This window comes from Oncorhynchus nerka, linkage group LG24 (genome assembly GCF_034236695.1).
Source record: "Oncorhynchus nerka isolate Pitt River linkage group LG24, Oner_Uvic_2.0, whole genome shotgun sequence".
Lineage (NCBI taxonomy): Eukaryota > Metazoa > Chordata > Actinopteri > Salmoniformes > Salmonidae > Oncorhynchus > Oncorhynchus nerka.
Window position 1 is genome coordinate 40469052 of NC_088419.1, and position 72089 is coordinate 40541140.

Sequence of the window (72089 nt, forward strand, 5' to 3'; positions counted from 1 at the left end):
CACTAGTATAAAACGATTGTATTACAAAATAATATATGGTGCAAGTCGCAAGATAAATTAAGTAGAAAAAAAATAAAAAATGCGTATCCAAATTTTTCTAGGCCTATCCAAAAAAAAAATTTATTGCTACGCCCCTGGGCTACAGATGAAATAAGTGAACTTCACATGGTGGATGGAAGTGCACGGTGATGAGATTGATGCTCCTTTCGAATAAAAATGAAGATTGTGACATGATGATCAATGCTTGGCTGCAGTTTATTTTTGTCAATCTCACTCCTTTGTCCATAATAATCTCATGTTGTCGGCTGTATCCGCACTGCAAACTGTTGGCTAGAGCGCACGTGCCAAAACCGGAGTGGGCACATTCGCTATATAATGCTACATTTGATGTGACAAATCCATCAGAGTTAAATGCGATGGAAATCAATGTATTTTGTTTTATTCGGTACATGGGAATTTAACTGCAAAAGTTATTTTTTAATGTGCACTACATCATAACCCACAGCCTTTTAAATCGGCAACAAGTCAAAGTGATGGAAACATCTCTGGTGAGAAAATTCACATTGATGCGAATATTCTAAAATCTGCATACAATCGATCGCCAATTGGATGGAAACCTAGCTAGTGTCTCCGTTTCACAGATTGGGAACATTAATGCCCACAAGGGACTGGGTGAAGCCGTTTATCTATGGTGTCCCGCTCTTCCCCTCCTAATAGTTGTAGTTAAGATGCAAGCGGAGTAACATCTTAGATTTTAAAAATAAAATATTTTTCAGATGTAACCTTAACTAGGCAAGTCAGTTAAGAACAAATTCTTATTTACAATGATGGCCTGCTCAGGGGCAGCCAACAGATTTTTACCTTGTCAGCTCGGGGATTCGATCCAGCAACCTTTCGGTTACTGACCCAACACTCTAACCACTAGACTAGCTGCTACCGGCCTTCTCTCACCCATTGCATTCCACCTAGTACATCCTTCCAATGCGACTCCCAGGGTCAGCATATGACTAGTGCTTGAACAGAGGATTTGTTGCTACAGTAACAGTACATTTCAGATTCAAATCTGCCATCACCCTACCGGAAGCAATTTCAGTAACAGGGTCAAACTCAAATACAAAAACATTTCTCATATAGTACACTCGGTATAAAACATATTCCATGACTGTAAGACATCAGTTGTTCGTACCCCATGGCTGCTAACCCCTTCTGAATGTTAACGCATGTCAGTCAGTATGTGGAACGTTGTGCCAGGTAGAGAACACCACATTAACAAGTGTACGTTCCGTTTTAGCGTCCCATGGTCGGCATGGTAACGGCTGGGCTCTTCGTGGTGGCGTCGTCGGCCTTCCACTGTGATGTAACCGTCTTGACCTGAGTGTAGAATTGGATGCCCTGTAGAGACAACACAGAGAAGAGGCGCAGACAGTCAACACTAGAAAATTGGCACCTCATACTGTACAGTTGACTGCAGAAACTATTCAATTAGGACCAATATGGTCATATGATAAAAAACCATGGGCGAGAAACAGTTGTGGGCTTGTGCAGGTTGTTGTGAGCTAACCTGTTTGCCGTAGAAGTTGGTGTCGCCTCTGAAGGAACCTCTGGAGCCGGTGAAGGAGAACATGGGAAGGGGGACGGGGATGGGCACGTTCACACCAATCTAAATGAGAAACACACACATTGAGTAGGGTTTAATATTTCCCCAAAAAATATGTCAGACAGCTTGTTGGCTTATTTTTACGATAACCCGTTTGTGGTGACGCAGATGATCCCCTAAATAAATCAGATAAACTAATAGTAACCCTAGGCCAGCGGAGATTCAGCACCACACATATCGCAGTTGATCGCAAATCTAACCAAATGGCCCACAATGCGCTTGCTTTTGTTAGCATAACATCATGAAACAATGTTGCAAATGTACATTTCCTCAAGCACTTCTGTGATTAGCAACGGTTTATATTTTGAGCCTCTGCCAGTGTCACACGTTAGTTTGGGGATTTCAATGTGAGCTGGAGATTGAACGTTATCTACCATAACTGCGTCGAGAGGTTGTGTGTAGCCTGCACATATAGTAAGCAATTAAAATGTATAGAAGCTATGCTACATTTACATTACATTTAAGTCATTTAGCAGACGCTCTTATCCAGAGCTACTTACAAATTGGTGCGTTCACCTTAAGACATCCAGTGGAACAGCCACTTTACAATAGTGCATCTAAATATTTTAAGGGGGGTGAGAAGGATTACTTTATCCTATCCTAGGTATTCCTGAAAGAGGTGGGGTTTCAGGTGTCTCCGGAAGGTGGTGATTGACTCCGCTGTCCTGGCGTCGTGAGGGAGTTTGTTCCACCATTGGGGGGCCAGAGCAGCGAACAGTTTTGACTGGGCTGCGCGGGAACTGTACTTCCTCAGTGGTAGGGAGGCGAGCAGGCCAGAGGTGGATGAACGCAGTGCCCTTGTTTGGGTGTAGGGCCTGGTCAGAGCCTGGAGGTACTGAGGTGCCGTTCCCCTCACAGCTCCGTAGGCAAGCACCATGGTCTTGTAGCGGATGCGAGCTTCAACTGGAAGCCAGTGGAGAGAGCGGAGGAGCGGGGTGACGTGAGAGAACTTGGGAAGGTTGAACACCAGACGGGCTGCGGCGTTCTGGATGAGTTGTAGGGGTTTAATGGCACAGGCAGGGAGCCCAGCCAACAGCGAGTTGCAGTAATCCAGACGGGAGATGACAAGTGCCTGGATTAGGACCTGCGCTGCTTCCTGTGTGAGGCAGGGTCGTACTCTGCGGATGTTGTAGAGCATGAACCTACAAGAAATGTTGTATGCTGTAGCCTAAGGGCCTAATATCTGCTAATTTGCCCTTCTCAGCATATCCTGTCACCAGTTGTGAATAGGGCTGTGATGGTCTTGAAATTTAAGTTACGGTAATTGGCTGGGGGGGCATTTGCGTATATCAGACAAAAGAAAACGTGGCTTTTCTCTGAAACTTCACTATTACATTACGTTATCAGTAGCATTATTATTATCCATGACCTCTAAATATTAGTCGACTATACAAATTAAGAAGTTTCAGATTGGCAAGGAACCCCCCCCCCCAAAACAAAATCTGAATTTGACGCACTGAACCAGTCACACCAAGTTTGATACATTTTTTTCCCCCTCCACTTTTCAGAACAATTTCAAATAATGCTGCGTTCATTGTCTGTGGCAATATGTTGTTCAAAGCAGTTGTTCAAAGCCGCTAAAGAGGATGCAGTTATGGCGAAGGCACCTGTGGTTAGAGTGTTGGACTTGTAACCGAAAGGTTGCAAGATCTAATCCCCGAGCTGACAAGGTAAAAATCTGTTGCTCCTGCCCCTGAACCCACAGTTCCTAGGCAGTCATTGAAAATAAGAATTTGTTCTTAACGGACTTGCCTCGTTAAATATATATATATATACACATATACACACACACACACATACTAATGAAACAATACACTAGTGAAAATATTTGTATGCTCTGGAGCAGGTTGACATCAAGGATCTGTCTGTACTTTGCTCTGTTCATCTTTCCCTCAATCCTGACTAGTCTGGCAGCCCCTGCCGCTGAAAAACAGCCCCACAGCATGCGGTTGCCACCACCATGCTTCAACGTAGGGATGGTGCCAGGTTTCCTCCAGATGTGGCGCTTGGCATTCAGGCCAAAGAGTTCATTCTTGGATTCATCAGACCAGAGAACAGTGTTTCTCATGGTCAGAGTCCTTTAGGTGCCTTTTGGCAAACTCCAAGCGTGTTGTCATGTGCCTTTTACTGAGGAGTGGTTTCCGTCTGGCCACTCTACCATAAAGGCCTGATTGGTCGACTGCTACAGAGGTGGTTGTCCTTCTGGAAGGTTCTCCCATTTCCACAGAGGAACTCTGGAGCTCTGTCAGAGTGACCATAGGGTTCTTGGTAACCTCCCTGACCAAGTCCCTTCTCCCAGATTGCTCAGTTTGACCTGGTGGTTCCAAACGTCTTCTATTTAAGAATGATGAGGCCACTAAGTTCTTGGGGACCTTTCATGCTGCAGAAATGTTTTGGTACCATTCCCCAGTTCTGTGCCGACACAACCCTATCTCAGAGCTCTACGGACAATTCCTTCGACCTCATGGCTTGGTTTTTGCTCTGACATGCACTGTCAACTGTGGGACCTTATATAGACAGGTGTGCCTTTCCAAATCATGTTCAATCAATTGCATTTACTACAGGTGGACTTCAATAAGTAGAAACATCAAGGATGATCAATGGAAACAGGATGCACCTGAGCTCAATTGAGTCTCATAGCAAAGGGTCTGAATACTTATGTAAATAAGGTATTTTTAATACATTTGCAAAACATTCTAAACCTTTTTTCACTTTGTCATGATGGGGTATTGTGTGTAGACAGAGGGGAAAAATGTATTTAACACATTTTAGAATAAGGCATAACAAAATGTGGAAAAAGTAAAGGGGACTCAATATGTTCCCGAATGCACTGTATATATGAAAGTAGTTTAGTGCCTAAAAAAGGGTTAAATGTATCAACAAACTACAGATCTTTCTCTCTCAGATATAGGACAGACACTTCAAAAATAAACTTACGATATTTCCCATCTAGTACCGGGTCGGATCTACCTTTGCCTCCAGAAAGCCTGAATTATCAGGGGCACTGATTCTACAAGTCGGAAACGTTCCACAGGTATGTTGGTCCATGCTGACGCGATACACCGTCGCCACTAGCCTGGGTCCATTGACTCATGCCAAATCCTAACTGCCATCAGCAGGACCTGGGATTTGTCGGACCAGGCCGTTTTTTCCCCACTTCTCAAATGTCCAGCGTTGGTGATCGCATGCACACTGGAGCCGCCTCTTTTTTAGCTGATAGAAGTGGAACATGGTGTGGTCGTCCGCTGCAATAGACCATCTGTGACAAGGATCGATGAGTTGTGTGTTGTGAGATGCCGGTCTGTGCCGTTATTTGTCTGTTTGTGGCCCGCCTGTTAGCTTGAACGATTCTTGCCATTCTCCTTCAACAAGCTGTTTTTGACCACAGGACTGCCGCGGACTGACCGGATGTTTGGTTTGTCGCACCATTCTCAGGAAACCCTAGACACCGAAGATCATACCATGCTCAAAGTACATGTATTTTTTATTGAATATATACAAAGCAGTCATCTATCAGACTCCCATCCATCAGACTCCCATCCAGGAGTGACACAGAAGCAACCAGGGTCAACGCCCTGCTCAAGGACACGTCGACAGATCTCCCACAAGATCAAAAAATGGGGACACGAACCAGCGACCCATCAGCCACCGGCCCAAACTCCCAACCACCAGCCCTCCAAGATCTCCCCCCCCCCACCACAGTTCACTAAGAGCTGCCCCTCAACCATCTGAGAACCCCACCCATCCCTCGTCCAATACACCAACAAAATTAACCAAAGATAGAAAAGGAAAACAATGCCCAACGTTAACCTACAAATTACTCCTTCAACGACCCATGAAAAAGACTTGCATACACAACAAAAATAGTGAGGTAAACAATAGATGACCCTGTGTGGCTCAGTTGGTAGAGTATGCCACTTGCAAAGGGTTGTGGGTTCGATTCCCGCGGGGGACCAGTACGAATTAAAAATGCATGCACTAAGTCGCTCTGGATAAGAGCATCTGCTAAATAACTAAAATGTAATTAAAGTTGCATGAAATTATCCTCAGAGTTACCACAAGCTATGAATCACTGCATAGTTGCCCATCTAGAAATGAAGTTAAATGGGCAACTACTTGTACTGTTGAACGCCAATCACACGAGTCTTACTTCCCCAAGCACCTACCGGAGGTCTCTGAACTATGGCTCACCTGTCCGACATCCACCTCGTGTGTGTACTTGCGGGCGGTGGCGCCGTTGGTGGTGAAGATGGCGGTTCCGTTGCCGTACTGGTTGTTGTTGACCAGGGAGATGGCTTCATCCAGAGTGTCAGCCTCCAGAACCACCAGCACAGGCCCAAAGATCTCCTCCGTGTAGCACTTCATCGCTGGCTGGGGAGGGGAGGAAAAAGCCTGAGATTAACCTCTTCAGTCGACCCTCTACTTTTTTGAACATTTTGTTAAAAATCGCGCAACATTTCAGCGCCCTGCTACTCATGCCAGGAATATAGTACGTTCATATGGTTAGAATGTGTGGATAGGAAACCCTCGGACGTTTTTAAAACTGGTTAAATCACGACTGTGGCTATTACATAACGTGCGTTACATCGGAAAGCGCAGGAAAACCTGATCACAGAAAATGGAAATAAATATCCTTGCGCCACTTCCAGCAATTGTTAACAGTGAGCCGAATTAGATAAGACCGAGCATTCAACTCCCACAGCATCCCCATGTTGTCTAGAGTCTTGTGAATTGAATCATCTTTGATTCTTGGTTGAACCGAAAGAGGGGCACGACTTACCTCCGGTCTCCGCCCAGATCATTCCGGAAGAGCTCTCTCCTGAAATTTTTTCCAAGATGACAGCTAATGATTTCTACATCGCCTATGGATGATTTTTATCGCTTATTAACGTTTACTAATACCTAAAGTAGCATTACAAACGTATTTGAAGTGTTTTGTGAAAGTTTATCGTCTACTTTTTGAATTTTAAAAATGACGTTACGTTGTGAAATCGCTGTTTTATTCATTTATCACACAGTCTACATATAACGATATCTTGGCTTTATATGGCCCGATTTAATCGAAATAAAGACCCAATAGTGTTTATGGGACATCTAGGAGTGCCAACAAAGAAGATGGTGAAAGGTAATGACTGTTTTCTATTTTATTGTGCGGTTTGTGTAACGCCGAAATGATAATTATTTTGTTTACGTCCCCTGCTGTGCTTTTCTGTTGTAGTGTATTGGTGCATGCTATCAGATAATAGCTTCTCATGCTGTCGCCGAAAAGCATTTTAAAAATCTGACTTGTTGCCTGGATTCACAACGAGTGTAGCTTTAATTTGATACCCTGCATGTGTATTTTAATGAACTTTTGAGTTTTAACTAATACTATTAGCATTTAGCGTAGCGCATTTGCATTTCCAGAGCTCTAGTTGGGACGCAAGCGTCCCAAGTAGAGGCAAGAGGTTAAGTAGTGCATCATCAGTTTCCCTCGTCATTTCCCTCATCAGTGCATACTTTAGAGAGCCATTTATAACTTGTCAGAAATGTCCAGATCAACTAGCCCATATCTAGGTTTTGTAGCCCTAGACTGTCGTGTTGGGTTCTGAGAATAGGAAATACTTATTCAGGGAGAGAGGGGAATGTATAACGTTTACATTCTGTCCGGATATGTTGTCAGCCATCAGGGATCCTATGGGAGGAAAGAAAGACCGTCTGGTACGAGTCAACATAACAGCCGTGAGTTGGAGAGGAGTGAGCACTTTGGGGCAGAGGTCAGATGAAGTGAGGAAGAACAGATATCACTAAGGCTCTGTCAAGCAACAGAGATGCATTGGCTGTTCAGATGTGTAGGAGGAGACTCAGCCTAGGAGAAAGGGATAAATATCAGTGCTCGTGTGAATGTCTTTTGTCTTATGCAGCTGTTTGACCCAATGGGGTTATAAACTTGGCTTGAGCTTTATTAAGCGTCCATGAAACTTTAGAAGGTTCATTTAGAATCTAACACTGGTATGTCAAAAGTTTGTATATATATTTTTGTACTTTTGTCAAAGTGTAATTTTCACTGTACCAAGGTTCAACATTGTTCTGAGATACTCCACTGATGTGCATGACCCTTCCAAGTGTAGTGGAGATGGTTCACCAAAATGTACATGATCTATGAAATACAGTAACCTGTATAGTTTGTAGATGTGGAAACCTAGGGTTTAGCTGAGCGTGCTAACAGTCAATCAAAACTTAAACGATACAATTCTTGCAAACTGAAATGTTATATATAAACTCAGCAAAAAATGAAACGTCCCTCTTTCAGGACCCTGTCTTTCAAAGATAATTCATACAAATCCAAATAACCTCACAAATCTTCATCGTAAAAGTGTTTAAACACAGTTTCCCATGCTTGTTCATTGACCCATTAACAATTAATGAACATGCACCTGTGGAACGGGCGTTAAGACTAACAGCTTACAGACGGTAGGCAATTGAGTGTCCTAAGTTCTCATAACTGTGACCTTAGGACACTAAAGAGGCCTTTCTACTGATTCTGAAAAACACCAAAAGAAAGATGCCCCAAGATCCCTACTCATCTGCGTGAAAGTGCCTTAGGCATGCTGCAAGGAGGCATGAGGACTGCAATTTATTGCCCTGGCCACATCTGCAATGTCCATGAGACTGAGATGTCCGTGAGACTGTGAGACTCCAAAGACAGCGTTACAGGGAGACAGGACGGACAGCTGATCGTCTTCACAGTGGCAGACCACGTGTAACAACACCTGCACAGGATCGGTACATCACACCTGCGGGACAGGTACAGGATGGCAACAACAACTGACCAAGTTACACCAGGAACACACAATCCTTGAAATTCATCCACAGGTACACCTCCAATAGGCTAATTGACATAATTTGAGTCAATTGGAGGTGTACCTGTGGATGTCTTTCAAGGCCAACCTTCAAACTCAGTGCCTCTTTGCGTGACATCATGGGAAAAATCAAAAGAAATCAGCCAAGACCTCAGAAAATAATTGCAGACTTCCACAAGTCTGGTTTATCCTAGGGAGCAATTTCCAAACGCCTGAAGGTTCACATTCACGCAAGTATAAACACCATGGGACCACGCAGCCATCATACCGCTCAGGAAGGAGACGCATTCTGTCTCCTAGAGATGTACTTTGCTGCGAAAAGTGCAAATCAATCCCAGAACAGCAAAGGACCTTGTGAAGATGCTGGAGGAAAACTGGTACAAAAGTATCTATATCCACAGTAAAATGAGTCCTATATCAACATAACCTGAAAGGCCGCTCAGCAAGGAAGAAGTCACTGCTCCAAAACCGCCATAAAAAAATGCCAGACTACAATTTGTAACTGCACATAGGGCAAAGATCGTACTTTTTGAAGAAATGTCCTCTGGTCTGATGAAACAAAAATAGAACTGTGTGGCCATAATGACCATCAATATGTTTGGAGGAAAAAGGGGGAGGCTTGCAAACCAAAGAACACCATCCTAACTGTGAAGCACGGGGGTGGCAGCATCATGTTCTGGGGGTGCTTTGCTGCAGGAGGGACTGGTGCAATTCACAAAATAGATGGCATCATGAGGAGGACAATTATGTGGATATATTGAAGCAACATCTCAAGACATCAGTCAGGAAGTTAAAGCTTGGTCGTAAATGGGTCTTACAAATGGACAATGACCCCAAGCATACTTCCAAAGTTGTGGCAAAATGGCTTAAGGACAGCAAAGTCAAGGTATTGGAGTGGCCATTAAAGCCCTGACATCAATCCTATAGAACATTTGTGGGCAGAACTGAAAAAGCGTGTGCGAGCAAGGAGACCTACAAACCTGACTCAGTTACACCAGCTCGGTCAGGAGGAATGAGCCAAAATTCACCCAACTTATTGTGGGAAGCTTGTGGAAGGCTAACAAAAACATTTGTCCCAAGTTAAACAATTTAAAGGCAATGCTACCAAATACTAATACAAACTTCTAACGCACTGGGAATGTGATGAAAGAAATAAAAGCCTGATCCTAACTGACCTAAGACAGTTTAATATATTTTTACAATTACTTTCGGGTTGGATCAGCTCTAATATTAAAGCTGATCCAACCCTAAAGTATTTTTAATTTTTTTTTTTTTTTTAAAAACAGTAAATCACTCAGCTAAGGTTCAAAGCCAGGTCGGTTAGAGAGACACACACCCCCCCACCCCTTACCGTAACATTGGCGATGATGGTGGGCCCTACAAAGTTGCCATTCTCGTATCCTTTGACGTGGACATTGCGTCCATCCAGCAGCAGCGTAGCTCCCTCGTCCACACCGCTCTGGATCAACATTTCAACACGGGCCCTGGCTTCAGGGGAGATCAGAGGACCCACGTCGGCACCCGGCTGGTCACCTAAATACACACAGAGGAAGAAAACACACAATTAGAACTCTATTCTATGACATACACTATGTGGACTGGCGCTGGTGGTCATATTGGATGTACTATTTGAAATGTTTAATTAAATCAATGTTCTCACACATAGGGGGGGGGAACATTTTGATTTGTAAGAAGTTTTGCGGAGGAAAAAAAGTCAAATCCACACAAGGCATTGAAAGTCCCTTTAAGTAAAAGAGTGAGAGGTACAGTGCCTTGTGATTGTATTCACCCCCCTTGGTATTTTTCTATTTAGTTGCCTTACAACCTGAAATTAAAATAGATTTTTTGGGGGGGTTTGTATCATTTGATTTACTGCTCCAGCTCCTTCAAGTTGGATGGGTTCCTGCTGGTGTACAACAATCTTTAAGTCATACCACAGATTCTCAATTGGATTGAGGTCTGGTCTTTGACTAGGCCATTCCAAGATATGCAAATGTTTCACCTTAAACCACCCAAGTGTTGCATTAGCAGTATGCTTAGGTTCATTGTCCTGCTGGAAGGTGAACCTCCGTCCCAATCTCAAATATCTGGAAGACAAACAAGTTTCCCTCAAGAATTTCCCTGTATTTAGTGCCATCCATCATTCCTTCAATTCTGACCAGTTTCCCAGTCCCTGCCAATGAAAAACATCCCCACAGCATGATGCTGCCACCACCATGCTTCACTGTGGGGATGATGAGAGTTGTTGGGTTTGTGCCAGACATAATGTATTCCTTGATGGCCAAAAAGCTCAAATTTAGTCTCATCTGACCAGAGTACCTTCTTCCATATGTTTGGGGAGTCTCCCACATGCCTTTTGGCGAACACCAAACATGTTTGCTTATTTTTTTCCTTTAAGCAATGGCTTTTTTATGGCCACTCTTCCGTAAACTCCAGCTCTGTGGCGTGTACAGCTTAAAGTAGTCCTATGGAGAGATACTCCAATCATTGCTGTGGAGCGTTGCAGCTCCTTCAGGGTTATCATTGGTCTCAGTTGCCTCTGATTAATGGCCTCCTTGCCTGGTCCGTGAGTTTTGGTGGGCGGCCCTCTCTTGACAGGTTTGTTGTGATGCCATATTCTTTCCATTTTTTAATAATGGATTTAATGGTGCTCTGTGGGATGTTCAAAGTTTCTGATATTTTTGATAACCCAACCCTGATCTGTACTTCACCACTTTGTCCCTGACCTGTTTGGAGAGCTCCTTGGTCTTCATGGTGCCGCTTGCTTCGTGGTGTTGCAGACTCTGGGGCATTTCAGAACAGGTGTGTATTAATTATGCGACTTCTGAAGGTAATTGGTTGCACCAGATCTTATTTTAGGGGCTTCATAGCAAAGGGGGTGAATACATGTGCACACCACTTTTCTGTTGTCTAAAATAAAATAAAAACAAACAAGTTTTGTTTTTCACATCACCAATTTGGACTATTTTGTGTATGTTCATTACATGAAATCCAAATAAAAATCCATTTAAATGACAGGTTGTAATGTAACAAAATAGGAAAAACGCCAAGGGGGTGAATACTTTTGCAAGGCACTGTACCTGCATTGACGCGCAGGGCTTTGGAGCGCTCCACCAGCTCTGGGAGCCATTCACGAGCCTCGCCTACGAGAATGGCGGTTGAAAGAGCCATACAACGCTGTCCTGCAGCGCCAAAGGCTGCGCCCACCAGCTGGTTCAGAGTGTTCTCCTTGTTTGCGTCAGGCATCACCACACCGTGGTTCTTAGCTCCCTACGAGGCAGAATACAAGGGTTGGTAGGTTTACTGACATGCGTTTTCAGAATGTGCAAAGACATAGACCTAAGCAATAAGAAACTCAAGGAACTTTAGCCATCTACTGGTTCAGGATTGATAATGTGGTAGAACTATTCATCTTGCAGTATGTTTAAGGGCACAGTAGACAATTTAAGGCAGACGTATTTCCCTAAGCATCTAAGGGTTCCCTTCATTAGTTTAGTCCCCAATTGACCCTATTCATAGACACTATTCGGTTATCATATTTACCATGTTGGACTGCACTCTCTTGCCATTCTTGGATCCTCTCTCGTAGATGTACTCTCCTGCCTGGTTGGAGCCCACGAAGCTGATGGCCTTGATGGCAGGGTGGTCACAGATGAAGTTCACAGCTACGGAAAGAGGTCAAAGGTCATATTATTTCACTCCTCAACATGGCACTGTAAGGGCACAAGATGGAGGTGTAATCACCTTGGAAATGAAACCTGCAACAAAACAAATAGTGTTTCCTATATGGACTGCTACCCCCTACGGCACTTAAACACATTTACCTACACACACATTAGGCAAAGCGTTTACTCAACATAAAGTGCTGGGTCTACAGGACATTCAAAGACTACCAATATACCTCAGGCACTAGCTAACACACATGATCAGCATAGCCTGGTTTATCCTTACATCCTGGGAAACAGGACACACTTCAATAGCATGTTTTATAAAGACTCATCACACACACGACCCCTGGTCTTACCAGCGTGCTGTCCATGGATGATGTTCAGGGTCCCGTCGGGCATCCCTGCGTCCTGCAGCAGCCTGGCCAGCAGCATGGTGCATCCTGGGACGCGCTCGGAAGGCTTCATCAGGTAGGTGTTGCCACACACCATACCCATGGGGAACATCCACAGAGGGATCATGGCAGGGAAGTTGAAGGGGGCGATACCAGCACACACCCCGATGGGCAGGCGGTAGGTGTAGGTGTCCATGTCTTTGGTGATGGAGGGCAGGGTCTCCCCCAGCATCAGGGAGGTGATGCTGCAGGCGTGCTCTGCCACCTCTAGGGGGCAGAGAGACGGTGAGTAAAGCCAGGAAGCAGAAGGTCAAACTGCTACTCTTAGAGATAAGAGTAGCAGTGAAAGACATAGAAGTGGTGGGCAGAGGGTCAAATATTTGTGGTGCAAGGAGATAGCGATTACAACAGAGATTTCAATACAGACTACAGAGACAAGTTGTCGTATCTCCCAGTTTCGATCAGTTCAAACATTTTCTCCCGTGTTTCCCCATGCCTACTTAGCATGACTGGTCTACCTACGCAATCCTCTGAAGACGTCTCCCTCCGCGTCAGCCAGAGTCTTGCCCTGCTCCAGGGTGATCAGCCTGGCTAGCTCTTTCTGAAAACACAGATGAAAATAAATGAATGAACCAAACATCTTTGATGAACATTCATGTTTTAGACCCCGATTGTTGCAAAGAAACTTGTTTGTAGCTTATTCTTTGGATCACGATTTTCAATACAGCGCAAAAGGCATTATATTGAACAAAATATTGGGAACCATTCCTATGGAGGCCCATTTTCAGACCAGGGTCTTTCCTTACAATGTTTTCCTTGATGAGCTGCTGGTATCGGAGGAAGATCTGCTGGCGGGTGAGGATGGAGGTCTCGGCCCAGGAGGCGTAGGCCCTGGAGCAGGACTCTACTGCAGCTAACATCTCTTTCTGGGTGGCTTTGGGCACGCGACCCACCACCTCATTAGTGGCCTGAGGTAGGGAGAGAATAAGGACAATAGATTAATAATCATGTCATTGTGAACGGAGACACACTACATAAGGGGCCTGTCCAGGAGGGTGTAACGTAAAAATGGATTGTGTACAGGTATAACGTTATATCATGACATGTAGAATACGCAGTTGAGTCAGATAGCGCTTCATTATGGTCTTTTTAGTGAGACTGAATGCTTGAGGGGGACTTTTGTCTTTTACCAGGGTTTTTAGCATTATAAATAATACATAAATCCTTTTTAGGCTAACTTTTAAATGAAATTATTTGTAGGGAAGAGATGTATGGTCTTCTGGGTGTGTAGCTGATTCTGCATTCAACAGCAGTATATAGTTGCCTTGCCAAAAGCAAGTCAACAGCAAGTTTCCCTGAAGTAGATGCAGAGTTATAGTTCATGTTAGTGCATAAACATGTCAAGGGTCAGTTGGCTGTGAAGAATATGCTTCCATTTCTACACTTTGCAAATCATACAGATTAAAATATGACACCCTCAAGACATTTTCATCTTCCGACCCGACCGGCTTATACATTGTGTACACCTGTTGTGGTGTGTGTGTGTGTGTGTGTGTGTGTAAGCATTGACACTTACAGGGTTGTGAATGTCCAGCCATTCGGAGGTGCTGGACTCTACAAACTTGCCGTCAATGAACAGCTTGGTGGTGGGCTGCAAGAAGACAGGAAATGACCACCTCACAATGGACATGTCATCGACAATGTCAAACATGTCTGTGCAGGTGTAGATTGCATGAGCATATATTTGACTACAAGTCTTAGATAGCGAGCTACAGTATACATACGATCACTCATAAATCTAGTCATTATACGATTGCAAGATGTTAACTCACCACTGATGATGATGAATAACACACGAGACCCATCTGAAGTGGTGCCTGAAAAGAGGACACACGAGGATCAATTGTCAACGTTACGTTTTCATTGCCATTGACCAGCTAGCTAAGATCCAAAACCCTACCTTTCTGCTAGCTAACTAGTTAGCCAAGCTAACCAACTGTGACATTGAAGTTAACTAGCTAGTTGACTCGTTCAACCTGTTAATCATGCATTGACCGCATGCTACAGAATATAGCTAACGTTGCATGGCAAAAAGGATATAATCGTACATGACTGCTTAGACTTTTTTTCCCAAAAGTTTGTGGCGATAGTTAGCTAACTAGCTACCGTGCCATGCTACTATGCTAGCAATTTATATAGCTAGCTAGCCAATCAAGTATAAAACAATGCATTTAGCTGGAAAAGCTGCACGGGGAATGTGGTTGACCTTTTTGCTCCATAACGATCTCGCTAGAATCCCTGCCATGGTAGAAGAGATTGTGATTGCTTTCAGCCCAAAGTACACACACCACAGTCCCTAAACACAGACACCTCTGGCCATTTATAAGGTCAGCTATCTAGCAGTTATACGTTGATGAAGTCAAACAGACTGAGAACGTAGAAAACGTAAAAGCTGCACATTTTATTCGATCTTTCAATGAGACAGCAAAGTTAGGCCACGTTGATGAATGCAGCAAATACTTTATGCATCTGTGAAATTGAAACGCTAGAGTCCGGTGAAGAGGACGCAACATGTGAGGGACAAACGCTTGAACGAGAACCAATCAGTTGGCGAAAACAAAAACACGCCCCAAAATGTATGAAGCGGATTGGCTGGCCTTTCATGATAGGGACCAGTCGTCGTTGACATTGGGGCAAATTCGTTTTACACGGTCCGGTATTCCGGCTGAGTGGATTTCACGTAAGGACCAATGGAATGGTCTAAAATGCATCAAATCCAAACACCCAGGACACCGAGCCATGCCAAATAATTTACCCTTGCAATTTGTGCCCGCCCCAGCTCTGATACATTGAAAAATTGAGTCCATCATTTCACCTTGTGCATTTTTTTCTTATCCAACAGAGCTTAAAGTATCATGTGAGAGCTGGTCTTTTTTCGGAACATACATTAAAATTAAGTAAATTGAACTTTATAGAATAAGGTATAATACATTATAATAGTCTCACCCCCCCCCCCCCTTAAAAGATTTAGATGCACTACTGTTCCACTGGATGTCATAAGGTGAATGCACCAATTTGTAAGTCGCTCTGGATAAGAGCGTCTGCTAAATGACTTAAATGTAAATGTAAATGTAAATGAATAGACCATAGTCAATAAGTAACTACATTACTTTATTCCTGATTCCACTTTTTATAATGTGACAGACACTTTTTACATTGGCCTTGGTCTGAGTTTTTATGCTATAATTAAGTTACCTATTTCTATACCTAACATGTTATATTTAGGCGTGAGCAAAGTAATTTGACCCAATGGAAAACTGTGGCTGAGCTACGTTAGCTTCTTTCCTTACAGATAGGTTGAAGATGACATAAACACTTTCAACCTAGCTTGACATGTGACCGTTTCTATGATACCACACACACACACACACACACACACACACACACACACACACACACACACACACACACACACACACACACACACACACACACACACACACACACACACACACACACACACACACACACACACACACCATGGCATTCCTTAGGATATCCACATTATACAGTGAGTGAGCTATCACATTGTTTTATGAAGTTACTAATTTCTTTACAATGCCAAATAACTTTTCCATTTTATTTTTGCTAGCCTAACATTAGTGCACAGCAGTCCACTTTGCTGATGGTGACTAGTCAACGACTCTGTCTTTATCCACCCCAGGCCTGTTTCACTGAGAACCTCATCACAGGTAAAAAGCTGATTTATGTAAATTACCACTATCTGTCAAGATTAGGAATCACAGACTTTGAGGATATGAAGGTAAAGGGAAATTAAGCTGAGAAGCTTTCAGATTCTAAGCCTGCATTGGATACTTATAGCAATTTCAGTAGAGTGATGTTGATTGAAAAGGTCTAAATGTAAAGTAGAAATAGGCTAGACTACAGTAATCTCTGCATTAAGGCACTAAAATGTCCTGGAAGTGCCACCATGAATGTATGCAGGATTGTTCCAACCCAAATAAGAAAACATTGAGCAATCTTCCCATCTCGGTGGTTGGCTAATTATTCAAGATGGGTCGCACAACATGATATATCATACACAACCAAATGAAGACAATCAGATTCAGCACTGAGAATAATTCATATTTCATTGGCCAACTAACGAGGGTAGCATCTAAACTGGACCCTGGGACGACTCCTTCACCTACAAACAGCTCCTCAACGACAGGAAACAGTGAATGGAATTTGGTGTCTGATATAAGAAACGTGAATGGATTAAATGTTGGTCAGTGTGTTGTTGGTAAGAATCAGAATCACCTTTTTTTTGCCAAGTATATTTAACATTTCTAGAATTTTACTTGGTGATGTGCTACTAGCAATAGACAACAGACAGAATACAGACAGAGGAATTTACACAAAGTGTATGTACATTATATACAAAATAGATCAAGTATGCATAGAACTGTACAGTAAGAGAATTTAATGAGAGGATTTACAAATGTACATTATAAATATATATGTGCAGAGGTAAGAATGCTCTGTGATGTAGTACAACAACAGGTGCCTATGTACAGTTCATATGCAGTGTTAATGTGCAGAGTGCAATTACGGTAGTGCGGTTATTATATGTGCAGGTCGAAGATGGCTTGATGCAGTGCGCAGCAGAGAGTGCATAGTCCCTTAGTTTCTATGGACCAGATGGCCAATTGGTGAGGAACACATTACGGGGAAAGAAACTGTTCAGCTGTCAGGTTTTTTTGGTCATAATGGCCCTGAACCGTTTACCAGAGGGGAGTGTTCGGAAGAGGGGGTGTCTGGGGTGGGCAATGATCTTTTCTGCACGCCTCCTTACCCCGGGGGGGGGGGGGCAGGTCCTCGACGGAGGGCAGGTGGCAGCCGATGACCCTCTCCGCAGACCGGTCAATGTGTTGCAGTTTGCCCTTGGAGGGAGGAGTGGTTTAGTTGTGTATGACGAAGCAATAACGTTCCAATCAATTACAGATGTTGATGTTGACGTTGATTGCAACGACAGGGGTTTGTAAGGCGCTTTGTGATTAAATTGGTGTTGTGGAGAGTTTATGAATGTTTTTCTGATTATTTCATTTGTAATATCATAGTAATTGAGGAGTAACACCAGGTTCAGTGCAGGGTTCAGGACTATGACCCTGTAGTTATTATACTACCACATGTGCCAATAGGATCCAGACCTCCTGGCATAGTATGCATAACAGATACATATCCTTAGCCAAGGGCCCAAGGCTATGTTCCACTTATTCTCGTTTTCTTTCTAAAAATATGTTCTACTCCGCTAGCCAGCACTTCGCCTAACCAGGCTTGCGTTTCTTCCATCTCCAGATTGACCACTTATTCATGGTCCAATAGAGTAGGAAGGTTTGATTGGAGAATATTAATACTCCATTGGTCCATGAACAAGTGGGACACAGTTGCCTTGTCACAATGTCCTTTATTGATTAACTAGGTAATGAAAGCTACAACAACAGGATGTCATTTTCTGCATTCTAAAGAATATATTAGACACACGAAAACTGCAAAGGCTCCTGGAATCACCATAGATTTCTTCGTTCCAACACCTTGGGCATACATTGTCTCTATTGATCTGAACCCTGCCTGTATACAGTGGCTGAATGAGGCTATATATTGATTCGCAGTAGAACTCCTCAGTGCAATGCTGTAGTAGATGAAACCCAACACCTTGTGAATTATGAGGAGCTGGGCTAAGGGCTTTGTTTTGAGGACAAAAACAGCGAGTCTGATGGTATTTCCTGTTAAGAGAATGCATTTAGAGAACACACATGGCCTTTGTCAACGTGAAGAAGTGCAGAATAAGATCAGAAGATGACATGACCTACGATGTATCATCCCAGGTCATCTTCTGCACGTCACAATACCGTGTAAGCCTGCGGGGCTAAAACCTAGACATTAGCTCAGGTAAGCTAACACAAATATTTAGGTCTCAAGCAAGGTTGTGATTTTAATCTTTATTTAACTAGGCAAGTCAGTTAAGAACAAATTCTTCATTTCAATGATGGCCTAGGGAATGGGTTAACTGCCTGTTCAAGGGCAGAACAACAGATTTGTGCCTTGTCAGCTCAGGAACTTGAACTTGCAACCTTTCGGTTACTAGTCCAACACTCTAACCACTAGGCTACCCTGTCGCCCCATGAGTCACCGAACCACCTCCGTTACATAACCACAGCAGCAGTAGCCTTTGGCTAGCCCTGTGCTTTAGCCTGAGGAGTGGGTGCCAAAGACAGGGCAGAGAGTACCAAGATGGTTACAGCCAACCTGCCATTTTCTTGTGACCTCATTGAATGCAGAAGTAGTCATGTTGGTACCCAACTACCTGGGCATCTCTTGAAAGCTTTTGAAATTAGCATATGGTAATCTTTCAGTTTGCCAATAGATCATACACATTTTAAGGCTATTATTTCACCACATGTTCAATAGCCTATACATTTTTGGTTATTTGTGTGCTTGCTTGTTTGCAGAGGTGCCTGCACCAGATCAATTCTTAAATTGTGTTTGTATGTCACTGCATCAAATCATTGAGCTTAATTGGCTTAATGATTGCTTATAAATGTGTTCAGCTCATAATCATTGTGATGATAAATGAATAACAGCATGGTGATTAATACAGTATTTCCATATAGCCTACTATAGGGACACTGCATTGTCAGATGTGAAGCTGAGTTCATACAGCCTACTAATTTAAATAATCAGTATACAGGTGCAAGATTGTGCTGGGAGGCATTGCAACTGTCTGTCTGTCTGTGGATGAATGCACAAATGGCCCTAGTGCTGGGGGGGCGCCCTCGATTACCATTCCAAGCACAGCAGTGCACCTCTGGTCACCCGCGAAATTGAGCTGGCTCGCTGTCGGGTAAAGGTTGATAGTATAGTCCACGACTTGTGTGACGCCCGGACCGGAGGACAGAAGGGATCTAGCGGGGTGTCAGTCTGACTAGGTTGCTTTGAGCCCGCATGTCACCTGCGGACCTGCTGAGAAAAAGCGATGCGAACATCTGACTTCTACGCGATCCGAATGCAGCACCAGCAGTCAGTAGACAGCGCCGTATCGCTACAAAGGCGTTTTCTCTTCTATTAAACGGTTCATGCCGTTCGAGTGTGGTGTAGCTGGAAAGCTGTAGAATCAAAGCGATAGCGGGACCTCATCCTCCTGCAGTTTTCTTTTAGATAGCCAACACCAAGCGAGCATTTCCCACGTAGATACACCGGGGGAAGTAAGTAAGTAAGGCGTTGGAATGTTGCTTTCTATGGCCATGGATTTCTTGAAGGGCATCGCTGGTTTCGAAGGCCATTCTCACAGACTATATTAGGATCCAGCGCACATTTTTGGGAGACCTGAGTCGGCTCAAGGAACCACCATTTACATTACACAGAATTCTGTCAAAATGTTTTGGCGCTCATAACAGCATTTGCGGAGGAATTTACGCGGTAGGCCTACTACCCCAGACTGAACAGGGTTGATGCTCCGTCTTCAAGGTAAACTTTAAGCAATATTTTTATAGCCTTAAATGCATTGCATTGCTGTTGAACTCTTTTGGGTAATCGGCTTTGAAGAAATCGCATGGGGAGCAGCAGTACGGTTTTTACTGCAATTAGGCTCCCATCCTCATTGCCTCACGGCGGGGTATCTGAAAAGGTGAGGAATCTCCTAAAGACAGCTGTCATGCGCCTAGATCTTTGAAAAGCTAGGCTATAACACCGCAAGGTAAAAAAAAATCCCATCAGATGATGAGCAAAGCGGTCAGATTACAAATTGTATGTATAGAACCCCCGTGCTTGCATGCTGAGGTTTTTTGTCTAGTTGAAACTGAAAATCATGTAATGTACCAATTATCGTCTTGTCCACTTACAGATGCATGGTGGATCACATCAGATTGAATTAAGATGTGAAATGACTGTGCTTGTGCTCGGCATTATATGGGTTCTTGTCAGTCCCAACCAAATGAAATATGACCACAAACAAAATATTAGCCATAAACAGCCCTTACTGGAATGCAAATGAGTCATTCACTTGTTATCTTGTTTAATAAAACAGCCTGGATTGAGTAACCCAATGAAAGATTGGACAAGGTACAGTTCAATACGGATGTATGTTGATACAGTTCTCTGAAATGTGAACATGTGGCCCTAATAACTTATCAACGGTGTTTCATCTTTTTATGTCTGGTGTTGGTTATCATCTATTTGATTATGCATGGTAGCCTGAGGCACCATTGTAACTGCCACACCAAAGCACCCTGCAGGCCTGATTATAATGCTTCTGTTTGCTGACTGCTCGAAAGGCTACAACGCTCTCTGATCACAACATTCCATATCACGCCGAAACATTCATCCTGGCGTAGTCTTTCACTATGCTTATGTCTTTCACTAACATGATTGATAGTCTAAAAAGAGAGGGCTGTGTAGTATAGTTCCTTCCACCACCAACGCATCCAAGGAGCTGTGGCTTGGGCTACAGTAGAGTGAGCACATCGACCTAATTTACATTGCTTACCTCACAGTAGCCTTGCTGAATGCACAGCATATTCAGTAAGAAAGGGGGGGGGGGGGGTGAAGGCAAACAGTGGGCCTATTGATTAGTCGGCTCATAGGATTGGATGTATTTGACAATCTATTCCCTCTAAAGGGTGAAAAACAACAGATGCATTTTTGGATCTTCACGCCAAAAGGGAAAAGGAGGGTTCACACCAAAAAAAGAAGACTCTAAAAGCACTGAAGACAATTCTATTGATAGAGAGGGGCCTGTTCACTCAGCTTGCTATGACGTCCTTCTTCATTCTGAAACTGAACCTGTGTCCCCTCAGACCCCACAGTTCTTTGGGATCTCCTCGACTGGAGAACATAGCTGGCAGCTCATTACATCCACGGTTTAGGTCACCTGAGCCATGTTACCTACGGTACCTATCTAATGGGAAGTAAAGGAAAGGTTTGAAGCATTATTTTATGCCTCTGTGTAGATCGATCTGACGGTGTGTGTGTGTGAGCGAGAAAGATAAATAGAGAGAGAGAGAGAGAGAAAGAGAAAGAGAGAAATAGAGAGAGAGCTATAAGATCAGTTGGATTCAGTCACCCCATTCATTAGGCTACGCTAAATGTAATTTACCTTTTCCTCCATAATTCGGACCTCATCAAAGTATGACCCCAATGGCAAACAAAACACCAGATGTTATTTATGGACCTGCCGTAGTAGCATTGGAATCCAATAGGCCAAGGAAAACTGTGGGACAATAGTACCGGCTCAACGCAGTATTCAGTTGTCTGAGAATGAACCTTTAAATACATGCCATCCCAAAGTGAGGTTTTGGTGTTGCCATGGTATCAAGGATGTCACCCTAGACCTAGCACATCGCATTGGCAGACACTGATGTAAATTGGTATTCCAACAAACACACACTCTCTGTCTCACACACCCACCCACACATTCTCTTTATCTGACTCGCTCTCGCTTGTGCACACACACACACACACACACACACACACACACACACACACACACACACACACACACACACACACACACACACACACACACACACACACACACACACACACACACACACACACACACACACACACACACACACACAGTTTGATGGTGTGTTCAGGACATACTTAAACCATTCAACAGCAATTTTCCAGTTTAATTAAGGAATGTTTTGAATCAAACACTAACTCATTTCATGTGGTGAACAATTCCCTCCAGGTCAACAAATCAGAAAGTGTTTATATCAGCATGATGGTATCTGTAATGCTACCAAGCCCCTAATGTGTTTCTCCTTATAAAATATGAAATATCAGTTTCGTACCACAACCTCAATACATGTACTGAAAGCATTTTCCTTCCGATGGAGAATGCAGTATCTAGCTGTGTCTCTGCAGTACCTAGGTGAGACAGGGCCACTATGCAGAAGTTTCATCTGTAGGCATGACAAGCATTTGTTCTCTCTCTCTCTCTCCCTCTCTCGCTCTCTCGCTCTCTCGCTCTCTCGCTCTCTCTCTCTCGCTCTCTCTCTCTCTCTCGCTCTCTCACCCCCCCCAGATCCAAGCCCAGGGCCCACAACCCAGCAGCAATATGATGATGCAGTAGAGGCTTTCTCTATATGAGGCCCAGCATACGTTAGACCATCTGAAAACAGATCCCTCATGACCCAACTGGCCCAGCTGCCTGCCTGCTGCAGAAGTGTGTTTATGTGTGTGTGAGAGAGAGAGAGAGAGTGTGTGTGTGTAGGATGCTGTATAAGGCTTTTCTGGATGATCGCTGCCCCAGGGAGAGCATAGATATCCTCCACTAAAACAGTAGTATGCCTCTGCTGCTGCCATTGCGCTTCAGTGTCACTGTAAAGGTTGATGTCTACCAAGCTGCTTTCTATTAGGAATAATCTACCCGTGTGTGTGTGTGTGTGTGTGTGTGTGTGTGTGTGTGTGTGTGTGTGTGTGTGTGTGTGTGTGTGTGTGTGTGTGTGTGTGTGTGTGTGTGTGTGAGTGAGTGAGTGAGTGAGTGAGTGTGTGCATTTGTGTGTGTGTCTGAAAGTGTTCTCTATATTATCTAAGGTTTGACATTCTAAGGTTGAGTAAAGCATTGATTAAATCATTGATTGATTATCTAGTTATTTGTTCATCTAGGGGATGAATGTGACCTGCTATGCAAATTGCTGTGTAGAAACCCCACCGTAATTAAATGCAAATTAGGGAGACAGGCGCCGACATGTATTTCCTGCTGCTCATCATGTCTTGGCGACGGGGTTGTACTTTTGTCCTCACAAAACGAATTTCGCAGTGATAACCGTCTCAACCATTCTCTTCACGTTTGGCTGAGTTATCACCGGCGAAAAAAGCCCCATCTCTACGGAGTGAATCAATATCGCGTCTCCATTGCCATTTGAGTCGGGAAGGAGCAGGCCCTCTCTGCCTCATTGCACATCCAGAGGCTGTGCCATCCGGAGCAAAGCAGAAGGCTGGTTGACACGCACGCATAAACACACACTCACACGCATACTAACTCGCGATCTCTCTTTCACACACAGAAAAGCACACACACCTACACACAAGCAAACCCACCTACACACGCAACCACTATCACAAAAACAGACAAACACCTAACCCCTCAACGCACACACACACACACACACACACACACACACACACACACACACACACACACACACACACACACACACACACACACACACACACACACACACACACACACACACACACACACACACACACACACACACACACACACACACACACACACACTCCCATTACACATTCTCTCTTTCTCACACCCACACACCACCAGCCGTCTTTCCTCAGTTTGGGTCACGATCTGCAGTCGTTCGCCATGCTTAAGGAGTGTCATAACTTGTCCATTTAACAATTACACCACAGTCCATTTGTCATCGACTTACTTCGGCCCTCACTGCTAGGGCTACTACTCCCCTCTCACCAGCACCAGCCAGTCAACACATTTCTATAACTGTTACTCAGTCGTGGTAAAAAACGTCCTGTAAAAACAAGGGCATAAACCTGTTCTCCAAGAAAAGTGGGATTTTTATGTAGCGTGGCGTTCATTGAAATGTCAGACCAGGGAGACAGTGTGTGCTCTGCTCTCTCTAAAATGATATCACTGTGTTCCTGTTTTTATTGTCGGGCCACACACTCCTGGGCGGCAACCTTTTCCCTTTAGTCGTCAGGCCGGGATGTGTTTTACAGCTGTCGGATGACAGGTGTTGTCACTATGTTCCCGCCAGGCCTCAGTCTCTGTTAGCGTTCCAACAGAACGTTCCCCCATGGCAGTTTGTCACTCATGTTCCATCTGCAGAATCCTTCCTTCCCTGACACATTCGGAGAATTTCGAGACATTCTTCAAATTCCTCAAACTATTTTGACAGTTAAGGTTATTGTTTTACAGATTCTATATCAAAAGCTGCAGGTGGAAAAATCTTTTGAAGGTGTACAGAGAGCTTCCAGGCTTTTAGTCGGCTAAAAACGCATTTATACTGACACATTATTCAAGACGCAGAGATATAACCTCAGTTATTTAAAGCATAATTTTTTTATTCAACCAGGCAAGTCAATTCAGAATCAATTCTTATTTACAATGACAGCTTACCAGGGAAAAGTAGGTTAACTGCCATGTTCAGGTTGCAGAACAACAGATTTTTACCGTGTCCGCTCAGGGATTCAATCCAGCAACCTTGCGGCCCAACGCTCTAGCCACTAGGCTACCTGCCACCCGAGGACCAAAGAAAAACCAATGATGACAAAGCAGGAATAACATTCTGTCTCTAAAGGTTAGGCTTTTGAGTTGTGCTGTTGTTGTGAGATCTTTAGGCGTTGGACATTGCACCTTCCTCCCGTAATCAAGAACCATGAGACACGCATGGTAGATTCATGTTTACTGTACATGTAGCCAATAAGAATGAGTTATATAACTCATCATGAGCAGGTCTAGTTAGGCGAACTCTCTCTGCACTCCAGCTGCAGTATCCCCCGCTACTCACTAGACTACCCGCGGAGCTCTTTTTCTAAGGTCTAAGGATTCAGAGTAGAATACTTTGCTGTCTCTGGCATTGTTTTTGTCTGGGTGTATGATTGTTTTGTTCTGTTTTGTCTGAACCCCAGGAAGAGTAGCTCTGGATAAAGTAACAGCTAATGGAAATCCAAATACAATTCTGTCTCTCTCGTCTCTACTTCGTTGTTTTTGTGTGGGTGTATATGATTGCTTTGTTTTGTGATTTGAGTGGACCCCAGGATCCAGGAAGAGTAGCTGTACCCAAATGAACAAATACAATCTTTTCTCTCCAGTCTCTACTCCAGCGTACGCAGCCATCCTATCAGGAGAAAAAAAAACAGACCTTAGATCAGTCTGGTGAAACTTCATCCAACTGCATGTAATTAATATCCTTTCTATGTTGTCTCCTATTTTGGCGTAAATTACCTTAGATCAGTGTCTTGGGGTTATCTCTATCCAACTCCACGTAGGATATTACAATTCTTTCTCTCTCTAATCTGGCCAGGTGTGTTAGCCTGACTGGAAAGCCTGATGGAGACCCTGCTAGTTTACCTGATGGTCCTTGGCATGGCTGTAAAGGCCCACAAGGTCCAGCTGTGCCCAAAACGCTGTGTCTGCCAGATGCTCAACCCCAACCTGGCAACCCTCTGCGACAAGAAGGGCCTCCTCTTCGTCCCGCCAAACATCGACCGGCACACCGTCGAGATGCGTCTGGGCGACAACTTCGTCACGAGCATCAAACAGCGGGACTTTGCCAACATGACCAAGCTTCAGGACCTGACGTTGTCTCGGAACACCATCGGTTCCATCTCGCCTCACGCCTTTAAAGATCTGGAGAACCTCAGGGCCTTGCACTTGGACAGCAACCGTCTGACGAGGCTCACCAACGACACCTTCAGTGGGATGTCCAAACTTCACCATCTCATTCTTAACAACAACCAACTGATTCATATCCACATTGGGGCCTTCAATGATCTCACGGCTCTAGAGGAGTTAGATCTGTCCTACAACAACTTGGAAAGCACCCCCTGGGTGGCCATCCAGAGAATGACCAGCCTCCACACCCTGGGCTTGGACCACAACATGCTTAGTTACATCCCTATAGGAACCTTCTCCGGCCTGCAGAAGCTCAAACGGCTTGATGTCACCTCCAACAAGCTCCAGAAGCTTCCGCCAGACCCTGTGTTCCAGCGGGCTGGGGTTCTGGCCACGTCAGGAAGCATGGGTCCGTCGTCATTCGCGTTGAGTTTTGGGGGGAACCCACTGAGGTGTAACTGTGAGCTGCTGTGGCTGAGGAGGCTGAGGCGGGAGGATGATCTGGAGACGTGTGCGGCTCCGCAGCACCTGGCTGGACGGTACTTCTGGACCGTGTCTGAAGAAGAGTTCCTCTGTGAGCCGCCTCTCATCACCAGACACTCCCAGGTAAGGCTGAGATGATAATAAGATCATTTGTCAATAGGATTGCAATAATCCACTGATAACAGAAGCATTATAACTGTTTTTATTATTTATGCTATTTGACACTGACAAAAAAGTAACTATCCTGTATATCACTGAACACACTTTTTTAATATGATAATTAATGACATTTTGATCATCCCTTTCCAGAATAAACACATTTATTGCAATAATTGTCAAACATCGATTATCATGCTACTGCTAACCACAATAACTGTTTTAATCATGATAATTCAATACCTATCACGGTAATATCACTAACCCTACCACCATCTAACCGTCTCCAGGAGCTGCGAGCGCTGGAGGGTCAGAGTGTAGCTCTGCGCTGTAAGGCCAGGGGTGACCCAGACCCCATCATCCACTGGATTGCGCCAGACGGCCGGCTCATGTCCAATTCCTCCCGGGCCGTGGTGCACAGTGACGGGACTCTGGACATCCTCATCACCACTGTGAAGGACTCAGGTGGGTGTCATTGAGCCGTCTGTTGTGGTCGACCTTGTTGAGTGTTTCTGTTTGTATGCTCTGGTTTTTCAGTATGAAAATGATCCTACGATGACCTCTGCTCTCCCGCTACATTTAGTTCTCCCTTTTGTTTTAAAGGAAACAGGAGAGCTAATAAATGTTCATAGAGTTGTGAATGTTAATGAAGTTTCAACATTGAAAAACAATTATCCATACACCCATCCGCCAATACTTCACCCATTACCAGGCAAATAATTTATTTATATATTTACAGCAATGCTGGCCAATAGAGCCCATTGGGAAACCCAAATCCTGAACCGTCCAATGATGGGATTTATAAATAATTGATCTAGGCTCTCGAAAAGGACTGATCTCTATAATATATAAACAACTTTTTAAAATCTGAACAACCTTTTAACTTGAGCAGAATATGGAAAAAAATATGACCGTAGCATCCTGTAACCCGAACCATAAACATATACATTTTAAGTTTGTTTACAGACTGTATTTAACACCAACTGTTCACTGTGTCCCCTAAATCAGGTCGGAACATTCCTCCATATGATGTGGGAGTGCCCTGCAGTTAAATGCTTCTGGGGCAAAATCACAAAATTCATTATGAATTATATGAATGTAAATATTCTATGCTTTGCGTCTGTTATGGTACTTAACTATGATAGCTCCTTGAATCTCTCAATCAATCAAAGACGATTACTACTGCTGCTGCTGCAAAAAAAGATGTTGGCTCTTAGATTGCAATCACCTCACTCTCTTCCAATTCATAAGTGAATACAGTTACTATTAGAAGCTATAACATTAGAATTATCGACAGCGAGAATAAATTGTGCTAGTCAAGGAACAATTGAGCCCTGGACAAATATCCTTGACTCTGTAAAGAATAATCTTGGCTTAAGCCCAACACATCTCATTTCTTTTTTTTATTTCGCTCTTGCTCTCTCTCTATATATATATATATACACTGTATATATACACCGACTCATTCAAGGGTTCATCTTTATTTTTACTATTTTCATTGTAGAATAATACTGAATACATCAAAACAATGAAATAACACATGGAATCATGTAGTAACCAATAAACATCAAATTATATTTTATATTTAAGATTATTCTTTGATGACAGCGTTGCACACTCTTGGCATTCTCTCAAGTTGGCATTCTCTCGAGTTCCCACATATGCTGAGCACTTCTTTGCTGCTTTTCCTTCACATGGTTTATTTGGGAGTGGGGGTAGGGGGTAGGGGGTGGGGCGGGTTGGATGGAGACATGTTGGCTGGGTGGGATTGGGGAATGGGATGGGAGCTTGGGCTGGAGGCCTACTTATTTTTTTGTTTTGCTTTTTCTGTTTATACTGAATTTATTATCACTTAAACGCTGTAAATCAAATCAAATTGTATTTGTCACATACACGTGTTTAGCAGATGTTATTGCGACTGTAGCGAAATGCGTGTTTTTCTAGCTCCAACAGTGCAGTAATATATAACAAGTAATATCTAACAATACACACAATCTAAAGTAAAGGAATGGAATTAAGAATATATAAATATTTGGACGAGCAATGTCAGAGCTGCATAGACTAAGACACAGTAGAATAGGACAGAATACACAGTTGAAGTTGGAAGTTTACATACATCCCGGCCAAATACATTTAAACTCAGTTTTTCACAATACCTGACATTTAATCCAAGTAAAAATTCCCTGTTTTAGGACAGTTAGGATCACCACTTAATTTTAAGAATGTGAAATGTCAGAATAATAGTAGAGAGAATGATTTATTTCAGCTTTTATTTCTTTCATTACATTCCCAGTGGGTCAGAAGTTTACATACAGTTTACATGCATTCAATTAGTATTTGGTAACATTGCCTTTAAATTGTTTAACTTGGGTCAAACGTTTCAAGTAGCCTTCCACAAGCTTCCCACAATAAGTTGGGTGAATTTTGGCCCATTCCTCCTGACAGAGCTGGTGTAACTGAGTCATGTTTGTTGGCCTCCTTGCTCTCACATGCTTTTTCAGTTCTGCCCACAAATGTTCTATAGGATTGAGGTCAGGGCTTTGTGATGGCCACACAAATACCTTGACTTTGCTGTCCTTAAGCCATTTTGCCACAACTTTGGAAGTATGCTTGGGGTCATTGTGCATTTGGAAGACCCTTTGCGACCAAGCTTTAACTTCCTGACTCATGTCTTGAGATGTTGCTTCAATATATCCACATAATTGTCCTCCTCATGATGCCATCTATTTTGTGAATTGCACCAGTCCCTCCTGCAGCAAAGCACCCCCACAACATGATGCTAGCACCCCCGTGCTTCACAGTTGGGATGGTGTTCTTCGACTTGCAAGCCTCCCCCTTTTCCTTCAAACATATTGAGGGTCATTATGGCCAAACAGTTATATTTTTGTTTCATCAGACCAGAGGACATTTCTCCAAAAAGTTGCTTTTTTTTATGGTGGTTTTGGCTTCTTCCTTCTTTCTTGGCTTCTTCCTTGCTGAGCGGCCTTTCAGGTTATGTCGATATAGGACTTGTTTTACTGTGGATACAGATACTTTTGTACCCGTTTCCTCCAGCATCTTTACAAGGTCCTTTGCTGTTGTTCTGGGATCGATTTGCACTTTTCGCACCAAGGTATGTCCATCTGTAGGAGACAGAACTCGTCTCCTTCCTGAGCGGTATGACAGCTGCATGGTTCCATGGTGTTTATACTTGCATACTATTGTTTGTACAGATGAATGTGGTACCTTCAGGTGTTTGGAAATTGCTCCCAAGGATGAACCAGACTTGTGGAGGTCTACAATTTTTTTTGAGGTCTTGGCTGATTTCTTTTGATTTTCCCAAGCAAAGAGGCACTGAGTTTGAAGGTAGGCCTTGAAATACATCCACACGTACACTTCCAATTGACTCAAATGATGTCAATTAGCCTATCAGAAGCTTCTTAAGCCATGACATCATTTTCTGGAATTTTCCAAGCTGTTTAAAGGCACAGTCAACTTAGTGTATGTAAACTTCTGACCCACTGGAATTGTGATACCGTGAGTTATAATTGATATAACCTGTCTGTAAACAATTGTTGAAAAAATGACTTGTGTCATGCACAAAGTAGATGTCCTAACTGACTTGCCAGAGCTATAGTTTGTTAACAAGACATTTGTGGAGTGGTTGAAAAACTAGTTTTAATGACTCCAACCTAAGTGTATGTAAACTTCCGACTTCAACTGTATATATGAGATGAGTATTATGTAAAAATATGTAAACATGATGTTTTTCTTACTGGGTTTATTTCTTATTTTGTGTAGCAGCCTACTGGTACATGTTTTAATAAACAAATCATTTAACATGGATAATGTACCTTCAACCCCTAACAAAAAATACAAATTTGGTTAAAAAAAATAATAATTAAGTTCTCCATCGCTCCATCAGGCTCCTTCACCTGTGTCGCCTCCAACCCGGCCGGGGAGGCTCAACAAACTGTGGACCTGGTGATCGTCAAACTCCCACACATCACCAACAGTACTGTGAAGAAGGAACCGAACCCCGGTTCTTCTGATATCGCCACGGTAATGAAGACGGGTGGTGGTGGGGAGGGCGGAGGCATGGTGCCACTGGGAAACACAAAGACGAGCCAGGAGAAGAAGGTGGTGATCACTGAGGCAACGTCTACCTCCGTCCTGGTCAGGTTCAACTTCCAGAGGAGTATACCAGGCATCCGAATGTTCCAGATCCAATACAACGGAACCTACGATGACTCTCTGGTTTACAGGTGAGCCTTGGCTTATATAGGGACTGTTTTTTGATGAGTGATATTGATGCCTCATTTCGACTCTCAGAACCAAATGAGAACAAACAAGAACTAGGCACAATGGTCTGTTGTAGTATTCCTGATGGTGTTGAGGGGTGTTTAAGTTGTTGAAAAATGTATTCAAATGTCAAATGTGCAAAGTTCCATTGTTTGACGGGCTGTTACTCTAACCGCATGAAGTCATTAATTTACTGACATTCTTGTTCAGTGACTTAAAAAGTCACCTTGGTATAGTGTGTTGCAGTACATATACAGTACAGGGTCATTCCAGCAATTAGGTGCCTTTTGAATAACTTGGAGAAAATGTTTACATTCTGTCATGTTCAACTTAATAAAAAACATGTTTTCCCATCTCAAGAGGTAAAAAAAGAGACTATAGTAAGTGCCTATTAAGTACAAAATAAAGTAACAGTTTTGATGAATTTATCTTAAATCCTCCATAAATCTCCTTGTGACAGGGGGAATGGAAGCTTGTTGTGTGTAACAGGGAGTGGCAATTGAATGCAAGCTTCACAAAAAATATGACATTGTTCATTTTCTTTTGCCTGACTATCTATGGGTAACAGGGTTGACGTGTCATGCTTAACTCGCTCCGTTTTCCACCACAAAACACCTGAAAGAGGAAAACCAGCTCACCTGCTTTTACACTATGATTTGACTATACGATGTTCAATGTTTCTTTTGAAAAGAATTCAGTTCATGACCTTAAAATGAGTGACAGATTTATAGAATGTTCCATGTAGTCTATATAAAAGGGCATTTCATTTAAAGGGCTTTTAAAATTCTAGATTTGTCCTTTCTTCCTAAAATATCAAAGGAACGCAAAAGGCACTCATTTCGTGGAACGACCCCTACACAAAACATGTTCACTACATGAGCAAATATATGTAGACACCTGTTCATCGAAAATCTCATTCCAAAATCATGTTGCTCCTAGACATTTCCACTTCAGAATAACAGCACTTACAGTTGACCAGGGCAGCTCTAGTAGGACAGACATGTTGGAAAGGTGGCATCCTATGATGGTGAAACGTTGAAAGTCACTGAGCTGTTCAGTAAGGCCATTCTACTGCCAATGTTTGTCTATGGAGATTGCATGGCGGTGAGCTCGATTTTATACAACTGTCAGCAAAAGGTGTGGCTGAAATACCGAATCCACTCATTTGAAGGGGTGACCACATACACTATGAAACAAAGATAAATGACATAATGAATGATAGTAAAAAGCTTTGGAGCTTTGGGAAAAAAGGTCAAATCAGCTCCATCATTAATTCATCACAAAACCACTAATATTGCCAACTACTTTAATGATTTTTTTTCATTGGCAAGATTAGCAATCTTAGGCATGACATTCCAGCAACAAACGCTGACACTACACATCCAAGTATAGCTGACCAAATTATGAAAGACAAGCATTGTAATTTTGAATTCCGTAAAGTGAGAGTGTGGAAGAGGTGAAAAAATTATTGTTGTCTATCAACTATGAAAAGCCACCGGGGTCTGACAACTTGGATGGAAAATTACTGAGGATAATAGCAGACGATATAGCCTCTCCTATTTGCCATATATTCAATTTAAGCCTACTATAAAGTGTGTACCCCCAGGCCTGGAAGGAAGCAAAAGTCATTTTGCTACCTAAGAATAGTAAAGCCCCCTTTACTGGCTCAAATAGCCGGCCAATCACCCTGTTACCAACACTTAGTAAACTTTTTGAAAAAATTGTGTTTGGCCAGATACAATGCTATTTTACAGTAAACAAATTGACAACAGACTTTCAGCACACTTATAGGGAAGGACATTCAACAAGCACAGCACTTACACAAATGATTGGCTGAGAAAAATGTATGATAAAAAGATTGTGGGGGCTGACTTGAGTGCAGCTTTTGACATTATTGATCATAGTCTGCTGCTGGAAAAAGGGATGTTATGGCTTACACCCCATGCTATACTCTCGATAAAGAGTTACCTGTCTAACAGAACACAGAGGTTGTTCTTTAACGGAAGCCATTCCAACATAATCCAGGTAGAATCAGAAATTCCCCAGGGCAGCTGTCTAGGCCCCTTACTTTTTAAAATCTTTACAAACGACATGTCACTCACTGACTTTGAGTCAAGCCAGTGTGTCTCTGTATGCGGATGACTCAACTAGAGGTAGACCGATTATGATTTTTCAACGCCAATACCGATACATCAGCAGATTTTAAAAAAATGTTTATTTGGAATAATGACAATTACAAAAATACTGAATGAACACTTATTTTAACTTAATATAATACGTCAATAAAAATCAATTTAGCCTCAAATAAATAATGAAACATGTTCAATTTGGTTTAAATAATGCAAAAACAAAGTGTTGGAGAAGTAAAAGTGCAATATGTGCCATGTAAAAAAGCTAACATTTGAGTTCCTTGCTCAGAACATGAGAACATATGAAAGTTGGTGGTCCCTTTTAACATGAGACTTCAATGTTCCAAGGTGAGAGGTTTTAGGTTGTAGTTAATATAGTATTTATAGCACTATTTCTCTCTATACCATTTGTATTTCATGTACCTTTGACGATTGGATGTTCTTATAGGCACTATAGTATTGCCAGTGTAACAGTATAGTTTCCGTCCCTCTCCTCGCCCCTACCTGGGCTTGAATCAGGAACACATCGACAACAGCCACACTCGAAGCAGTGTTACCCATCGCTCCACAAAAGCCGCAGCCCTTGCAGAGCAAAGGGAATAACTACTCCAAGTCTCAGAGCGAGTGACGTTTGAAACGCTATTAGCGCACACCCAGCTAACTAGCTAGCCATTTCACATCGGTTACACCAGCCATTAGGCTGATAGGCTTGAAGTCATAAACAGCGCTGTGCTTGCGAAGAGCTGCTGGCAATACGCACAAAAGTGCTGTTTGAATGAATGCTTACGAGCCTGCTGGTGTCTACCATCGCTCAGTCAGACTGCTCTATCAAATCATAGACTTAATTATAACATAATAACACACAGAAATACGAGCCTTTGGTCATTAATATGGTCGAATCCAGAAACTATCATTTTGAAAACAAAACGTTATTATTTCAGTGAAATACGAAACCGTTCTATATTTTATCTAACGGGTGGCATCCCTAAGTCTAAATATTCTTGTTACATTGCACAACCTTCAATGTTATGTCATAATTACATAAAATTCTGGCAAATTAGTTCGCAATGAGCCAGGCTGCCCAAACTGTTGCATATACCCTGACTCTGCGTGCAATGAACGCAAGACAAATTACACAATTTCACCTGGTTAATATTGCCTGCTAATCTGGATTTCTTTTAGCTAAATATGCAGGTTTAAAATGATATACTTCTGTGTATTGATTTTAAGAAAGGCATTGGTGTTTATGGTTAGGTACAGTCGTCCAACGATTGTGCTTTTTTCGCAAATGCACTTTTGTTAAATCATCCCCCAGCGTTGCATCGATTATATGTAACGCAGGACACACTAGATAAACTAGTAATATCAACCATGAGTAGTTATAACTAGTGATTATGATTGATTGATTGTTTTTTATAAGATGAATTTAATGCTAGCTAGCAACTTACCTTGGCTTCTACTGCATTCGTGTAACAGGCAGGCTCCTCCTGGAGTGCAATGAGATGCAGGCGGTTAGAGCGTTGGACTAGTTAACTGTAAGGTTGCAAAATTGGGTCCCCTGAGCTAACAAGGTGAAAATCTGTCGTTCTGCCCCTGAACAAGGCAGTTAACCCACCGTTCCTAGGCCGTCATTGAAAACAAGTGACTGACTTGCCTAGTTAAATAAAGGTATAAAAATAAATACAAATATCGGCAAAATCGGCGCCCAAAAATACCGATTTCCGATTGTTATGAAAACTTGAAATCCGCCCTAATTAATCGGCCATTCCGATTAATCGGTCGACCTCTAGGCTCAACACTATACATCTACTACAGTGAGTGAAATGACTACAACACTTAAGAAAGAGCTGCAGTTAGTTTCAGGGTGGGTGGCAAGGAATAAGTCAATCCTAAATATTTATTAAACTAAAAGCATTGTATTTGGGACAAATCATTCACTAAACCCTAAACCTCAACTCAATTTTGCAATAAATAATGTGGAAATTGAGCAAGTTGAACTGTCATGGTCAAAACATATTGATACAATAGTACCTTAGATGGGGAGAAGTCTGTCCATAATAAAGCAGCCTTCTTAAGGCTTACCTTCTTAACATCACCATCAACAAGGCAGGTCCTACAGGTCCTAGTTCTGTCGCACCTGGACTACTGTTCAGTCGTGTAGTCAGGTGCCATAAAAAGGGACCTAGGAAAGTTGCAATTGGCTCGGAACAGGGCAGCACAGCTGGCCCTTGGATGCCCTTGGATGTACAATATTAATTATATGCATGTTAATCTCTCCTGGCTCAAAGTGGAGGAGAAATTGACTTCATCACTACTTGTAATTTAGGAGAGCTATTGACATGTTGAATGCACCAAGCTGTCTGTTTGAACTACTATCACACAGCTCAGACACCCGCTCAGACACATGCATACCCCAACAGACATGCCACAAGAGGTCTCTTCGCAGTCCCCACATCCAGAACAGACTATGGGAGGTGCACAGTACTAAATAGAGCCATGACTACATGGAACTCTATTCCACATTAAGTAACTGATGCAAGCAGTAAAATTAGATTTAAAAAACGGATACAAATACACCTTATGGAACAGCGGGCACTGTGAAGCAACACATACACCTGCATACACACACAATAACATACGCACTATACACACACGTACACATGGATTTTGTACTGTAGATATGTGGAAGTGGTTGAGTATGGGCCTGAGGGCACACAGAGTGTTGTGAAATTTGTGAATGTGTTGTAATGTTGGTATGGTATAAACTGCCTTAATTTTCCTGGACCCCAGGCTAGAGTAGCTGCTGCCTTGGTGGGTCCATAATTGATACAAATACTTTTGTATATATACAGTGGGGCAAAAAAAGTATTTAGTCAGCCACCAATTGTGCAAGTTCTCCCACTTAAAAAGTTGAGAGAGGCCTGTAATTTTCATCATAGGTACACTTCAACAATGACAGACAATATGAGAAAAAGAATCCAAAAAAATCACATTGTAGGATTTTTAATGAATTTATTTGCAAATTATGGTGGAAAATAAGTATTTGGTCAATAACAAAAGTTTATCTCAATACTTTATTAAATACCCTTTGTTGGCAATGACAGAGGTCAAACGTTTTCTGTAAGTCTTAACAAGGTTTTCACACACTGTTTCTGGTATTTTGGCCCATTCCTCATGCAGATCTCCTCTAGAGCAGTGATGTTTTGGGGCTGTTGCTGGGCAACACGGACTTTCAACTCCCTCTAAAGATTTTCTATGGGGTTGAGATCTGGAGACTGGCTAGGCCACTCCAGGACCTTGAAATGCTTCTTACGAAGGCACTCCTTCATTGCCCGGGCGGTGTGTTTGGGATCATTGTCATGCTGAAAGACCCAGCCACGTTTCATCTTCAATGCCCATGCTGATGGAAGGAGGTTTTCACTCAAAATCTCACGATACATGGCCCCATTAATTATTTCCTTTACACGGATCAGTCATCCTGGTCTCTTTGCAGAAAAACAGCCCCAAAGCATGATGTTTCCACCCCCATGCTTCACAGTAGGTATGGTGTTCTTTGGATGCAACTCAGCATTCTTTGTCCTCCAAACACGACGAGTTGAGTTTTTACCAAAAAGTTATATTTTGGTTTCATCTGACCATATGACATTCTCCCAATCTTCTTCTGGATCATCCAAATGCTCTCTAGAAAACTTCAGACGGGCCTGGACATGTACTGGCTTAAGCAGGGGGACACGTATGGCACTGCAGGATTTGAGTCCCTGGCGGCGTAGTGTGTTACTGATGGTAGGCTTTGTTACTTTGGTCCCAGCTCTCTGCAGGTCATTCACTAGGTCCCCCCGTGTGGTTCTGGGATTTTTGCTCACCGTTCTTGTGATCATTTTGACCCCACGGGGTGAGATCTTGCGTGGAGCCCCAGATCGAGGGAGATTATCAGTGGTCTTGTATGTCTTCCATTTCCTAATAATTTCTTCAAACCAAGCTGCTTACCTATTGCAGATTCAGTCTTCCCAGCCTGGTGCAGGTCTACAATTTTGTTTCTAGTGTCCTTTGACAGCTCGTTGGTCTTGGCCATAGTGGAGTTTGGAGTGTGACTGTTTGAGGTTGTGGACAGGTGTCTTTTATACTGATAACAAGTTCAAACAGGTGCCATTAATACAGGTAATGAGTGGAGGACAGAGGAGCCTCTTAAAGAAGAAGTTACAGGTCTGTGAGAGCCAGAAATCTTGCTTGTTTGTAGGTGACCAAATACTTGTTTTCCACCATAATTTGCAAATAAATTCATAAAAAATCCTACAATGTGATTTTCTGGATTTTTTCCCCTCATTTTGTCTGTCATAGTTGAAGTGTACCTATGATGAAAATTACAGGCCTCTCTCATCTTTTTAAGTGGGAGAACTTGCACAATTGGTGGTTGACTAAATACTTTTTTGCCCCACTGTAGTATACCTAATCAACAGAATCAAAATGAAATGTCAGCACTGAGCTGTAAGGAGAAGCCGAGATGAAAGAGAAACCAGAATGTTACAAAAAGCTTCTGAAGATCTTTCAGGCCCCTTCTGAGAAATGAGTCTACACAATGTCCTTTCATCCGGCAACTCTTTTCTTTCCATATTTGAAGCTTATCTTTATGATACAATGTGACGTGACCATTTAGAACACACTTTTATTCAAAGTGACTTACAGTCAACCAATACTGTACATACAGTATATTGATCGTAAGAGATCCATTTGGGAATAAAAAATCCACAGCTCCGGGTCTTTCAAGCACACAGCACCATGATCCAACAACCGAGCCATTGGATCTATTGTGACTTTCTCTTCTGAGAGATGGGTGTGCATACAATCTTTCATCTTTAATGCCTCCGACTTCTCAGTGGGGTTTTTTGTGTCTCGGGGGGTTGGGTAAAAATAAATCATTTGGACAATAAAGTATTCTTTTTCCTCTTTCACCCCTTTCACTGCACATTAGCAATTCTACTTTTTTTTAACCATTGGAACCCCTGCAACCCTGTTACTCGTCCACTCATGACAATGCTGTTTATGGCATTCTCTCATCTCTTACCATTTTCAGGCCATAGCCCTGTGCTCTTTGTTATTGCAATATAATGTACAGTATAATTGGTCTACAGTTGGTCTAGTATGCTCTCACCTCTTTCATTCCACGCTATCCATCTCTCTCTCTGTATTTTCAGAATGATCCCTTCGAGCAGTAAGAGTATCCTGGTGAACAACCTGGCGGCCGGTACTCAGTACGACCTGTGTGTACTGGCCATCTACGATGATCTGGTGACCTCCCTGACTGCCACGCGAGTGGTGGGGTGCGTCCGCTTCACCACCGAGCCACAGTACCTCCGCTGCCACTTCATGCAGTCCCAGTTCCTGGGAGGGACCATCGTGGTCATCATCGGAGGGATCATCGTGGCGTCCGTCTTAGCTTTCATCATCTTCCTCATCGTGAGGTACCGAGTGTGTAACCAAGGCGATGAGGATAAGGTAGGAGTATTGAGTGGTACTCTTTTCTTTGGGGCTACTGTCTCTGGATTATTTGTCTTGTACAAATGTGATGATGAATATTGAGGTCATTTCTCCCTGGGGATGAATAAAATCTCTCTCAATCTCTTTCATAAGGCTTTGGAGATGGGTGAGATCCCATCTCTGAGCAGTGACGGTCAGCTCCAGGGCTGCGGTGTCCCCAAGGCCATGTCCAAATCTCTGTCCAAGCAGATCCTCCAGCCAGAGAAACCAGAGACGGAAGACAAGGAGTCTCTGAGGGTGGCCCTTCCTCCTCGCAAACCGGTCAAGCAGCAGCAGCAGCAGCAACCCCCAGCCCCAACCACCACCACATCTACCAAGCCCTCCATCCCCGACTGCACTGTCTCTACTTCCGCAGCCAGCCACTCCTGGCACCCTGCCTCCCCGGTCACCCTGAGGCAAAAACGGGCCGATTTCACTGTCGCCGGAGGTTCGAAACCCGGAGAAACCCGCCGAGCCGAAGGCCAGACGGATGTGGAGTTAGAGAACACAAACCGTAATAACTCGTCGGAAGCCAAAATGGCTGCCGCCTTGGCCGTACCTGTTCCTGCCCGTTCCACAAAATGGACGCCGGTCGCTAGGCGGCCGCGCCCCCCTGGAGCCTCGTCCCACCATTACATGACGGTACCAGCAGGGGGTGTGAGGGTGAACCGGCGGCACTCACTGAACGTGGACTCGTACAAGGAGCGCTGCTATGTCAGCCTGGTACAGCAGCAGCCAAAACCTGGCGGGAGTTTGTGCTCCAAACGCAGTCTGTCCATGAGTGGAGAATTGCCCACGTTGGAGAGTGCAATGGCAAACATACGCAGAGGCAGAGACAAGCTGTCCCGATCTGAGTGGCTTCTTGAAAGCACTCTATGATCTGGATTTTACTGGCTTATAAGCTCTTTGTTTTACTGGATTGGATTTGTGGCCCGTCGTGGAGCATACAATAACTTTATGCCTTGTCTTTTATCTACAAGACCCATAGATTCCTCTTGTATATCTGAAGACAAGGCAGCAAAACAGGGTTTTAAAAATGTTTCACATTTGTTTTTCTACCTAAAAAGCAAATATCCTCTCAAAGTCATCTGTATAGCGACTTCGGATATAACTTTGATGAAAGGCACAAAGTAAATGTATAAAGCAACTTCATGTACAAAAATGTTGAGTTGTGTAACATATAGGCTAACACGATACACCCGTAAGTGTTCATATAGTACTGAATGCAGTATTCTTGGTGGTCTAGCATCATTTAGAGAGAGGGTGAAAAAGGGATGGATGATCAAGCTTGTTATAACATTGCCTGTTACTTAAAGTGATTACAATAACTGTGTAGACAATGAATGGACATATTTCTTGTCGTCAGTTTTTCAGACAGTTGGTGACATGTCTTAATTAACTTGGCGGCGGCGTTTGGAGGAATTGTGAATGTGCAGAGATGTAGAACACAAGGTATCCAGGTTGTGTCCCAAATGGCGCCCGATTCTCTATAGTGCTCAACCTTTCGACCAGGGCTCTGGTCGAAAGTAGTGCACTATATAGAGAATAGGGTGCCATTTGGGCCGCACTCCTCAGTCTAGTGACAGAGCTGGATCTTTTCATCAAGCCGCACCAGACACACAGCACAATGCAACATTCATGGCAACCCCGTCGGTGTTGATTGAGCCTAAATACTACCCTCCGGGTTGAATCGATACATTTTTATCGCGTAATTACACCTAAAGTCTAAACCAACACAGACAGGATGACTGGCGCGATTCCAATACGTCAACAGGTGGATGGGGTTCGATAAAGGATTGGTGGTCCATTTTCATGTTTTTTTACTATTATTAAGACATAATTTGTCATGTCAGGCCAAGAACCGTTGTAAATTGACTGGTTGGTAAAGAGAAAACGAAAGCCACAAAACAGTAGGCTATCTGAGAGGTCGGCTCTTGATTTTGCTGTTGTTTCTGTTTGATGTTTACCAGTATAAATAAACCAATGAGAAAAATCTATCTAATGTAGAAAATACCTGTACAGTTATTGCTTGTGACATCCATTTGCCAGGTATCTACTCTAGCTTTCTTAAGTCCTATAACATGAAATGCAACACTGAGGACACAGCAGAAGTCATTTCAGTTTCAGCTCTATTTTCCAGGCACCGTCTGACACTAACCCTTCTGAAGTCTGACAACATAACACGCAGAGGGATACCTAGCCCACATTTTGGTAGATAGAATCTATCTCAAACTGACAAAATAAATATATTTTTCTCTGGCGAGCCAGCCAGGAGAATCATCTCATCTGTAATGATTTTTAAGGTTCATTATAATCTTAAAACATTTGAAATCCCCCCTCCTTCTCACTGAGAGTAGAAAGAACGGTAAACCTCTGACAGATCTCTGCTCTCAGCTCCTGTGTTTGTTCAAAGGCAACGGGAAGCAAATGATGAAAAGAGGCCATGCTAGTCACCTGGGACTCCCCCTTTCCCTCCCCCTACCCGCCTGCACATCTACACTCCTAGTCAGAGAGAGCCTCGTGAGGAGGATACCAGTCAGGCACTGCCGAGAGAGAGAGAGAGAGAGAGAGAGAGAGAGAGAGAGGAGGGAAGAGAGAGAGAGAGAGAGATGGCGCTAAAGACGGACGGTCGGTCAGTAGGAATCATGGCACCATGGGCCTTGCAGTCACAGAAACTAATCTGCAATCACAGTAATGTTTCAGATCATGGAGAGTGGGGTCCATTTCACTTCAATCATATGTTCAGTATTTATATCTGCTGTTAGACAGTATGCGCTCTGAATCCACCGTTTTGATGTTGGATAGATGTTCTCATGTGGTCTGACTGACTCCATCGACGAATTAGAGCTGCACCTTGAGAAAGAGACACACCCCATTACCTTCGCTCTGAAACTCTCTGGTAAAACATAGTTGAGTATTAAACAGTAGGCTTGTTAAGATGTGCTGCACACAGACATAAATGAATTAATGTCATCCAAACAGACCGGGTCTTTTAATATTTATTTCTCTCTCATTATGCATGATTATAAACGTGTAGTGGAGGAGCCGGGTCTGGACGTCCACTCAGTCTCTTGAGGGTGCCAGAGGTGTGTGATAATAATACATGAGTTCCTGGAGAGAGAGAGAGAGAATGAGACAGAGAAAGAAGGAGAGAGAGAGAGAGAATGAGAAGAGGGAATAGAGAAAGAGAGAGGAGGAAAGGGAACCGTGACAGGAAGAGGGGAAGAAGAGGGATGTTTGAGAAAGAGGGAGAGTGGGGAGGTAAAGCCAAGGAGAGGCCAGAAAGAGAAACACAGAGAAAGTGAGAAGGAGAGAAAAGAGCATCTGTGTAAGTCAGCCATGCAGCCTACAGCTTCTCGGCACTCACTGCACCTCTGCAGGAGTGAGGTGGGTGGGGGGGGGGGTCACGGGGGGCTGCTGAGGGGAGAAAGGCTCATAATAATCGACGGAACGGAGCAAATGGAATGGTATCAAACATGTGTTTGATGTATTTGATACCATTCTACTAATTCCGCTCCAGTCATTGCCACGAGCCTGTTCTCCCCAATTAAGTTCCCACCAACCTCCTGTGGTGGCAATGGACCAATGCCGAGTGCCCTGCAGCCAAATACAGAACCACACGTTTCCCCTCACACACTGCGGGGTTCCGGCCCTCCTCCCTTGTTAACCCGCATCTGCCCCTACTCCCTCCTCCTGCACCCTCTGCTCCCCACCATCCTTCCTTGATCCACTACAGGGCTCTTCTTCCTCACTGAACACCGCCCTGTCATCAAATCCTGACCTGCAATGCCCCTTAGACCCAATCGCTGTCCCGCTGAAAGACTCACCCGCCAATCATGAGTCACTGGCCCTGCCAGTCTGTCAGAGTCAGTCAAACAGCCAATCACCTCTCAGTAGGGGTTTGAACAGTCAATCATAGATCACTGGGCTTTAACCAACTGTCAGAGCAAGAGGCAAGCTGGCCAATTACTTCTCAGTGGGGGGAACTGATCCACCAATTATTTCTCCCATATTCATCATACCTGTTACATTAACTACCTGCTGGTACAGGTGATGGCATTGGCATGCTCTTTTCTTTCTTCGCTGTACATGTGTTTCTCAGAATTGGTTCATAACCGCTAACATTCCGAAAGAAATCTACTGGAACGATTACTGACGCTACAATGATCTTTTGCTAATTGTAATTGGGACAGGGAGAGTAGCTATCCCACCAGGCCACTGATGGCAACAATGTGTCCAATTGCATGGTTTAAAGTGATCTTTGAGTCTGTTTCAGTGTGAACGGGCTATTACGATCACAGTGAGAGAGAGAGAGAAGATGATAGAGATGTTTAACTGTTGATGACAGGGGCGCTACAAATGTTGCATTAGATTGTTCTGTAAACACTTGGCACCCCTTCATAGAGTAGGCTAAATCACCTGTCAGACATATGTGAAACATTGAAGCTGGAATCCTTAATGGTGAAACAGCACATTTGTTTGCTAAATTACAACAAAGAAGTTACTGCAAACAAGGAACACAGTTTTTCCACCTCTGACATCATTGCACGTGCGATAAAAGAGCACAAAATGACTTTTTTTCAACTTAAAAAATCAAAACCTTTATTTATTCAGGGGAACCAACTGAGACCAGGCTCCCAATTACATTGGTGTCCCGAGGACAACAATACAACACATTCAAAATGATCAATAAAAATAAAATAAATCTACAAATGACAGAATCAACACTAAAGCTTCAACCACCACAAATTCAATCCAAACAGTTGCAATTCTCATTGAATTCATTCAACATTAAAGTCATAGACTGCCAGAGGCTCCAGTCAAGATGTAATCTATTCTAAAAAATGGGACTAAAACTGAAGGCAGATTTACTGGTACATATTAGTTGAACCTCGAGAGTTAACCATCCTTGTGAACGGGTTTGGTGTCTCATATTTGTACATTTTAACAGTTATGATCTATTTCTATAAAAGAAGGCTAGCCTACTTTAAATCTGAGCTTCTTAAACTCATCCATATGTTTTTTAAACGTAAAATGATTGTAAATCCAAAAGCCCAGATATTTATTGGCGGGAATCTGATCGATGAAAGAATCATCCAATGCATAAATGTGTAAGCCATCTGAAATATTTATACGAGAATTACAAAACGATATGCATTTAGTTTTTCCTGCATTAAGTACCAATTTTAAATCAACAAGGACTTTCTTCAAGGTGACAAAATCAGATTGTAGCTACAACATAGCCCACTGTAATTGTACCATGCTGCACAACACTCCTCAGCTTAGTAACAAAAACAATAACAAAGGTGGGGAAGCACTGTTTCCACCTACTGCGGATTCCATCTTTGAACAACCCCTGAGATACTATCATACACACGCCCGCATACAAACCTAGCTTTCCTGTTCGTATACTGCCATAAGCAAACAGGAAACCGCCCATCCAGAGGCGGCACTCCTAGTGGCCGAGGACTTTAATGCAGGGAACCTTAAATCCGTTTTACCTCATTTTTACCAGCATGTTAAATGTCCAACCAGGAGGGGAAAACTCTATATCACCTTTACTCCACACACAGAGACGCATACAAAGCTCACCCTCACCCTCCATTTGGCAAATCTGACCATAATTCTGTCCTCCTGATTCCTGTTTACAAGCTAAAATTAAAGCAGGAAGCACCAGTGACTCGGTCAATAAAAGAGTGGTCAGAGGAAGCACTTGCTAAGCTACAGGACTGTTTTGCTAGCACATACTGGAATATGTTCCGGGACTCTTCCGATGGCATTGAGGAGTATACCACATCAGTCACTGGCTTCATCAATAAGTGCATCAATGACATCGTCCCCACAGTGACTGTACGTACATACCCCAACCAGAAGCCATGGATTACAGGTAACATCTGCACTGAGCTAAAGAGTAGAGCTTCCGCTTTCAAGGAGTTCGATCCTAACCCAGAAGCTTATAAGAAATCCCGCTGTGCCATCCAACGAACCATCAAACAGGCAAAGCTCGATACAGGACTAAGATGGAATCATACTACACCGGCTCCGATGCTCATTGGATGTGGCAGGGCTTGCAAACTATTATAGACTACAAGGGGAAGTACAGTCAATAGCTGCCCAGTGACACAAGCCTACCAGACAAGCTAAATCAAGTAACACAAACATTCATGAGAGCATCAGCTGTTCCGGATGACTGTGATCACACTCTCCACAGCCAATGTGAGTAAGACCTTTAAACAGGTCAACATTCACAAGGCCGCAGGGCCAGACGGATTACCAGGACGTGTACTCTGAGCATACGCTGACCAACTGGCAAGTGTCTTCACTGACATTTTCAACCTCTCCCTGTCTGAGTCTGTAATACCAACATATTTCAAGCAGACCACCATAGTCCCTGTGCCAGAGAACAGTAAGGTAACCTGCCTAAATTACTACTGACCCGTAGCACTCACATCTGTAGCCATGAAGTGCTTTGAAAGGCTGGTCATGGCTCACATCAACACCATTATCCCAGAAACCCTAGACCCACTCCAATTTGCATACCACCCCAACAGATCCACAAATTATGCAATCTCTATTGCACTCCACACTGCACTTTTACACTTGGACAAAAGGAACACCTATGTGAGAATGCTATTCATTGACCATAGCTCAGCGTTCAACACCATAGTGCCCACAAAGCTCATCACCAAGCTAAGGACCCTGGGACTAAAACACCTCCCTCTTCAACTGGATCCTGGACTTCCTGACGGGCCACCCCCAGGTGGCAAGGGTAGGTAACAACACATCCGCCACACTGATCCTAAACATGGGGGCCCCTCAGGGGTGCATGCTCAGTCTCCTCCTGTACTCCCTGTTCACTCAAGACTGCACAGCCAGACACGACTCCAACATCATCATTAAGTTTGCATATGACACAACGGTTGTAGGCCTGATCACAGACAACGACGAGACAGCTTATAGGGAGGAGGTCAGAGACCTGACCGTGTGGTGCCAAGACAGCAACCTCTCCCTCAACGTGATCAAGACAAAGGAGATGATTGTGGACTACAGGAAAAAGGAGGACCGAGCATGCCCCCATTCTCATCGACAGGACTGCAGTGGAGCAGGTTTTAGAGCTTCAAGTTCAACAAACATGGTCCAAGCACACCAAGACAGTTGTGAAGAGGGCACGACAAAATCTTTTTCCCCTCAGGAGACTGAAAAGATTTGTCATGGGTCCTCAGATCCTCAAAAGGTTCTACAGCTGCACCATCGAGAGCATCCTGACGGGTTGCGTCACTGCCTGGTATGGCAACTGCTCGTAGTGCGAACGGCCCAGTACATCACTGGGGCCAAGCTTCCTGCCATCCAGGACCTCTAAATTGTCAAAGACTCCAGCTACCCGAGTCATAGACTGTTCTCTCTGCTACCACACGGCAAGCGGTACCGGAGCGCCAAGTCTAGGTCCAAGAGGCTTCTAAACAGCTTCTACCCTCAAGCCATAAGATTTCTGAACAACTAATCAAATGCTACCCAGACTATTTGCATTGCCCCCCACCCTCTTTTACACTGCTGCTACTGTCTGTTATTATCTATGCATAGTCACTTTAATAACTCTACCTACATGTACATATTACCACAATTACTTTGACTAACCGGTGCCCCCGCACATTGACTCTGTACCGGTACCACCTGTATATAGCCTCGCTATTGTTATTTTACTGCTGCTCTTTAATTATTTGTTACTTTTATTTCTTTGATTTTGTAGGTCTTTTTCTTAAAACTGCATTGTTGGTTAAGGGCTTGTATGTAAGTGTTTCACTGTAAGGTGCTACACCTGTTGTATTCGGCGAATGTGACAAATAACATTTGATTTCACTTAATTTGATGATACATTCTCATATTTTCCTTAAAAGTATTAAGCCTGAGGCAAGACAGATAACATCACTGAACCACCAGAGATCTGTCTTGCAGAAGGACATGGAGTGTGTGTGTGTGTGTGTGTGTGTGTGTGTGTGTGTGTGTGTGTGTGTGTGTGTGTGTGTGTGTGTGTGTGTGTGTGTGTGTGTGACATGTACACAGTGTCATACTGTATATGCAAAGACAATTACAAAGCGTATGCATTATTAAGAGCAGTAAATGGGTCCAGAATTAACGTTTCTCATTATTAGTCAATGTGATGGCTGTTTCGGGGAAGCTCCAGTAGTCTGCCTGCGCTGGGAGGGGGGAGGGAGAGATGGATAATTGAAATGGTCAAATCAAAACTAAAGACTTCCTCCCAGTGGGCATACGACGTGATAAAGACATCTCTCACTGGTTAAAATCTGTCCGGGACATCTTATATCCAGATCACAACCAGATTAAGACGTATTTTCATTACTTGTTTTTGACATCATGAAAAACACGTCTTATTTTGGTTGATATCTGGTTTTTGGTTGAAATCTGATTGAACTACAGATCAGTTATCTAAATACTACTCAATTAATAGACACCAATCTATACTGAACAAAAATAGAAACGCAGCACGCAACAATTTCAAAAATTCTATTGAGTTACTGTTCATATATGGAACTGGAAAAAAATTCATTAGGCCCTAATCTATGGATTTCACATGACTGGAAATACAGATATGCATCTGTTGGTCATAGATACCTTAAATAAAAGGTAGGGGTGTGGATCAGAAAACCAGTCAGTATCTGGTGCGACTACCATTTTCCTCATGCAGCGCGACACGTTTATTTCGCATAGAGAGAGTTGATCAGGCTGTTGATTGTGGCCTGTGGAATGGTGTCCGACTCCTCTTCAATGGCTGAGTGAAGTTGCTGGATATTGGCAAGAAATGGACACGCTGTCGTACCCCTCGATCCAGAAATAAACATTAAATTCTCTGGCAACAGCTCTGGTGGACATTCCTGCAGTCAGCAATTATCAAAATTGGACTAATGTTATTTTTCAGCATGATTCAGCTTAGCACACTTGGCAAACAACAGCTGTCAGAGCGCACCAAAGCGGGTTAGGGTCTCGTGGCGTACTATACCCAGTCAACATGCTGGACTCGGGCCTATTCCATTTGAGACTTGGGGGACTCCCGAGCAGAGTCCTCTTCAGCTTATCCGGCCCAATTCACTTTTTCAGGAGTAGTGCCATGTGAGGTTTTTATTTATTAGGTGATCAAATCAAATCAAACTTTGTCACATGCGTCGAAAACAACAAGTGGAGACCTTACCGTGAAATGCTAACTTACAAGCCCTTAACCAATAGCGCAGTTCAAGAAGTGTTAAGACAATATTTACCAAATAAACAAAAGTAAAATATAATAAAACATAACAATAACGAGCTATATACATGGGGTACCGGTACCGAGGGGGTTCAGGTTAGAGGTAATTTGTACATGTAGGTAGGGGTGAAGTGACTATGTATAAATAAACAGCGAGTAGCAGCAGTGTACAAAACAAATGGAGGGGGGGGGGTCAATGTAATAGTGACCATTTGATTAATTGTTCAGCAGTCTGATGGCTTTGGGGTAAAAGCTGTTAAGGAGCCTTTTGGTCCTAGACTTGGTGCTCCGGTACCACTTGTCATGCGGTAGTAGAGAAAACAGTCTATGACTTGGGTGATTGAAGTCTCTGACAATTTTATGGGCTTTCCTCTGACACCGACTATTATATAGGTCCTGGATTGCAGGACGCTTGGCCCCAGTGATGTACTGGGCAGTACTCTCGATGCTCTCGATGGTGCAGCTGTAGAATCATTTGAGGATCTGGGGACCCATGCCAAATCTTTTCAGTCTCGTGAGGGGGAAAAGGTTTTGTCATGCCCTCTTCACGACGGTCTTGGTGTGCTTGGACCATGTTAGTTTGTTGGTGATGTGGACACCAAGGTACTTGAAGCTCTCAACCTGCTCCACTGCAGCCCCAGTGATGAGAATGGGGGTGTGCTCTGTCCTCTTTTTCCTGTAGTCCACTATCATCTCTTTTGTTTTGATCACGTTGAGGGAGAGGTTGTTGTCCTGGCACCACCCGGCCAGGTCTCTGACCTCCTCCCTATAGGCTGTCTTGTCGTTGTCTGTGATCAGGCCTACCACTCAGGCTTACCAGCAAACTAACATGGTCCAAGCACACCAAAACAGTCGTGAATAGGGCACAACAATATCTTTTCCCCCTCAGGAGACTGAAAAGATTTTGCATGGGTCCTCAGATCCTCAAAAGGTTATACAGCTGCACCATCGAGAGCTTTTGCATCACTGCATCACTGCCTGGTAAGGCAACTGCTCGGCCTCCGACCGCAAGGCGCTATAGAGGGTAGTGCGAACGGTCCAGTACATTACTGGGGCCAAGCTTCCAGCCATCCAGCCATCCAGGACCTCTATACCAGTCGGTGTCAGAGGAAGGCCTTAATAATTGTCAAAGACTCCAGCCACCCTAGTCATAGACTGTTCTCTCTGCTACTGCACGGCAAGCGGTACCGGAGCACCAGTCTAGGTCCAAGAGGCTTCTAAACAGCTTCTACTCTCAAGCCATAAGACTGCTGATCATCTAGTCAAATGGCTACCCAGACTATTTGCATGCACCCCCCTTTTACGCTGCTGCTGTTATTATCTATGCATAGTCACTTTAATAACTCTACCTACATGTACATACTACCTCAACTAACCGGTGCCCCCGCACATTGACTCTGTATCGGTACCCCCCCTGTATATAGTCTCGCTATTGTTATTTCACTGCTGCTCTTTAATGACTTGTTACTTTTATCTCATTCTTATCTGTATTTTTTTTAAACTGCATTGTTGGTTAGGGGCTCGTAAGTAAGCATTTCACTGTAAGGTCTACACCTGTTGTATTGGGAGCATGTGACTAATAAAATTTGATTTGATGTCTGTCTCAAACACTTTCTCCCAGACTATCTCTCCTCTCTGTCTCTTCTTCTCTTTCTCATTATGCTTTCTCTCCATCATTCTACCCTCGTGTTCATTATGCTCTCTTCTTCCCTCACTCTGTATCTATCACTCTTATCCTCTGTCTATGCCTCTCTCTCCTTCTCTCCCAGTTCCTCATCTGCTCTGGGGGGGATGGGTAAAGAGGCTGGCAGCAGTTTACACCAGACAAGCCAGGCACCATTAGGAACCATTTTCTGCCCATTTGCCTGATAGCTGGTATCGCTTATGGAGGTTATTTTCTCTCTGCCTCCCTCCTAAGCACCTGTAGTGATGGATTCCTCATTGATTAGCCAGTGATAGAGAAATGTGAATAGGAGCTACCTAATGGGCTAGCAGACTGCCAGTCAGTCAGAGTCAGCTCTATAACTATCAGCTCCTGGCAAAGGGCGAGAGGAGACTAATCCTCTCTAAGAAGCCCATTCATTCTCAGTGACTTGCTAAGACAAAGCTTATGCTAATCTTGTTATCACTGCAGATTTCCGGTAATGGAGGATATTGGAGGATAGAGACTGCTAGGGGAGTCAGGGACCATTTCTCTTTGTTCAAACACAACTCAGTCAGAGAGGCCCCTGCAGTCAGCGATGCAGAGTAAGATGAAGTTGACCCTAGCTGGTGATCTGAGGCCAGTGTTGCATTTTTGCTTCACTAATGGTTAAGGTTAGGTTTGAGGGAAGGTAAGCTGATCCTAGATCTGTGCCTATGGGCAATGTCAAAATAGGTCTATCCTCTGTATGTAATATATGAAGACGGGTAATTTAACAACAAATCACTACATGGATGTCATCCTCTTGGTTTATTTATTAACACCAAAGCTCCGCCTGCTCAATTAGGGGTTGCTTATATTTGTCTTGTTTCACTGCTTGTTTAAGTGATTTCAACCTGTACAAGTGTGAGATGGAAATGTGTTTCTTGCATATCCCAACTTCCCCCTGAGACACATCATGTAAGGGAGTGCGTAACTGGCGGCAGGGAAGTCAGGCGCAGGAGAGCAAAACTGGCTAATCAACCGAGCAGTTTTATTTATAAAACCACCGGAAACCAGAACAATAAACAAATGGGTACAAATACATGGGGGGGAACACAACATGTAATGAGGGAAATTGAGACCAGGTGTGTGAGAAGACAAGACAAAACAAATGGAAAATGAAAAGTGGATCGATGATGGCTAGAAGACCGGCGACGCCAACCGCCGCTCGAACAAGGAGAGGAACCGACTTCGGGGGAAGTCGTGACACATCAGCCATTATCGACAGTGACCCTGGAGTATTTAGGGTTCAGTGCCTTGCTCATTTCGGCGGGATGTTAACACCTTGCCGGCTCAGGGATTCGAAGAAGCAACCTTTGATATCTGATGCTTCCTCTTCCACTGTGCATAGTAAATTGAGATATCAAACCATTCTCCAACAATGTCCCATTGGGCAGAATGTCATATTGCACTAACTTGTCTAAATAAACTGAAAATTGGAACACAGGATCAAATGAACTGATCAGTCGAATAGTAATACAATAATTTGTTTGATCAGTTGTCACTGGGTTATGTTTATGGCACCGTGCCCCAGGTGGGAATCCATGTGTTTAAGGAGAAAATGTCAGCTAGCTCATCAGAAACAAGGCTTTTAGGGTATTTTGATCTAAAACGTGACCATGTTTTCTGTGTAAAACAAGCTACAGGATACAGCCATTCCTATTGCTATTCAGTGCTTTTGAAACCGCTGATTTGAAATGTAGACGCAATAGCTATGCTCTTTTGAAGAGGAGCGCACGTGGCACATTTGGTAACTGGGTGGAATGAGGACGAAACTTGATAAGGATTATAGAATAGAAGTAATCAAATAAAAGGTTGACACGTTTGTGATGTGCATTGCATTTGAACTCTTTGCATTTACATCAAAACACAGAGAGGGAGGTGGATGAGAAAAGCACTTTGATCCTTACGAGGAACATTTTGGCTAAATTGTCACATAGACACCTAGGCTAAAATATGACATTTCAATGTTTCACAGCTACACAATGGTAGGCCTAATGTTATTTTTTTTTGTCAGTGAACCTATCTGCCCTGTTCTTGATGCAGAGTAACGTATTCTAGGGCTCCGCTCGCCCCACGACTAACTGCTGCAGTCCTGGAATTCAGATAATTTCCCAGCGCTCACTCAGCCTCTCAACGTCTCTGTTACCTTGGCAACATATTTCTGCATGAAAATAGCATCTGAGAGAAGCGAGCTGTTCCCACCGCAAAGAACCACAACCACAACATTTATATGTGTCAGTGTCAAGAGCGGCAATGATCCTCACAGAGAGACACCTCAGCCGCTGTTATCACAGCAGCAATTGGACAGGCATAAGTGAACCGCTTCATGCATGTCATTTGTGATAAGCTATTTAGCTGGCCTCTAGTGAAAGGCCGGGTAAGTGACTCCATGTGCATATTTTAAAGGAAAAGTGGTGCACTATGTGGGGAAAATGATGTAATTTGAGAATTAGTCTAATCTGTAACCAAATGTATGGGATGGAAATTGATATTTGCCACACTAGCACATGCATGCACTCATAAGGCAGAGTACAGAGCAGCGCGAGTATCAGGAACATCATTAATAAATGTTCAATAATAAATAATATATCAGAAAAGGGCTCAGGGTCGAATCCTGGTGGATTTCCTACTTTAAATTTGCTGGGGAGGATTTGTGCTGTATGTTTTGCTTATACTTCCTTCCCAGTTAGGATTGGTTTTGATAGGTAATCATTCCATATACACTACCGTTCAAAAGTTTGGGGTCACTTAGAAATGTCCTTGTTTTCTAAAGAAAATGACATTTTTGTCCATTAAAATGACATAAATTTAATCAGAAATACAGTGTTGACATTGTATATGACTATTGTAGCTGGAAATGGCTGGTTTTCTTTTTAATGGAATATCTACATAGGTGTACAGAGGCCCATTATCAGCAACCATCACTCCTGTGTTCCAATGGCACGTTGTGTTAGCTAATCCAAGTTTATAATTTTACGTGCCATTGGAACACAGGAGTGAGGGTTGCTGATAATGGGCCTCTGTACTCCTATGTAGATATTCCATTCAAAATCTGCCGTTTCCAGCTACAATAGTCATTTACAACATTAACAATGTCTACACTGTATTTCTGATCAATTTGATGTTATTTTAATGCCTTTTCATAAACAACAACATTTCTAAGCGACCCCAAACTTTTGAACCGAAGTGTAAATTGTATTGTTATGTGCTCTAGGTGAACGTTTTTGGACAAACAACAACACCAAATCACATTTGAATGTAATGTCCAACTGTTAGATGCGGTGAAGGCCAGAATATTTGGCATGGCAACAACAATCTAGAAGAGTTGTCTGAAACAGAGAGCGACAGAATAGTATCCAGGCCAACCTTCCACCAATCCATCATAAAAACAAGAAGTCTCTTCAACATGGGATAGAAGCGCTTAATGAAATAAGCATCTGAGAGAGCAGGTGTTGGAGGCTTGACAGACTTTAGCTGCATAACAAGTAGCATGCTTTAGCATCCCCTGCCTTTGTCAATCAGACGGCCAATCGCCTGAATAAATGCTCCCTAAATAAGCAAAATGCTTGGGCGCCCATGTCGTCATGCCTGAGCAAGATTTACAATTATAGGCATGCTAGTACAAACAAACAAAACCACGCACACACACAGGTAGGAGTAACACAGTTGCTCTAAACACCAATCAGAAAGTTGCATCCCACGCCGCCATCTTCAGATTCAATGGAATGGATAGACAGGTTGTGAATATTAACTAGGTGTCAGAGGTGCGCCTGTGAGTTCTCTGCGATGTTTAAGAAGCTGACAACACATCAAGAATGCACTTGAATTGAAACGGTGTATTTCTTTAGGGGGTATCATTAAATAAGTAGCCTACTTTCCTTTTTATATGTCAGTGATCTTTGAAATAATTTTATTCTCGCTTCAGTTCAGTTTAAAAAATCCACTGGAGACAAGGTGAATTTGAGAGAGAGAGGGGGAGAGACAAAAGAAAATAAACCAATATACCTTCTGTTGTTGTTGAATGCAAATGCTGTTCTGTCTGTAAGCCATGATCCAGATTTATTAAAAAAGGGTATTTTCTTTTAAGCATTGACCAGATGCCAGCCTTTGTATCAGAGCAAACAGAGCTTATAGACTTGTGCAGCACAGATACTGTATAGCCCAGCCAGGCACCGTTTCTCAAATCCAGACCTCTAGGTCAGAACAGAAGAAGGCCTACTGCCCTCTTATCACGGACTGATTCAGCACTCGGACACCAGGTGAGAGAAATCTCGCTAGTCAGTGATATGAATAAATTATATTAGGTTTCACACCTTAAGTATTGAATTCAAAATCAAATTAACCATAAACGTGAAAAATAAAGTTGAAAATGTACAAATAATATTAGAGGAAAGGTTCAATTATAGATTGTTGAAATAAAAAATGTAATAAATTGAGTGCAAAATGAGCAGAATTGTATACAAAAATGATATCAGAAGCAAAACAAAAACACTTGCAAGCAAATTATTTAAAAGCTAGAGCAAATGATTTGAAAACTAATGCAGAAATTGTTCAGTTAAACTTTTCCAACAACCCTATTGAATCCATTTTGCAGTCACACGTACCTTTAGTTAGGTAAGTCAGATATTTTCCTTCTCCGTCTGTTTCTTAGCTTTCAGTGCCATTTCTTTCGATTGCAAGATTTAGCACAGTTTTTCCATGAATGTGGGATTTAAAGGGAAGCGAAGATAATGCGTCTCCATTGGTCCACTAGGGAGTAAAGAAAACCAGCAGTAATGCCTACACTGGCTCGGATTTGGCGATCACTGTCGTGCAGGTTTGCCAGGTCTAGCAAAAATGTATAGTCCAATGACCTTAGAAAACCGGCCCACAAGGCCTGAAAATTAGGCTAAAAATGTTTTTCACAGCAAGAGAGGGGTTGCTACATTTATCCAATAAACCCTTGTTCCATAGTGTTATTGAGCAAATTAAGAAGGAACATCAGCCATTTTTAGTGATGTAGGCTAAGACGCAAAATACATTTTTCCATCAAAATAATAATTATTGCGAGTTTAACAATATGTTGCAAGAGAAGAGAAATCACCCTTATTAAAATCTCCAGATAATTTCCCATCAAGCTAAGACCCAGATGCAGACACAGGAGGCGGATAGTACGAGTGTCACGTTCTGACCTTAATTTGCTCAATAACACTATGGAACAAGGGTTAGTTCCCTTGTTTTGTCTTTTGTTTTAGTATGGTCAGGGCGTGAGTTGGGTGGGTTGTCTATGTTAGTTTGTCTATGATTTTCTATTTCTGTGTTTGGCCTGGTATGGTTCTCAATCAGAGGCAGCTGTCAATCGTTGTCCCTGATTGAGAACCATATTTAGGTAGACTGTTTTCCATTGTGTTTTGTGGGTGGTTATTTTCTGTTTAGTGTTGTACCTTACAGGACTGTTCGTTGGTTGTTTATTGTTTTGTTTTCAACGCTGCACTTTGGTCCTCCTCTCCTTCCCCAGACGACAAGCGTTACAGAACCACCCACCAAAAAATGACCAAGCAGCGTGGTATCGGGCAGCAGCGATCTCAGGACTCCTGGACGGCAAGGGTTGCTACACATGGGAGGAGATCCTGGCTGGAAGGGATCACCTCCCATGGGAACAGGTGGAGGCAGCCAGGAGAGCGGAGGCAGAAGGTAATGAGGCCAGCGCTTTGAGGGAACACGGCTGGCAAGGAAGCCCGAGAGGCAGCCCCAAAAATGTATTGGGGGGTGGGGTCACTCGGGGAGTGTGGCTAAGTCAGGTAGGAGACCTGAGCCAACTCCCAGTGCTTACCGGAGCCCAGTGCGGTACATTGCAGCGCATCGTATCAGCCGGGCTAGAATGGGCATCGAGCCAGGTGCCATGAACCCGGCTCAGCGCATCTGGTCTCCAGTGCGTCTCTTCGGGCCGGTGTACATGGCACCAGCCTTACGCATGGTGTCCCCGGTTCGCCAGCACAGCCCAGTGCGGGCTATTCCACCTCGCCGCACTAGCCTGGCTACGGGGAGCATTCAACCAAGGTTGGGCAGGCTCAGTGCTCAAGAGCTCCAGTGAGCCTTCACGGTCCGGTCTATCCGGTGCCACCTCCACGCACCAGCCCTCCTGTGGCAGCTGTCTCCTCCCTACAGGTGCTCCCGCCTGTCCAGCGCTGCCAGAGCCTTCCTCCTGCCTGTCACGTTCTGACCTTAGTTCCTTTGTTTTGTCTTTTGTTTTAGTATGGCCAGGGCGTGAGTTGAGTGGGTTGTCTATGTTAGTTTTTTTATGATTGTCTATTTCTGTGTTTGGCCTGGTATGGTTCTCAATCAGAGGCAGCTGTCAATCGTTGAGAACCATATTTAGGTAGCCTGTTTTCCATTGTGTTTTGTGGGTGGTTATTTTCTGTTTAGTGTTGTGTTGCACCTTACAGGACTGTTCGTTGGCTGTTTATTGTTTTCAGTGTTCATTAAAATATGGACACTTACCACGCTGCACCTTGGTCCTCCTCTCCTTCCCCAGACGACAAGCGTTACAACGAGTCTGAGTTTATTATGGTACAAGTGGCAGGCAAAAGGTAAGCCAAGGCAGGCAAAGTGTCGTGATCCAAATCAGAGTCAGGGAGGTACAGGCCGGCAAGGCAGGGTCAGTACAGGCAGAAAGGGCAGAACTGGGAAAACTAGAGCACAGGAAACACACTTGTAGGACTTGCCGGGACAAGACGAATTGGCAACAGACACACAGAAAACGCAGGTATAATTACACAGGGGATAAGGACAGGAGATGGGAGACACCTGGTGGGGGGTGAAGATAAGCACAAAGACAGGTGAAACAGATCAGGGTGTGACAACGGCTAAGGGCTGTTCTTAAAACATGGCTACGGGCTGTTCTTAGGACATAAGCCTTAGTTGTGGTATATTGGCCATATACCACAAAGAACAGCCATATACCACAAGCCCCTGAGGTGCGTTATTGCTATTATAAATGGGTTACCAATGTTACCAAAACATTTATTTTTACTGCTCTAATTACGTTGATGACCAGTTAATAACAGCAATGAGGCACCTCGGTGGTTTGTGGTATATTGCCAGTATAGCATGGCTAAGGGCTGTATCCAGGCACTCCAGGCCATACACCACACTCCCTCGAGAGCCAGCCTTCTTGCTGAAATAAATCCAGTTTGCGCTTGTGCATAACTACAGAAATATCTGACAGGTGGGTTTGAGTGATGAAAGTTGGACAGAGGATCTCGAAATCTCTGTGCAAGAAACACTTGGTCTAACTTAAAAAAAAAAAAAAACGTTTGGTTATTGTTTGGCAGAAAACTGCAGGGGTTCAAACTGTAGAACCCAGTTCCTACATTTGAATATAAAAATGGATTTTAGTAAACAAAACTATCCTACATTTTATCTCTGGGACCCTCAGGATGACAAATCAGAGCCAGATTACTGAATGTAAGTACATTACTTACCTTCAGAGGTGAATGTTTCAAACCAGATGCCGTCATTTTTCACTAATAGCTACTGTAAATTGGACAGTGCAGTTAGATTAACAAGCATTTAAGCGTTCTATACATATAAGACATCTCTATATCCTGGAAAGTTGGCTGTTACTTGCAACGTCATTCTAGTCACATTAGGGCACTTAGCAACAACCTTCCCGGTATATAGGGACACCGATCCGATTTAAAGGCTATTTATTAAATCTGTTTGCCAGTTCCAGGTAAGCTACACAAATGGCACAAATTGATTTGCAATGACTCCAGTGATATGATTTCAATATATTTATTGTATCAAATGGTGGGCTACAGCACACTGCAATGGCACAGAAATAGCCTACTTGATGGCCAACAGAGGCAAATGTAGCCTATCATTCTCCACATTTACTGTCATTTTCATTGTGGACTTTTCCCATAACACAAGCATGCAAGGGAGTTTCATAACTTCCATAACTTCCATTTCAAATGTCCACTCGTGCAGCGCTCCAGACCCTATAAATGAGCCGTGGCAATTTTAGCATGCAAAAAAAAAAAAAAAAGTGGGATGCATGCCAGCAAAGCCACAACACTAAACAACACATGAATTGCACTATAACAGTGACAAAAGGTGCCCACAAACTGTTAGGGCCTACACAAAGCTGTCCCAACAGCAGAGCCCCAACACCTTATCACTCACTGCTGCACCTGGCTATCAGTTGAGCCTTGTCTGGCAGTGGAGCCTTGTCTGGCAGTTGAGCCTTGTCTGGCAGTTCATTCAGCCTCATTTACTGCCTTTAAAAAAACATAGCTGATATGGCTGACTTGCTTAAACAAATGTGGTTTATAATGACAATTGAGATGTAGAAACTATGGCAAAAGGGGACGGCAAGTGGATAAGAGGCAATCCGTCATTTCGATTAAGACACTAATGAGCAAGCTAGGACGGATGTGGTCAATATAACTATTTGTTAATGTAATGTACAGCGACAGAATTCAGAACATGGGCCGTTCTTACAGTGTTCCCTTTACACCAAGTCAGAATCGTGGGATAAATAAAGGGGGCATATAAGCAGACAATGAAAGCTCTTACAATATTCAATGATTACATTTCTCTAAAACAGGTTATAGGCTACATTTGCACCACCAAGTCAGAACAGTAGACGAAATTAAGAGGGGTAAATAGACCAAATTATTAGGGTGAGGCACATGGGCTACTAACACCTTACTACACAGAATACACTTAGCATTACTTTCTTAGCTACAGTATACATATCTCCCTGGCAATATGCCATCATTTATGCAGCAGCATACAATACATTTTTGGACTAACCTTGTTGTGCTCACTTGAAAAGGAAGGTGGCACGGCGGTCGTTCGTGGGCAAATTTTGTCATCAAAGTCGGGCATTCTCTGGATTTATGGTGCTTTCAAAACAACTGGGAACTCGGAAAAAACAAGGTTGAATCATAATGACGTCATTGATCTTCAGGTCGTAGCTCTAGAAAGAGGCCGGATTTACAATTCCGAGTTGGATGACCGTTCAAAACATATTTTCCCAGTCGGAGCTTGTTTGTTCCCGAGTGGCTCCCACGTGGCTCCTGAGTGGTGCAGCGGTCTAAGGCACTACATCTCAGTGCTAGAGGCGTCATTATAGACCCTGGTTTGATTCCAGGCTGTATCACAACTGGCCGTGATTGGGAGTCCCATAGGGCGGCGCACAATTGGCCCAGCGTCGTCCGGGTTAGGGTTTTGCCGGGGTAGGTCATAATTGTAAATAACAATTTGTTCTTAACTTGCCTACTTAAATTAAAGTTAAATAAAAAAATGTAAAAATCCCGACTTCCCAGTTGTCTTGAGCTCACTGAAGACAAGTTTTTACAGTTCTGAGTTAACAGTTGTTTTGAGCACGGCACAAATCATGCTTCATATCATTTTAAACTTGGAAAAGAGCCCCTTAATCCCAGATTTGGGACCACACAGCCACTCCACGGAATAGCAGACTAGTGATTGCTTTGTAAATTCTTGCAGAGTTAGCCACTGTCACTGATTCCTTCCAAACCACTCATTGTTGAATTTGCGATTTCCAACTTGTGTAATGTTTATGTCCAATGGCCGATGAGCACCTATATGTTTTTATCCATAATTTCCCTTAATTATTTATCTTCATATGATAAGGATTAAAAACGATTTGCCAGTAGATTGTCGACTTGATTCATGATGATGACTGCTGGCTAAGATTTTGAAAGTATGATGTTGACATGATCAGTCCAATCAAAGCTACTATACATATAACGAGATTTGACATCCTCTTATCTGTGGCCAATGATCTTGAGTCTTCTTGGATGGGCACTTCTAATGTAACTCTATGGAAGCACCCAAGGGGCTAGAATTTTCTAGCTCTACCCTTAGACTTGGCGGTGACGTAGTGTCCCCATGAGTGACAGACCACTAAGCCAATCACGGCGCAACACTCCATATTTTCTGCTGGCGTTGCCCCTCCACCACAGAAAGCACTGAGCTAGGCTGAAACACCTGCATTTTGGAGCTGCCTTACTCAAGAAAACAAAAGAGACCATGTTTGTATGAGGCTTCATTAACTCAATTATATTTATTTTTTTACATTGTTGGCAAACTGATATGTGACATGTATTAATGCAAAAAATAACATGCAAAACAGGCAAGGCCAAAAAAGATTATATATATATATATTTTTGTTGCAAAAAATGTGGGGCTCAAATGAGTAAAACACTTCGCTTGATACTGTTATCCATAAGCAAAGTCGACATTAGAATGCAATTTACTAAAACCACCTATGAGCGAATTTTTCTAAAGAGCTTTTGTACGCCTAAAGTTGTTTTCAAATGATCAGATCTAGCGCGTTAATAGGTTTTATGGAAAAAGGGTGGCTCCATAATAACCAATTCAACGCCTCGATCACACCGACAGCGTCTTTGCATTTTGGCACAGCAGAAGTACATTAATTTCCAATGGAACACTGTATTTGCCTTGCAGCATTGCATTGCAGAGGCAGTTACAGTGCTTTCTGTGTGGTGCATACATTGGATTCATGGAACGTATGGTACAGCCCCCTAGGGTAACCCCCCCCTGTAATTCACATTAAAACCACAAAATGTCACCAAATTATTTCCCCAACACTTTCCCTGGCTTCCATTGCTCTTGCTCAACAAAAAATGTCCTATGTGTCTTCATAACTTTGAGATATTTCAACAAAAACGATTTTGTGGTAAATTCATCGCATTCTTTAAACATTTAAAACAGTTGTAGATTTATTCCAATGATGTTAGATCTATAATAGTTTTGTAAATATACAAGTAGGAAAGCCTTAAGATAAATAATCCACAGAAATAGTAGCAACTTCACTAGCAGTAAAAGCACTCCAGCTAGCTAGTTAGCATAAGCTGCTAGGGGTGCTAGCTAGGAACCTTACTACCAGATTGTCTGAGGTAAAATATATTAAAAAGAAAATGTAACTTATTTGCAGTTGTAAATGTTTCCACTGGTGACTGATAGCTTTACAGTTAATGCTACATTATAGCCTTTGAGCTATTTTACACAGCATTTTATATTATATAGCTAGCTATGTTTTTAAGAGAGAGCTTTTCAATTGGCATCTCTCCCCCTGTTTTCAGTCACAGGTGGGGACTGGATTAGGTGTGAGCAGTGCAGGAGGTGTGCTCATGAGTTGTGCTCCAATTTGACTGGGGGATAGCTTTATTTGTGACCTATGTAGAAATTAGAGTTGTGCAATAGAAGAGCATAAGATTGATGTAGCAACAATGTTACACTGGGTTAATTAGTGTTATTGTTATGTCATTTTAAAAACTGCTGGGATTAAATCTTGCATTATTCAAGTAATATTTAGTGCAATTGTACATAATGGATTGTGTGGAAAAGGAACAAAGAAAGAACAAAGACAATTAATGTGCAAGTGAGTTAAAAGGAGGGACTTTACATCAAATCTCCTCATAGTGCAGATATTAATGGTGACATGCGCAACACCATTTCCCCTCCATATTCTATTTAAATAATTACAATAAGACAAGACACAATTGGGTAAAACCCTATGCCATAATATTCTACCGGGATAACTGGCATGGGCCCTTTCATGAAATAACAAACAAACAAACAAAAAAAGAGTAAACTGTAGCCATTTATTTCCCATTAAAGTTAATTCGCCTAGGCATGACCTTCATCCAAATACAACTTTTTTTTGCCCCAAACGTTGCTTTTTTGCATCAGCAACCCGACAATTGTTCTTGGGGGGGCTAGTACCCTATGCCTCAAACTGTATGTGCAGAAGGCTTGGCAGAAATGGTGACAGAAAGTGAATGTTGACATTAATTCATCCAGATAATGCTGCTTACCATTTTGCGCCATAACGCTATCGGTGTGATAGAGGCATAAATAGCCTAGCTAAAACTAGTAAAAAGTTGTCACAACACGTCTCTCTGTCTCCGTGTCAACATGTCTGTCTCCGTGACTCAGCAGCCTCAACTGCAGCACTCTCTCATGCCTTAATCACACCTACAGTGTCATTGCACAAAATGGTATGCAGCATCATCTGGATATGTGTGTAACAAAAGTTCAACTTCTGCTACCGTTTCTGTCAAGCCTATGCATACCAGTTTGACGGATACGTTCAGAAACATCCAAGGTGTGCACCACACAGAACGCACTGCCTCTGTAACAATGCGGCAAGGCAAACGCAGCATTCGATTGGAAATGAATGTACTTCTGGTGTACCAAAATGCAACGACCCTGTCGGTGTGATCCCACACCCCTCCGGCCCTCCCCACCATTCACTTACTCAGTAACAGCCTGCTCATTGCCTGATAGTCAGCAGCAGCAGGTCACAGTGAAATATACAGTACCAGTCTAAAGTTTGGATACACCTACTCATTCAAAGGTTTTTCTTTATTTTTTTATTGTCGAATAATAGTGAAGACATTAAAACTATGAAATGACACATGGAATTTTTTTGTTTTATTTCACCTTTATTTAACCGGGTAAGCTAGTTGAGAACAAGTTCTTATTTACAACTGCAACCTGGCCAAGATAAAGCATAGCAGTGTGAACAGACAACAACACAGAGTTACACATGGAGTAAACAATAAACAAGTCAATAACACAGTAGAAAAAAAGAGAGTATATATACATTGTGTGCAAAAGGCATGAGGTAGGCGAATAATTACAATTTTGCAGATTAACACTAGAGTGATAAATGATCAGATGGTCATGTGCAGGTAGAGATACTGGTGTGCAAAAGAGCAGAAAAGTAAATAAATAAAAACAGTATGGGGATGAGGTAGGTAAATTGGGTGGGCTATTTACCGATGGACTATGTACAGCTGCAGCAGATGTTTAAAGTTGGTGAGGGAGATAAGTCTCCAACTTCAGCGATTTTTGCAATTCGTTCCAGTCACAGGCTGCAGAGAACTGGAAGGAAAGGCGGCCAAATGAGGTGTTGGCTTTAGGGATGATCAGTGAGATACACCTGCTGGAGCGTGTGCTACGGGTGGGTGTTGCCATCGTGACCAGTGAACTGAGATAAGGCGGAGCTTTACCTAGCATGGACTTGTAGATGACCTGGAGCCAGTGGGTCTGGCGACGAATATGTAGTGGGGGCCAGCCGACTAGAGCATACAGGTCGCAGTGTAGTAACCAAAAAAAGTGTAAAACAAATAAAAATATATTTTATTTTATTTATTTAACCTTTATTTAACCAGGTAGGCAAGTTGAGAACAAGTTATCATTTACAATTACGACCTGGCCAAGATAAAGCAAAGCAGTTCAACACATACAACGCAGTTACACATGGAGTAAAACAAACAAACATACAGTCAATAATACAGTAGAAAAATAAGTCTATATTCAATGTGAGCAAATGAGGTGAGATAAGGGAGGTAAAGGCAAAAAAAATGGCCATGGTGGCGAAGTAAATACAATATAGCAAGTAAAACTCTGGAATGGTAGATTTGCAGTGGAATAATGTGCAAAGTAGAAATAATGGGGTGCAAAGGAGCAAAATAAATAAATACAGTAGGGGAAGAGGTAGTTGTTTGGGCTAAATTATAGATGGGCTGTGTACAGATGCAGTAATCTGTGAGCTGCTCTGACAGCTGGTGCTTAAAGCTAGTGAGGGAGATAAGTGTTTCCAGTTTCAGAGATTTTTGTAGTTCGTTCCAGTCATTGGCAGCAGAGAACTGGAAGGAGAGGCGGCCAAAGGAAGAATTGGTTTTGGGGGTGACTAGAGAGATATACCTGCTGGAGCGCGTGCTACAGGTGGGTGCTGCTATGGTGACCAGTGAGCGGAGATAAGGGGGGACTTTACCTAGCAGGGTCTTGTAGATGACCTGGAGCCAGTGGGTTAGGCGACGAGTATGAAGCGAGGGCCAGCCAACGAGAGCGTACAGGTCACAGTGGTGGGTAGTATATGGGGTTTTGGTGACAAAATGGACGGCACTGTGATAGACTGCATCCAATTTATTGAGTAGGGTGTTGGAGGCTATTTTGTAAATGACATCGCTGAAGTCGAGGATCGGTAGGGTGGTCAGTTTTACGAGGGTATGTTTGGCAGCATGAGTGAAGGATACTTTGTTGCGAAATAGGAAGCCAATTCTAGATTTAACTTTGGATTAGAGATGTTTGATGTGAGTCTGGAAGGAGAGTTTACAGTCTAACCAGACACCTATGTACAGTGGGGCAAAAAAGTATTTAGTCAGCCACCAATTGCGCAAGTTCTCCCACTTAAAAAGATGAGAGAGGCCTGTAATTTTCATCATAGGTACACTTCAACTATGACGGACAAAATGAGGAAAAGAAATCCAGAAAATCACATTGTAGGATTTTTAATGAATTTACTTGCAAATTATGGTGGAAAATAAGTATTTGTTCAATAACAAAAGTTTATCTCAATACTTTGTTATATACCCTTTGTTGGCAATGACAGAGGTCAAACGTTTTCTGTAAGTCTTCACAAGGTTCTCACACACTGTTGCTGGTATTTTGGCCCATTCCTCCATGCAGATCTCCTCTAGAGCAGTGATGTTTTGGGGCTGTTGCTGGGCAACACGGACTTTCAACTCCCTCCAAAGATTTTCTATGGGGTTGAGATCTGGACTGGCTAGGCCACTCCAGGACCTTGAAATGCTTCTTACGAAGCCACTCCTTCGTTGCCCGGGCAGTGGGTTTGGGATCATTGTCATGCTGAAAGACCCAGCCACGTTTCACCTTCAATGCCCTTGCTGATGGTAGGCTTTGTTACTTTGGTCCCAGCTCTCTGCAGGTCATTCACTAGGTCCCCCCGTGTGGTTCTGGGATTTTTGCTCACCGTTCTTGTGATCATTTTGATCACACGGGGTGAGATCTTGCGTGGAGCCCCAGATCGAGGGAGATTATCAGTGGTCTTGTACGTCTTCCATTTCCTAATAATTTTGCTCTCACAGTTGATTTCTTCAAACCAAGCTGCTTACCTATTGCAGATTCAGTATTCCCAGCCTGGTGCAGGTCTACAATTTTGTTTCTGGTGTCCTTTGACAGCTCTTTGGCCTTGGCCATTGTAGAGTTTGGAGTGTGACTGTTCGAGGTTGTGGACAGGTGTCTTTTATACTGATAACAAGTTTATACAGGTGCCATTAATACAGGTAGAGTGGAGGACAGAGGAGCCTCTTAAAGAAGAAGTTACAGGAATGTGAGAGCCAGAAATCTTGCTTGTTTGTAGGTGACCAAATACTTATTTTCCACCATAATTTCCAAAAAATTCATTAAAAATCCTACAATGTGATTTTCTGGATTTTTTTCTTCTCATTTTGTCTGTCATAGTTGAAGTGTACCTATGATGAAAATTACAGGCCTCTCTCATCTTTTTAAGTGGGAGAACTTGCAAAATTGGTGGCTGACTAAATACTTTTTTGCCCCACTGTATTTGTAGTTGTCCACATATTCTAAGTCAGAACCGTCCAGAGTAGTGATGCTGGACAGGCGGGTAGGTGCAGCCAGCGATCGGTTGAAAAACATGCATTTAGTTTTACTTGTATTTAAGAGCAGTTGGAGGCCACGGAAGGAAAGTTGTATGGCATTGAAGCTCGTCTGGAGGGTTGTTAACACAGTTTCCAATGAAGGGCCAGAAGTATACAGAATGGTGTCGTCTGCGTAGAGGTGGATCAGAGAATCACCAGCAGCAAGAGCGACATCATTGATGTATACAGAGAAGAGAGTTGGCCCAAGAATTGAACCCTGTGGCACCCTTATAGAAACTGCCAGAGGCCCGGACAACAGGCCCTCCGATTTGACACACTGAACTCTATCAGAGAAGTAGTTGGTGAACCAGGCAAGGCAATCATTTGAGAAACCAAGGCTGTTGAGTCTGCCGATGAGGATATGGTGATTGACAGAGTCGAAAGCCTTGGCCAGGTCAATGAATACGGCTGCACAGTATTGTTTCTTATCGATGGCGGTTAAGATATCATTTAGGACTTTGAGCGTGGCTGCGGTGCACCCATGACCAGCTCTGAAACCAGATTGCATAGCGGAGAAGGTGCGGTGGGATTCGAAATGGTCGGTAATCTGTTTGTTGACTTGGCTTTCGAAGACCTTAGAAAGGCAGGGTAGGATAGATATAGGTCCGTAGCAGTTTGAGTCAAGAGTGTCACCCCTTTGAAGAGGGAGATAACCGCAGCTGCTTTCCAATCTTTGGGAATCTCAGACGACACGAAAGATTGGTTGAACTGGCTAGTAATAGGGGTTGCAACAATTTCGGCAGATCATTTTAGAAAGAAAGGGTCCAGATTGTCTAGCCCGGCTGATATGTAGGGGTCCAGATTTTGCAGCTCTTTCAGAACATCAGCTGACTAGATTTGGGAGAAATTGGGAAGGCTTGGGCGAGTTGCTTCAGGGTGTGCAGTGCTGTTGACTGGGGTAGGGGTAGCCAGATGGAAAGCATGGCCAGCTGTAGAAAAATGCTTATTGAAATTCTCAATTATGGTGGATTTATCGGTGGTGACAGAGTTTCCTATCCTCAGTGCAGTGGGCAGCTGGGAGGAGGTGTTCTTATTCTCCATGGACTTTACAGTGTCCCAGAACTTTGAGTTTTTTTTGCAGGAAGCAAATTTCTGCTTGAAAAAGCGAGCCTTGGCTTTTCTAACTGCCTGTGTAAATTGGTTTCTAACTTCCCTGAAAAGTTGCATATCACGGGGCTGTTCGATGCCAATGCAGAACACCATAGGATGTTTTTGTGTTGGTTAAGGGCAGTCAGGTCTGGAGAGAACCAAGGACCTTATCTGTTCCTGGTTCTAAATTTGTGTATGCTTTTTTAAGATGTTGAGGAAGGCATTTTTTTGTTAAATAACCGGGCATCCTCTACTGATGGGATGAGGTCAATGTCCTTCCAGGATACCCGGGCCAGGTCGATTAGAAAGGCCTGCTCGCTGAAGTGTTTCAGGGAGCGTTTGAGTGTAGGTCGTTTGACCGCTGACCCATTACGGATGCAGGCAATGAGGCAGTGATCGCTGAGATCTTGGTTGAAAACAGCAGAGGTGTATTTAGAGGGCAAGTTGGTTAGGATGATATCTATGAGGGTGCCCGTGTTTATGGCTTTGGGGTGGTACCTGGTAGGTTCATTGATTTTTGTGTGAGATTGAGGGCATCAAGCTTAGATTGTAGGATGGCTGGGGTGTTAAGCATGTCCCAGTGTAGGTCACCTAGCAGCACGAGCTCTGAAGATAGATGGGGGGTAATCAGTTCACATATGATGTCCAGAGCACAGCTGGGGGCAGAGGGTGGTCTATAGCAGACAGCAATGGTGAGAGACTTGTTTTTAGAGAGGTGGATTTTTAAATGTAGAAGTTCAAATTGTTTGGGTGCAGACCTGGATAGTAAGCCTGCATACTTCTGTCCATCTCTGCAGTAGATTGCAACACCGCCCCCTTTGGTCGTTCTATCTTGTCTGAAAATCTTGTAGTTAGGGATGGAGATTTCAGAATTTTTGGTGGTCTTCCTAAGCCAGGATTCAGACACGGCTAGGACATCCGGGTTGGCAGAGTGTGCTAAAGCAGTGAATAAAACAAACTTAGGGAGGAGGCTTCTAATGTTAACATGCATGAAACCAAGGCTATTACGGTTACAGAAGTCATCAACAGAGAGCGCCTGGGGAATAGGAGTGGAGGTAGGCACTGCAGGGCCTGGATTCACCTCTACATCACCAGAGGAACAGAGGAGGAGTAGGAAAAGGGTACGGCTAAAAACTATGAGAACTGGTCGTCTAGGACATCTGGAAGAGAGTAAAAGGAGCAGGTTTCTGGGGGCGATAAAATAGCTTCAAGGTATAACGTACAGACAGATGATGAGAGAGATATTGTCTCTAGAAACATCATTGAAACCAGGTGATAACATCGCATGTGTGGGTGGTGGAAGTAAAAGGTTGGATAAGGTATAATGAGCAGGGCTAAAGGCTCTACAGTGAAATAAGCCAATAAACACTAACCAGAACAGCAATGGACAAGGCATATTGACATTAAGGAGAGGCATGCTTAGTCGAGTGATCATAAGGGTCCAGTGAGTAGTGAGGTTGGCTGGGGTCACAGCGATTCAGACAGCTAGCCGGGCCATGGGTAGCAAGCTGGCAGAGGATGGTGGTCTGTTTTTAGCCACCTCGTGCGTTTCCGTCGGTAGATTGATGGGGTTCCGTGTGGTAGAGGGGACCAAGCCAATTGGCAAAATAGATATAGTTATAGTGACCCAAGAAAATTGTCCGATGGACATATTCAGATAGCGGCCGATAAGACAGCTAACGATTAGCTAACGATAGCCACCTTTGCCTTGATAACAGCTTTGCACACTCTTGGCATTATTTCAACCAGCTTAATGAGGTAGTCACCTGGAATGCATTTCAATTAACAAGTGTGCCTTGTTAAAAGTTAATTTGTGGAATTTCTTTCCATCTTAATGCGTTTGAGCCAATCAGTTGTGTTGTGACAAGGTAGGGGTGGTATATTTGGTAAATGACCAAGTCCATATCATGGCAAGAACAGCTCATATAGAGAAATGACAGTCCATCATTACTTTAAGACATGAAGGTCAGTCAATCCGGAAAATGTCAAGAACTTCTTCAGGTGCAGTCGCAAAAACCATCAAGTGCTATGATGAAACTGGCTCTCGTGAGGACCGCCACAGGAAAGGAGGACCCAGAGTTACCTCTGCTGCAGAGGATAAGATCATTGAGTGACCAGCCTCAGAAATTGACACACATTCAATAGATTTTCACCAACGACATCTGGGAAAATGTGAACATACAGTAGAAGCACTGCTGTCGCAGCAGGAGTTTCAACCGTTCTTCATAACTCAGTGGTTTCAGCACCACTGATGTAATCCTTTAAGATGGATACGCGACTGCAGCTGAGACGCTTACCATATGGTGGAAATGTCATCTTCCGTGTCTCAAAAACAGATCTTGCTCCCAATTAGTTTTCTTTAGGGGCACAGAGTAGGGTAGATAATTTGGCAATTTAGTATTCAACCAAAAAACATGATGATGCTCTCTTAGATACATTATGGGTGCGTATGTAAATTCACTCTGGCTATCTACTCAGATTTCAGAGCAATCTCGTCTGTGTGCCAGAGCGCAGAATAACTGATGAATTAAAGAACGCACAACACCCGATGAATATGGCCAGTATCAGTCAACTCTGCAAAAAAGCGTCATTAAATTGTTGCCAACAGCATAATTACAGTCCCCAGTGCTCTCTATTACATGAAAACAGCCTAACCAGCTATGCTAGGGCGAGTAAAATGGTCAGAGTGAGGTTCTCTCATTTGTGTCTGGAAGTAGCTAGCAAGCTAGCCAGCTTTAACCAGTTAGCTTCGCTGTTTGACTGCACTTGTGAGGTCAGAACGCTTGGATCAACCCTACTCCTCGGCCAGAGCGTCCAGTGCAGAGTGCGCTCTGAACGTTCATTTATAAATGCCCAGAGCGCACTCTGGCACTCCAGTGTGAATTTACCAATGCACCCTTAATGGTATGTTCCCATACTGTCCCATATTCATTGATTATGCGTGTACAATAGCTTTGGTCCAGTTTTTCGCAAGTACTCATTAAATTGTTGCTCGTGGTTGTAGTAAATGATCCTCTAATTACACAATTTGCTTTTGTTTACATTGTGAACTAGCTAGAGTTTCTGCTAGATAGCTTCTTGACTTCATTAAATCTTAGTACAATAACCAGTGGTGTATAGTCGAGGCCCTATGCAACCAAAAATCTACTTTCTCTCTCATTATTTCAATTCACAAGATAGAATGAATGCGATTATTGAGCTTGGACGCTGCCATTGGACGTGATGCAACGAAAGCGCAACACAGGCAGTGTAGCAGCCTTCAAAGATTTCAAAGGAAGGATTTACTCTAGCAATGCCGGACTCCCGATGGTTATAGCGTAACAGGGCCGTAAAACTGCTAGACTGCACCCTGCGGGGGAGGGTAAAAACATTCCCTGAACTTGTGAATAGTCTGTTTTGATGCATTTTCTCAACTTCACCACAGCGTGTCAGTAAAACGGACTACTGTCAGACTTGATCATTGATGAGGCCAAGAGTTCCTGGAAGCAGGATCAGCAGAATGCTGAGGTATGTGGGAAAAACCTGCAGCTCATGCAGAACTCCTGCCTTTGTATTAACAACCATGGCTCGGTTCCAAATCGGCCCCTAGCACCTACCTACCCCGCTAGCCCTTCCCCTGGGCACTCCATGTATACTGAACAAAAATATCAAACGCAACATGACACAATTTTAAAGATTTGACTGAGTTACAGTTCATATAAGGAAATCAGTCATTTGAAATACATTCACTAGGCCCTAATGAATGAATTTCACATAACTGGGAATACAGATACAGTATGCATCTGTTGGTCATAGATACCTTAAGAAAAAGGTCAGGCCGTGGATCAGAAAACCAGTCAGTATCTGGTGTGACCACCATTTGCCTCATGCAGCGTGACATATCTCCTTTGCATAGAGTTGATCAGGTTGTTAATTGTGGCCTGTGGACTGTTGTCCCACTCTTCAATTGCTGTGTGAAGTTGCTGGATATTGGCAGGAACTGGAACACGCTGTTGTACACGTCGATCCAGGATATCCCAAAAATGCTCAATGGGTGACATGTCTGGTGAGTATGCAGGCCGAAGAAGAACTGGGCCATTTTCATCTTCCAGGAATTGTGTACATCTCCTTGCGACATGGGGCCATGCAACATCATGCGGTGATGACGGCGGATGAATGACATGACAGTGGGCCTCAGGATCTCGTACCGGTATCTCTGTGCATTGACAAGCACCTCTTTAAGGAATACCTAGGATAGGATAAAGTAATCCTTCTCCCCCTCCCCCCTTAAAAGACCTAGATGCACTATTGTAAAGTGGCTGTTCCACTGGATGTCATAAGGTGAAAGCACCAATTTGTAAGTCGCTCTGGATAAGAGCGTCTGCTAAATGACTTAAATGTAAATGTAAATGCATTCAAATTGCCATTGACAAAATGCAATTGTGTTCATTGTCCGTAGTTTATGCCTGCCCATACCATAACCGCACCACGACCACAGGGCACTGTGTTCACAATGTTGACACCAAATCCCTTGCCCACACAATGCTATACACGTGGTCTGCGGTTGTGAGGCCGGTTGGACGTACTGCCAAATTCTCTAAAACGACATTAGAGGCAGCTTATGGTAGAGAAATGAACATTCAATTCTCTGGCAACAGCTCTGGTGGACATTCCTTCAGTCAGCATGCAAATTGCATGCTCCCGCAACACTTGAGACATCTGTAGCATTGTATTGTGTGACAAAACTGCACATTCTAGAGTGGCCTTTTATGCTCCCCAGCACAAGGTGCACCTGTGTAATGGTCATGCTGTTTAATCAGCTTCTTGATATGCCACACCTGTCAGGTTGATTGATTATCTTGACAAAGGAGAAATGCTCACTAACAGGGATGAAATACACGTTTGTGCACCAAATTTGAGAGAAATAAGCTTTTTGTGCATATGGAACATTTCTGGGATCTTTTATTTCAGCTCATGAAACATGGGACCAACACTTTACATGTTGTGTTTATATTTTTGTTCAGTATCTAAAATGATTGCTCAGGTAGCCTAATCTTTCTCACCAGTATTGACAAGCAATAAACTATTGCCTAATCTCATATCGACCCTTAAAGGAATAATCCACTCAAAAACAATATTTTGGAAGGACTGTTCATAGTCCCAAAATGTTTTAAATGTCAGCAATCAAGTTTTCAAGGTATAGGACATTCAAAAAGCAAATTGTAACTTGCCTTGATGATACGTTTTGCATCATATATTATTTAATTTAGAAGAATCTCAAAGACGCTTTGAAACAAAAACAAGAATTAAGTAATTGATCATTTATTGGCTGCATGGTAAGATATTAGACTCCGACTGTCTCAACTCCACTATCTGAGCACAGTCTTCCCCCTCAAAGTCCCTGGCTCGTCTGAATGCCCCGATGAAGCTGGTTTGAACAAGGCGGATGGTGGTCACCTCCAGCAGGAGGGGAAGACCGGAGCACAGATCCAAAGCCATTGATCAAGGTACCCCATCTCCAGCCGTTCTGTGGTAAACCACTCCCTAAAACATTATGTAGTTCCAACCTGGGTGATGACAGGTGCTGCTAGGGCGCCAGAAGCTCACTGCACATCAGTAACAGGAAAAGTTTAATAACCACTTGAGAGATTAGCAGCTCAATTTCAACAAGCCTCCGCCACTTCTTATTTCAAATAAAAACAATACTGGGCACCGACGTCAGTTCAACGTCTAGTTTTGATTTACATTTGGTTGAGTTGTCAACTAATGTGAATTCACAGTAAAATTAGGTTGAAAGTTGGGTGAAAAAAATATCCAGGTTTCCACTTTGATTCAACGGCTTCACATAGATTTTTTAGGGTTGAAATGACATGGAAACATTGATTCCACAAGTTGTTGCCCAGTGGGTAGTAATGATCCTTTCAGGTGATTTAGCAAACCACCTGGCTTGGTCTTCAAACTCCATGGATCGATATAACCAACACTTAATCAGATTACAAAATATAGAGTAGAAACTAAAATACCACTAAATCACAATTTACTTTTTGAAAGTCCTATATCTTGAAA

General features: G+C 43.2%; 2 protein-coding genes across 2 annotated transcripts; one reads left to right on the top strand and one right to left on the bottom strand.

Moving 5' to 3' along the window:
* Window positions 1-237: 237 nt before the first annotated feature.
* Window positions 238-15009, bottom strand: LOC115107986 (methylmalonate-semialdehyde/malonate-semialdehyde dehydrogenase [acylating], mitochondrial-like). Its single transcript, XM_029631824.2, has 12 exons — window positions 14826-15009; window positions 14392-14436; window positions 14136-14210; window positions 13366-13527; window positions 13082-13160; window positions 12524-12826; window positions 12043-12164; window positions 11580-11769; window positions 9851-10032; window positions 5849-6028; window positions 1562-1660; window positions 238-1392 (listed from the first exon to the last, which is right to left on the bottom strand). Exons 1-12 carry the CDS (start codon window positions 14862-14864, stop codon window positions 1288-1290), a joined length of 1581 nt encoding a protein of 526 aa, XP_029487684.2. The 5' UTR covers window positions 14865-15009; the 3' UTR covers window positions 238-1287.
* Window positions 15010-25652: 10643 nt separating this feature from the next.
* Window positions 25653-40497, top strand: LOC115107987 (leucine-rich repeat and fibronectin type-III domain-containing protein 5-like). Its single transcript, XM_029631825.2, has 5 exons — window positions 25653-26549; window positions 26873-27047; window positions 30487-30826; window positions 38185-38485; window positions 38621-40497. Exons 1-5 carry the CDS (start codon window positions 25659-25661, stop codon window positions 39383-39385), a joined length of 2472 nt encoding a protein of 823 aa, XP_029487685.1. The 5' UTR covers window positions 25653-25658; the 3' UTR covers window positions 39386-40497.
* Window positions 40498-72089: the final 31592 nt, after the last annotated feature.

What these genes read in the sequence shown, in the direction of transcription:
- LOC115107986 (XM_029631824.2), bottom strand. Translation starts at nt 14,864, where the DNA reads ATGGCAGGGATTCTAGCGAGATCGTTATGGAGCAAAAAG. An exon ending in AGAGAGTGCAGTCCAACATG is followed by an intron (nt 11,770 to 12,042) that starts GTAAATATGATA and finishes TCTGCCTCGTAG; the next exon opens with GGAGCTAAGAACCACGGTGT. An exon ending in CCATCATCGCCAATGTTACG is followed by an intron (nt 6,029 to 9,850) that starts GTAAGGGGTGGG and finishes TCCCCTCCCCAG; the next exon opens with CCAGCGATGAAGTGCTACAC.
- LOC115107987 (XM_029631825.2), top strand. Translation starts at nt 25,659, where the DNA reads ATGGAGACCCTGCTAGTTTACCTGATGGTCCTTGGCATGGCTGTAAAG. An exon ending in GATGACTCTCTGGTTTACAG is followed by an intron (nt 30,827 to 38,184) that starts GTGAGCCTTGGC and finishes CTGTATTTTCAG; the next exon opens with AATGATCCCTTCGAGCAGTA. An exon ending in ACCAAGGCGATGAGGATAAG is followed by an intron (nt 38,486 to 38,620) that starts GTAGGAGTATTG and finishes CTCTTTCATAAG; the next exon opens with GCTTTGGAGATGGGTGAGAT.